Below are 71,864 nucleotides of genomic sequence, written 5' to 3'. Positions count from 1 at the left end.
CTGAGACACCCAGTTCACTGTAAAAGTAATATCTGGTCTGGCCATTGTTAAGTACTGTAAGGCTCTAACTATAGATCTGTACTTTGTTGGATTTTCAAATGGTTCTGAATCAGAGGAGTAGAGCTTCGAATCTGTCGACATTGGCGTTGGCAAAGGCTTTGAATTATTCATTCCAGCCTTGAGTAACATTTTCTTAGCATACTTCATTTGAGATATCAGAAGATCTCCATGGGGAAGATAAGTAGCGTCAAGACCTCAAAAATAGTTGAATATGCCAAGATCTTTTAAAGAAAATTTTTCATGTAATTGAGATATTAAAGTTTCAATTTCTTGTGAATTAATCCCTGTGACTATGATGTCATCTACATACACTAACAAATAAGTCACACTAGAAATATTATGTCTAACAAATAATGATACATCCAATTTAGTACTCTTAAAACCAAACTTGTAGAGAGTATCTGCCAATGTCTTGAACCAAGCTCTAGGTGTTTGCTTCAAGCCATATATAGCTTTATTTAGCTTGTAAACTAATGAATTGTTATGATGCGCATACTCTTGAGGCTGAACCATGTAGACATTCTCTTCGAGCATGCCATTTAAGACGGCATTGTCAAAGTTAAATTGCCTTAATGGACATCCCAAAGAAACTGCAATAGTTAACACAACTCTTATTGTGGTTAGTCAAATTACTGGTGAGTAGATCTGTTCATAGTCCACACCTTCCTTTTGATGAAAACCCTTGCCAACCAGCCTAGCTTTATACCTAATAATATCTCCATTTTGATTTTTTTTAATTGCAAAAACCCATTTGCTTCTTATTACTATTGCATTAGCTGGTGGTTCTATAATGGTCTAGGTATTACACCTTTGTAGAGCCTGGATTTCTACGTCCATTGCTCTCTTCCAATGAGGGCAATTAAGAGCCTGCTTGACTGTAGTTGGTATACTATAAACAAGATCAATCACTTGTGTATTGAAGGCTTTCAGCTTGTATATTCCAGATTTGGCCCTTGTCATCATGGAATAGGTGTTTGTAGGTGTATTGGAGGGTAAACTTCTTTCTAAGCCACTAATAGGGATAGGTGAATGAGATTGAGGTAAAGGTGAGGGGTCTGATGTTTGTAAAATTGAAGGTCTGATGTGAATAGGGGAATCATTAGAGGTGTTTGGTGGTTCCAATAGTACAGAGGATGCTGGGAGAGGAAGATTTTCTGTAGAAAAAGGTGGGGATGAGGGTATTTCAAACTTAGTGGATTCAAGAATATGATCCTGTGTATCTACAGTAGACTTGGTTGCAGAATTAGAAGACATAGAATGATATGGAAATAGTGTTTTAATAAAGCTAACATGCCTTGCAAGGTAAATCTTACCATTCTTTGTCATGCACTTATAACTTTTATGATCAGGATCATAGCCAAGAAAAAAGACAAATATTAGATTTATAGTCAAATTTAACATTCTTATATGGTCTTAAGAAAGGAAAGCATACATATCCAAGTACTTTAAAGAAAGTGAAATCTGGTGTATGGTGAAATAGAGTTTCATAAGGACTTTTATTTTGCAACACACTAGTGGGTAATCTATTAATGATGTAAACAGATGTAATAAACGCATCTTCCTAAAATTTTATAGGAAGAGATGCTGTAGCTAATAAGGAAAGTCTCATTTCTGTAATATGCGTATGCTTTCTTTCGACAATACCTTGTTGGTGATGTGTGTATGGGCATAACATTCTATGTTGGATACCCTCAGTAACAAGAAAACTAGCAAAAGGTTTAGAAAGAAACTCACCTCTCTTTTTTGTTTGTAGGGACTTAATGTTGTGACCTGTTTATTTTTCCATCAGTTTCTTGTAATTTTGAAAGGCTAATGAAGTTTGAGATTTATTCTGTAAAAGAAAAATAATAGTGAATTTTGAAAAACAATATACAAAACAGGCATAATATTTATAACCATTTCGAGAAGCTACATGGGATGGTCCCTAGAGATTAGCAAAAACACACTGCAATGGTGCACTATATACAGTTTCAGTTTGATCAAAGTGCAATCTATGCATCTTTGCCAGAGGACAAATTTCACACTTATATTGTAAAGAAGATGCAGAATTTGTAATAGGAATGGAGCATTTATTCATGATGGAAAGCACAGTTTTCATGGCACAATGGCCAAGTCTTTTGTGCCATAGAATAGTATTATTGTTCTCATTACATTGAGTATTGAAAACAATAAAATCAGAATTGTTGGTGACAGTAAAATTACAAAGAGCTGAATTAAAATTGTCTAAACTAGATGAAGATTAGAATTACAGCCTAAAGCAATGTTCTGAGTATTAGGCTTAGAAACTCTGAGAGTGTCAAAGGAGTAAACCCCATTTCTAGCTATGCCGTGTAGGAGAGAGTCTCTAGTAGCCTGATCACGGATAACACAAAAATTAGGTCAAAATTAAAAAAAAAAAACATTTACAGCTGTAAACCTGGACACACTCAGCAAATTCTAGGTAATTTGAGGGACATGAAGCAAATTCTTTAAACAAAAAGAGATATTAGCATATTTATCATAAAGAATAGAGGAGCCATAATTCTTGATGGCAATACCTGTACCATTACCTACAAATACTTGATTTACATTTGTGTTGCTCGCAGAAGAAGAAAGAAGATTTGAAAGGTCTGGTGTGAGATGGTGGTTGGCACCAGAATCTGCAAGCCAGGATGTATCACTCAATGATGAGGATGGGACAGTAAGAAAGGTTGTTGGTTGATGGAAATTTGGGGGGGGGGGGGGTAGGTGCACATTGATGTATGGAAATTGAGGTGTCGTAGAAGGCTTTCCAGAATTGGGATTGAATGAATAGTCAAATCTGTGGTAGCAATTCCACACCACATGCCCTAATTTTCCACATAGTTGGCACTGCACTCTTGAATTGTACTTATTGTAGCCAAAACGTCCACCGCCACGACCATTTCTGCCTCCACAACCGTGTCGATTGGCGGTGGCCGGTTGTAATCAAATCCCGATGGAAAATTTTGAACATAATGACCAATTGGCAGACCAGTGTCTGATTTTTTGAAGCCCTCGAGCATATCTTCATGCGAATGGAGAAATGCTTCAGCCTCAACCACTCGAAAAGATCCTCTCTTTGTTATGACAGATGAGATGTATACAGCATAATCTTCAGAAAGACCATCAATGATAGCTTGAAGGTGATCATCTTCTGGTACCGCGTATCCCACAGAAACAAGGAATCCACAATTTTGCGAATTTTGGCAAGGTACTCAGTTGCTAGACCAGTCTTCTCGCAGGATTGTAATTGACTCTTAAGGCTTTGTACGCACGCAGAGGATGCAGCTTGGAAGTATTCATCTATTTGAATCCAAACTTCAGAAAATTTAGATAGATGAATGATTTTGTTCTTGAAAGGGTTTGTCATTGAAGCTACCAGCCAAGTTGTGAGGGTTCTATCACGCTGGCGCCAATTCTTGAACTCTTCTGATTCAGTGACTGTTTTCTTGGTGGTATCTGATGTGAATTGTTCTGGAGCCCTTGATGGATCAAGGTGGGTTTCAAGTCCCAAACTTTCAATGGTAAGAATTGCAAGGTATCTCCAAGTTGAGTAATTGTCTTCATTGAGTTTTTCAGCAATGGGTGAAAATGTCTTCTTTGTTGAATCTGATAGCGCGATTTTTATTGTGGATCTAATAATGAAATGGTGGCTCTTGATACCATAAAGAATGCAACAAGAAGCTATGATAACATCAAGAATAACAAGGAGCCAGAGAGAGAGAGGGTTTCTTGACAGAGAAAAAGTTGAGAGTAGAAATAGAAGACAATGAAAATATTTCCTATTATTCTTCACTATTGAATGAGATACACGCATTCTATATATATACATACTGACTTCACTAAACTATGTTAGCTTAAGTTTTTCTTCCCTGACTCCATCTCACTCTTATCTCTTATAAGTCCAACACCAACCGATCTCTGAACAAACTTGAACATCTGAGCTGTAAGAGTTAATATTGCTTTGCTGAGACTGATTCAGAGGAGAATAGATATTCTCAAGGTTTCACTGTCCAGATGACCAAAGGTTCAAGATCCGGAGATTCGATTCAGAAATGTGAATATAGTCCATTTCATAACACAGTCGCCCCTCTCTTCACTATTTAAAAACTAAAAGTTTTGTTCCAAATTTCCAATGCACCAAATACATTTTTTCTTTAAATGATATAATGTTGGATATACATATTGGATTATAATATTTTAAAGTATTTTTAAATTAATTTATTTTTTAGTTAAGGAATGAAAAATTATTTAGATATCTTTATTTAAAAGATTAAAATGGTAAAAAAATTTATATATAATTTTTTACATTATTTGATTATATATGAATTTAATTAGAAATTTATTAACTTGACAACAATATAATAAGAAATATAAAAAAATATTTGATAATTATTTTTTAAAATTATTTATTTATATAAAAAAGATATTTTCATGAGTTAATGTGAATATTACATATAAAAATCGTTAAATAATTTAACATATTTATTAAAATAATTAATCTCCACATACAAGCCTTTTCACAATACAAATCTTAAAAGTTCTCAATATCCCTTATTCCTAAAACGCACTTCTTATAACACGTATGTTTCGTGCATCTCTTTAACATATTTTTCAATCAATCAACATGGGAATATATAACTTCCTTTTCCGAAAGGATTTTATTTTATTTTTTTCGAATTTCTTCTGCATTTTCTTGTCTTATCTCTTCGATCTCTTTCGTGCGTTTCTCTCTGTCTTCTCCTTCACCGTTTACGTAAGTTTCTCTCTCTATTCTCTTTCTTCGGTTTTCTCATTTTTCATTATTTCTAAAATCAAGCTCTGAAATTATTTTGAAGATAATGGATGATTCAACTTCAGATTGTCAGCTAAACCAGAGCGAAGTGGATTTTGAATTCGAATCCAATGAAGTTCCTGAGGTGTGGTTTAATTCCAGTTAATAATTGAATCTTAATTTGAATCCAGTTAGCAGTTTATGATTGTGTAGCTGAATAATGCGTGGACTTTGCCTGTGGAATTTGTTACGTTGTTCATTGTTCCTTATTTGAATTGAATCTAATGTACTAGTTCTGATGAATATTTTGCATTTTATATCAGACATTCGGGTGTAAATCAGGAATATTTGGGTGTATTTTAGGAAAGTTTGGGTGTATTTACAGTTTATGATTTTTCATCTCACTGAGGGTGAATTGTCTTATTCTTTTAGTTGAATTGTTTTAGTTTTTGTTTAATGATGATTCATGAATCTGATTTTTGTTATTTTTATGATGGTTTTATAGTTCTATTTGCATTCTATAGTTTATGCTTGTTTTAATATGGTGTATTTTTGGTGTAATTTGGAGCTCCTCTATGGTATTGATGAGCAGTTTATTCTCCACATACAAGCATTTTTTTTATACAAGTCTTTACAAGTCTTCTCCTCATTTTATTGTTTTGAATCCAATCAAGTGGCTGAGATGTGGTTCAATTCAAAAGAAAAAAATGTAGCATTAGAGAAAATATTTTTCTGTACAAAAATATTAATTGTACACTAAAATCAGCCACCAATGCATTTGTGTATAAATACATGTGTGGTTTAATTTATTTTCAATGTATATTTGTATTCCAGTATGCATTTTATACTGGTGGCTGACTTTGGTGGCTAATTTTAGTGTACACATAGCATAACTCATTTCTGTATTTGCAGCAAATTTGGGTATAAAACAAAGATATTTGGGTGTATTTTTATTCTGATAAGTTCTGCATAATTTAGAACTCTTTATCTTCTTCCTCCTCATCTTCTGCTGCTTCTTTTTTTTTTTAATCATCATCACCATCTTCTTCTTCTTCTTTTTCTTATTCATCTTTTCTTTTTTATTTTACCTTTTCAAGTTTCTTCTTATTTTACTCTCTTAACAAGAATAAAAATAAAAAATCAAACAAAGAAGAAGAAGAAACACATAATGCTCTAAAATTACTTGAAAAATGATGAACTTACATTCATTTAACCAAAAGAAAAAAAGAAATAAGGAAAAGAAGAAGAAGAAAAAAATGCAGCTTTAGAGAAAACATTTTTCTGCACAAAAATGCTATTTGTAACTAAAATCAGCTACTAAAATCATCCACCAATATATTTGTGTATAAATACATGTGTCGTTTAATTTATTTTCAATGTATATTTATGTATAAATACATGTGTGGTTTAATTTATTTTCAATGTATATTTGTATTCTAGTATGTATTTTATAGTTGTGGTTGACTTTGGTGGCTAATTTTAGTGTACACGTAGCATAACTCATTTCTGTATTTTCTACAAATTTGGGTGTAAAACGAAGATATTTGGGTGTATTATTATTATGATAAATTCTGCATAATTCACAACTCTTCCTCTTCCTCCTCCTCATCTTCTGCTATTTCTTCTTCTTCATCTTCTTAGTTCATATTCTCAAGAAAAAAATCAAATAAAGAAGAAAAAAATACATAATGTTGCAAAATCAAAAGAAGAAGGAGGAGAAACACAACGATGAAGATGAAACACGCGAAGAAAAAGGAGGAGAAACACAAAGAAGAATGAGAAAAAGGAAGAAGAGGAGGAAGAGGAGAAACGCGAAGAAAAAATAACAGTTGTGGTTTTCATTGAGGAAGAAGAAGAAGAGTCGTTCATAATGGTAAAAGAGCGCTTTGAAAACGTGATGCGCGTGTTCATACGCTTTTGTGGGTGAGCCTAACTTCTGTTGGGTTTGGTCCAACTTATAAGATTTGTAAGTTAAAAAAACTTGTATGTGTAGCATAACTGTTAATAAAACAACTAAATATAATATCTATTTATATTTTAACTATTATTTTTTAAGTACAAACATTTTTATGTGAATACCCATCATCCGATCCATTTTAACTCAATCAACTTGCTCCAATTTAATATGATTGGGTTAACAATCTTGTAATTGGATAAAACCCAGTGCAATTCGACTTTAATATGGTTCGAATATGGGATTAGTAAACTTTAATCCAAACCCATTAATTCGGTTTCTTTTTTTTCACTCTCAAATCCGACCCAATTACACCTGATATATTTTACATTCTATCAGCTGCGAGTTATGATTGAAACTTGGTCTATTTTAATTTAAAATATTAAAGTGGTGATCTATATATGCCAATGTTTTTGTTCATGTTGAATTGTTCATACAATCAAGCATAGTGGATGCAAGAATATATTTAATTACTCTTATTAATTATTTTTTTTTTATGATAGCAGATATAAAAAAATGTGGGTATTTTAATAGGTTAAAATGTCGAAATCATATGATTAATTGGTGTCGAGGCTTGAAAGGCGCATTCAGAAACTTGTACCATTCTATTCTGTTCTGGTGCTTTGTCACTCTCTGAATAGGACAGAATGCAAGTTCCTTTCAAATCCTCACCGAAATAATGTAATTGCTGCACGCATATGTATGTTTGATTCGATTAGGAATATGTTATTCTTCCAAATAAACACGTTGTGATAGAAAAATGTGGAGCACTTTCCAGTCCTTAAGGTCAACCGTACTTGATAGCAACGCTATTGTGGTTCTTGTTCTGTTTTAAGAGCAGAATATAGGAAAACAGAAAATATAGTACTACATCAACTATTGAACACTTACCCATCTTCATGTGTCTCTACTATTGCTATTCCTATTCCTTCAGCATGGCTTGATTGCTATGTGCCAAGTGCGATATGACGTTAGGAAAGAAAAGAGTTAATATTGGTCACTTGCCACTTTAATTTGGTCTTTAAATTTTTTACTTATTCAATTTGATATTTTAATTTAGCATTTGAGATTTATATTGGTTATTTACCTTATTTTTGCCAATGTTAACAGATTGTTGAGAGAATGTCATTTTAGAATGATTATTTGATGTGGTAATTGAAATATTTTTATTTTTATTTTTTTTGTTTGTGAAGTTCTTAAAATTCTAATCCTATCTAATTTTATTTAAGGGTGTTACTGACTTTTTTAAAGAGTAAATTAAGATAATCTTCGATTGCTAAATCAAATAATCATTAGAAAGTTTAGTGTGACAGGCTGATAGTCATTAGTCTATCTTAGTACGTTAAATTGTTAAGGTTACATTTGAAAGGAATATTGAAATTGAGAAATAGAAATTTAGAGATTGAGTATATAAAATATACAAGATTATATTTTGTCTTAGTATTATGTTTAGTTTAAGATAAGATAAATATGAAAACAAAGGATAGCTTTAAAATTTAAAAAAGTTGAATGAAAATATTTTTAAAATAAAATATTATTAAAGTTTTAGTATCTATTTCTAAAAATTTCAATTTCTTATGTCTTCATATTTTGGAAATACTAATATAAGATTGAAATTTTAGTTTTAAACTCTAGTCACTAAACACAATATTCAGTTTTAATCTTAGTCTCAGAATATAAATGCAGCCTAACTTTTTTGTGATAAAAATAAAATTAGAGACTAATCTGAATTACAGATGTTAAGTTAGAGGCCAAATTAAGTAAAATAACATTTTAAAGACCAAATTAAAATACAAGTATAACTTCATGACCAATTTAAATATTAACTAAAAAAATGATCAATTTAGTCTTTGAGTTTTAAAAAAAATATTTTAAAATAAATACTCACGTAAAATTATCTTCATATATACGAAGTTAATAGTTAAAATTGTTACATAATAATTTAATTAAATATATAAAATTATCTAATAATTTTTAATTATCAATTATTATAAAAATAACTACACATAAATTTTTACTTCAATTTAATCCTTAAATTATATAATCTCAAATCAAGTTAGTTGTATTTGTATGGTCACTGTTCATACCCTGGCCCAATGTTAAGGGCCCAGGACCAATCGAAAGGCCTGATCCACTAGGTTAAGCCTATCGAAGCACCCACCTCCATCCAAGAGGTCGGTGTTAACCCCGACTTGGTACGAAGAAGTCGGTTGCGAGATTAGCTGGCAGATAAATACTCATTCAAATGAGTAACCGCCCCTGAAATCTCTCCAACCACTTCATAAAGCCATATCTTAACCTCCCTAAGATAATGGGACGGTTATTATCCTAAAGATACGGCACTACTCCAACGATGGTTATTGGCTCACCACTATAAGTACACTGACACGCCTCAGGTATTCCTAAGTCCAATACTCTCTAAGACCTGCTCCACAAGTCGGACGGAGCCTCCCGAGTTGCGGACCCACACGGAGTCCTCCTCCATCATACACTTGGGCCGCCGAACGCCATCCATTGGATAATCTCCGGTTACCCACCGTAACATTGGCGCCGTTGCCGGGGACCCGAGAGATCATCCCTTGATGGCAGAAAGATCCCATGAAGAAGGCCATGCTGAAACAGATTCTGAGCAAGAGAATCTAGGCCTGGGCACGACAATGAAGACACAGCCCAACATCAAGATAACGACCAACACAGAGAGGGTACCTCTGGAATGAAGAATCCAAAGGTAAACTCCTCAGATGGACGTGAATCAGAAAAGGGTGGACCCCACGTAACAGAATTGATGGGACTAGTCCATAGCCGCCTGGAGCAATTGGAACAAGAGCGGGAGAGGCAAAAGGAAACCGAAAGGTACCTTAAGGAAGAGATGGAACGGCGAAGAGAGTTGGAAAGAAAACTCTGCAGCTAGAATCCTCTCTCAAGAACTCCCGCGACGAAGGAGAAGATCCTTTCAGCGAGGACATAATGAGGGCAAAAGTTCCAACGAACTTCAAAAGCCCTGATATGGACCTCTATGATGGAACTACGGATCCAAGCATCATCTTAGCAACTTCAAAAGTCGGATGTATCTAGCTGACGCCTCCGACGCTACGAGATGCAAGGCTTTCCGACCACTTTGTCGAAAGCAGCGATGAAGTGGTTCGATAGCCTTCCCCCAAGATCCATCACCAGTTTGAAGACCTCTCAAGAAAATTCTTGATGAGGTTCTCAATCCAAAAAGATAAGGTAAAACATGCACCGAGCCTCCTGGGATAAAACAGGAGGTCGGAGAATCTTACGAGCCTATATGGAAAGGTTCACAAGCATGTTTAGAAATCCAAGACCTGCCCACGGAGGCAGTAATAATGGGTTAGTCAATGGACTTAGAGAAGGTCCCTTCTCACAGTCCATATCTAAAGACACCCCGTCTCTCTAAGTGATGTACAAGAAAGGGCCGAGAAGTACATCAACATGGAAGAGAATGCCAAATTAAGAGACCTAGGTTCACGACCTGGACCCACTTCCTCCCCTAGGGAGAGGGAAAGGGAAGTCAGGAAGAAGGAAGAACCCGGTCTCGAAAGGCCCAGAAAGTATCACTCTTATACTCCTCTAAAGACTTCTATAGTGGATGTATACAGAGAGATATGAACACTGAAAGGCTGCCACCCCAAGATCTTTAAAAACAAAAAAGGGGAGTCGCAGCGAGTATTGTGAGTACCATAAAATATATGGTCACTCCACCAACGACTGTTACGACCTCAAAATGTGATAGAAAGCTGGCTAGAGAAGGCCGGCTTGATAGATATCTCATGGAGAGGTCGGAATCCATGGAAAGAGAAAGCGGGATGACATGGACAGAGAGATCCGCCACCACAAACCCCAGAGAGACATATCCACATGATCTCAGGAGGATTTGCGGGAGGGGGATCACCAAATCTTCTCGCAAAGACATCTCAAAAGAGTATCAGTCGGGGATGAGACACCCGACCTCCCCACTATCTCATTCACGAAAGAAGATGGGCAAGGGATAATCCCCGGGCATGATGACCCCGTGGTGATAACTATGATCCTAGCCAACGCCCATCTCCACAGAACCCTAGTAGACCAAGGAAGCTCGCGGACATCCTTTTCAAGCCGCCTTCGACAAACTAGGGTTAGATGAAAAGAACTGAGAGCTTACCCCGACACTCTATATGGGTTAGGGGGATACGCCAATAAAGCCACTGGGATTTTTACCCCTTCACACCACCTTTGGAAAAGGGGAAAAATCAAGGACTCTGAGTATAGACTTTATAGTCATCGATGAAGGGTCAGCCTACAATGCCTTAATTGGCAGAACTACCCTTAATCGACTTGGAGCAGTAGTGTCAACTCCTCACCTCTGCATGAAATTCCCGACTCCAGAGGAATAGCAACGGTGAGGGGAGACCAAAAATTGGCAAGGAAGTGCTACAACGAAAGCCTGAATCTGAGAGGAAAGGGCAAAGAAGTCCACACCATAGAGTTAGGTGGGACAAGGACAAGAGAAGAGCTACGACCCCAGCCGGGAGGAAAAACCGAGGAGATACAATCGGTAAAGAGGAAGGAAAAACGACTTACATAGGAGCCAACCTAGGGGAAACCCTGAAACAAAGGTTGGGTGAACTCCTAAAGCTAAGTCCGACTCTTCGCCTGGAAGGCTTCCGACATGCCCGGGATTGATCCCGAGCTCATGTCTCATAGGCTCTCGGTTTACCCAGGGTCCCGACCTGTACAGCAAAGGAGACGCAAACTCGGCCCAGAGAGGGCCTCCATAGTAGAAGAGCAAGTACAGGCGCTCCTGGAAGCCGGCTTCATCAGAGAGGTCAAATACCCAACATGGCTAGCCAATGTAGTGCTAGTCAAAAAACAAAACGGTAAATGGAGGATGTGCGTCGACTATACCGACCTGAATAAGGCCTGTCCTAAGGACCCTATCCCTTACCAAGTATTGATACCCTAGAGACTCCAGCTCAGGGTACCATACCTATCATTCATGGACGCTACTCGGGATATAACCAAATCCCGATGCACGAGCCGACAAGAGAAAACACGTTCATCACACCAAAAGCCAACTATTGCTATGTGGTCATGCCATTCGGACTGAAGAATGCAGGAGCCACGTACCAAAGGCTGATGAACAAAGTGTTTTCCCCCCATTAGGGAGCTTAATGGAGGTATACGTCGACGACATGTTAGTAAAAACCAAGCAAGAAGTCGACCCCTTAACCGACCTCTCACAAGTCTTCAACACTATAAGGTCGCATGGGATGAGACTAAATCCCGCAAATGCGCCTTCGCAGTAGAAGCAGGAAATTTCTAGGCTTCATGCTAACACAAAGAGGGATTGAGGCCAATCTGACAAATGCAGAGCCATCCTAGAATGAAGAGCCCGACTTGTTTAAGAGAGGTTCAACAGCTCAATGGCCGACTTGCAGCCCTCTCCAGATTTTTGGCAGGATCGGCACTAAAATCCCTTCCATTATTCTCCTTGTTAAGGAAGGGATGCCAGTTTGAATGGACTCCGGAATGTGAGGAGGCGTTCCAAGAGTTCAAAAAATTCTTAAGCCAACCTCCTATCTTAACCCGACCAATACCGGGAAAAGACCTCGTCCTATACCTATCCGTGGCAACAGGGCTGTCTCCTCAGCCCTGGTCCGAGAAGACGAGGTCGGTCAACACCCGGTCTATTTTACCAGTAAGGTTCTACAAGGCCCTGAGCTAAGGTACCACAAACTAGAGAAGTTTGCCTACTCCTAGTGATAGCCTCACGAAGACTACGACCTTACTTTCAGGCTCATACATAAGAGTCCGTACGAACCAACCCATGAAGCAAATCCTCCAAAAGACGGATGTTGCAGGGAGAATGGTTCAATGGGCAATAGAACTCTCCGAGTTCGATTTGAAATATGAAACTCGGACAGCAATCAAAGCCCAGTGCCTTGCCGACTTTATTGCAGAGTATGCAGGAGAACAAGAGGAGAAACCGACTACATGGGAACTCTATGTAGACGGATCCTCCAATAAAACAGGGAGCGGCGCAGGCATAATATTGGTAGACGGAAAAGGAACCCAGATAGAGGTCTCCTAAAATTTGAATTCCGGCTTCAACAATCAGGCAGAATACGAAGCCTTGATTGCCGGATTAAAGTTAGCAGAAGAAGTTGGCGCTACAAAGGTGATGATCTACAGTGACTCACAAGTGGTGACTTCCTAAATAAGTGGAGAATATCAGGCGAAGGATCCCAACATGAAGAAATACTTGGAAAAAACCTTGGAACACCTAGGGCACTTTGCGGAAAGCGAGGTCAAGCATATAACTCGGGATCTAAATAGCAGAGCGACGCCCTATCCAAGTTAGCAAGTACCAAACCTGGAGGGAAACAGAAGCCTGATTCAAGAAACTCTCCAAGAACCCTCGGTAACAAAAACGGAAGATGAACAAGAGGTACTTGAGGTAGTCGGCCTAAACCTCGGATGGGAATCCCTTAGTCGAATACCTGAAATTCGACATCCTCCCTAAGAGGAGAAAGAGGCTAAAAAGATCCGAAGGGAAGCACACATTATACGTTGGTGAAAAATGTCCTTTACAGAAGAGGGATATCAACACCATTACTGAAGTGCGTACCGACCTCAAGAACCACCGAGGTGTTAGAGGAAGTACATAGTGGAATCTGCGGAAATCATCTCGGAGCAAGATCGTTGGCCAGGAAAGTAATCCGAGCAGGATTCTATTGGCCGACCTTGCGGAAAGATGCTACAGACTTTGTGAAAAAATGCCAGCCATGCCAGATGCATGCGAATTTCCACGTGGCTCCACCAGAAGAGCTCATCAGTATAACTTCCCCCTGGCCTTTCGCAAAATGGGGAATGGACTTGTTAGGTCCTTTTCCCCAAGCACCAGGACAAGTCAATACTTGATCGTGGGAATAGATTACTTCACAAAGTGGATAGAAGCAGAACCACTAGCCACCATCACAGCCCAAAGAAGTCGCAGGTTCCTCTACAAAAACATTATCACAAGGTATGGAATACCTATTCCATCACCACTGATAATGGGACCCAGTTCACCGACGCCACCTTCAGAAGTTGGTTGCCAGCATGAAAATCAAACATCAATTCACCTCGGTAGAACACCCACAAGCCAATGGGCAAGCCGAGGCAGCTAACAAGGTCATACTGGCAGGTTGAAGAAAAGATTACAGGAAGCAAAGGGAGCTTGGGCCGAAGAGCTCCCCCAAGTGCTATGGGCTTATAGGACGACCCCCCAATCCGCCACAGGAGAAACACCCTTCGATTAGTCTACGGCGTAGAAGCCATGATTCCTATAGAAATCAGTGAGCAAAGCCAAGGGTAATTCTTCACGATGAGGTCGGAAATGTACAGGGGCACAAAGAGGAGCTCGACTTGCTCCCGAAGTCCGAGAGAACGCCCAGATAAGAGAAGCAGCATTAAAGCAAAGATGGCTACCGATACAACAAAAAAGTCATTCGAAGAACATTGCTGTAGACGACTTGGTCCTAATCAGAAACGACATTGGAGTCACAAGTCGGGGGAAGGAAAGCTCGCCGCAAATTGGAAAGGCCATACAAATCAAAGAAGTGTTAGGGAAAGGTTACTATAAAGTAACCGACCTGGATGGCACTGAGTTACCCAGGTCGTGGCATGCTTGTATATGAAAAGGTACTACAGTTAAAGCGAACTCTACTCCCTGATGTACTCTTTTCCCAGCTTCGTGATTTTTCCCAAAGAAGGGTTTTTTCTGGAGAGGGGTTTTTAACGAGGCATCATAGTAGAGGCTAAGGGAAAATATACTGTCAAGACCCTTAGTAGCACAAAGGTACCTTCCCGATTAATAAAGATCTTTTTCATTACTATATTTCTCTTAAATATCCTTCTCTATATTTATAAGTCTTTCTACGAAACACCGACTTAAGCTCGACAAAGCGTGAAAATCCCATGAAACCGACCTAACATGGTCGTCAGGATGAAACGACGAGGTACAAGTGTAAAAGAGGTTATAGGAGTTGATCGCATTAAACTCGGGAATTATCCGACTCTTAAGTCGAAAGGAGCCCGAGTAACGCAAACTCGACAGAACTCTGAGTAAAAGGAAACCGAGTTCCGAGTAGATGAAAAGCGCATCACAAAAATAACCTAAGTCATAAAAACTCACTAAAGCAAAAGTTGAGTATAAAGGATAACAAAAGAGATATGAGAACCTGAGAAAGTTTAAAGTTTGCATACAAGCCTTCGCACGGAAAAGGCTCAAAAAAAACAATGCAAGCCAACAAAAGGTTTATCCGAAAAGATCAAACATACCAAAATAGGAAAAAGCATGCGCACGCGCAAAGTAACTTAAACCCTTATCCAAAAAAGGGGCGCCTACTCGATTAGAAAACTTATCCAAAAAAGGGCATTTATTTTGTTTAAAAACCCTTATCCAAAAAAGGGCAACGAACAGAATATTTTGTTTACGGCCTTAAAAGGCCAGAAGGAAATTGTTCGCAAACCACCAGCAAATAAATAGAAGTTTAAAAAAGGGGGACCCACAGGCCGGGCCCCCATATAGCCACAAATAAAAAGAAGTCATTCTTGGACGGAGTAGAGGAATCACCAGGAGGAACACCACCAGGACCGGGAGGAGGAGCTAAAGAGGAAGTCGGAGTGAGGATTGAAGAACTCGGAGCATCTGGGGACGAGGAGGAGACTCAATAATCCTCTGTCCCCGAGTCTTCAGGTCTGATTCGGAAACGACCTCGGGAACAGGAGGATCAACAATGGCGCCATCAATAACTACTTTGTCAGGATGTAGTGGAGAAAGGTCCAAGTCGGGAGCAATAACTCTGACTTTTCCAAGAAAATTCTCCAAGACTCCTCGGCACCATCGCCGAGAATTCAGCAAATCCTTCCTTCCTCACGGCCACAATATCTTGAATAAGCTGTGGTAGCTGTCTTGCGCCGTCTTCCTCATTAGCCTCCAAGGTACATTGGGCCCGTAGCTTACCTCCTCCTCCTTCAGGTGATCCCTCTCCTTCCTCAACCTATCCCTCTCCTTTCAGCTCCTTTTCATGTTTTCAAAAATACGAAGTCTCCCCTCCAACTCCTCACCCTCGAGGTTGCACCCAAGGAGCTAAGGGGAGCTTTCTCAAAATGTCCAAAGCTTGCCGCAAACACCCGCCGTCCTAAAACTCTCCTCGGCCATGGTGGTAAGGTGGTTCCGAACAGAAACATCATCCATATGTATAAAAGGATAGATGTTCTTTCGGACGAATGCCATAGCATCCGCCTTAACCCCACCATCGAAGGAAAAGAGCCAGACTCTGAAGTCTTGCGCTTCTTCTTCTCGGGTTCGGAGAGAATTTGGGCAGAAGGGTGGTCGGGGCAAGCTCGAGGAAGAGAGAACAATAGGTTGAGTAGGAGTGCCAATGTTCTTAGGAGGAGGAGGTGGAGGGGGAGGAGATGACTACCCCGGACCTAGCCGGGACTTCGCCTTAGCCTCCCGGACCCTTTGGTAGGCCTCCTGAGCATTCTTTTTTGCCATATCTACAAAAGAAAACAAATAACAACCGAGTTACAAGTTGGTAAAATGTAAGTCAACAACTCGTCGGCAAAATGTAAGTCGGCGGAAACAACTCGGAAATAAAGAATGCATGCACTACCTATTTGAGATTGAACGAAGGTCGGTGTACCCTGAAGAATTTTCCTGGTATCCAAGTATGGGACTTCCCCACGCTTCTCGGAAAAACCTACAATGGCCGCCTCCACCTCGTCTAGGCCATCTAGACCAATCTTTTCGCAAGGGGTGGCTGGCAGCCAGTAAAGGGGAAAGCGAGGGAGGAATGCTCATCAAAAAAAAGGGGTGGTGACCCTCTACGGCTTGAACCTTCAAGAAGAAATTTTTGAAGTCGTGGAAAGATTCGTCAAAAAGGGTGAAAATCCTCCGACCTTGAATGGCTCGGAAGGATACCCATTGTTTTTTGTTTAGCCCACTAAAGGGCTTAGTCATATGGAAAAGATAAAAGAAGATTCTCAAGGAAGTCGGGAAGTCCAGAGCGTGGCTTATAAACTAAATCTTCAAAAAACCCCAGGAATTGGGGTGGAGTTGAGTAGGGGCAACCTTACAGTGGTGCAGAACGGATATCTCAAAATCCGAGAAAGGAAGAAAAACACCCAAACGGGTGATCATGCATTCATACATAAAGAAAAAAGTGAGGGGTCGCCTCATCAACTCCCCAAAGCAGACCCGGTCTTCAGACCCGGGATTATCAATTCATATTTGGGCTCGTCCTCGTCCGAAGTACAGAGCCTATGGTGAGTACGAAGGTGGGTGATAAACTCAGTGTCAACCAACGGTTCCTCCCCAAGGACCGTATCGTCAACCCACTGAGAAAGAATGTCTACAGAGGCCATTTTATAAAGAAAAGTGGCAGAAAACCTACAAAAGAAAAAAAAAAAATCAAAAATTACGGCCACTAAAGAAGAGATTCGAACTAGAATCACAGTCAACCTATCTACTCGCGAAACATGCAAACATAAAGCATGGCATGAATAAAACAAACTAACCTTTATCCGAAAATGGAGGTTGGAGAAGAACGGAAGTCTTCGAACACAAGGATACAGTACGAACAAGATAAGGAGAAAGTTTGAAAGATTGCAGAAACGGAAATGGAAAGAGGGAAAGTATTTATAAAAAGGCTAAGGGGCATAATGGTAAAAACGAGGCAGTCATTAATGAGACTGCACCGTTACCAAAGCCCTCAAATCCCTAAATAATCCCTCAACGGACACGACGCTTGAATTGACGTAACTGTCAGAAACCAAAAGTTGCGAAAATCACGTCGGTTTCCAAGATCCGTGTTCTTTCAAACAAGTCGACTACGAACCCGAGTTAAATACTTGAACCCAAACTTTAAAAGATTTGGGCTCAAGTAGGGGCACTGTTCATACCCTGGCCCAATGTTAAGGGCCCAGGACCAATCGAAAATCCACTAGGTTAAGCCTATCGAAGCACCCACCTCCATCCAAGAGGTCGGTGTTAACCCCGACTTGGTACGAAGAAGTCGGTTGCGAGATTAGCTGGCAGATAAATACTCATTCAAATGAGTAACCGCCCCTGAAATCTCTCCGACCACTTCATAAAGCCATATCTTAACCTCCCTAAGATAATGGGACGGTTATTATCCTAAAGATACGGCACTACTCCAACGGTGGTTATTGGCTCACCACTATAAGTACACTGACACGCCTCAGGTATTCCTAAGTCCAATACTCTCTAAGACCTGCTCACACCCTTGCTAACTTAGGCATCGGAGTGTCTTTGCAGGTACCACCCCCCATTCACACGCGAGCACAAGTCGGACGGAGCCTCCCGAGTTGCGGACCCACACGGAGTCCTCCTCCATCATACACTTGGGCCGCCGAACGCCATCCATTGGACTAATCTCCGGTTACCCACCGTAACAGTCACCAACTTAGTTAACACGGTTAACAGAATGTTGACGTATATGGTTAACTACCACTTTGGCAACCTAATCTAATATAATTGCTAACGTGTGTAGAAATTAAGGCTATCGAACTTTTAAGCCCCTGAGTTAAACGAGGTAGGCCAACCCTATATGAAAGTGTTTTCGGACCAATAACATAGAGCCTAGCTCGTTTAATAGCACTCTGCCAGCCTTTACTAGCTATCCCAATTCATAATTTTTGGTCAAAGCATCACTTTTGGGCTAAAAGAATTAAATGCTCAAACTGTTAGGTAGCGTTTGTTTTCATGTACTGAGACAGAGACTGAGAGATTGAGACTCAGTATTGTGTTTGTTAGTTCAGAGACTGGTACTAAAATTTTTGTCTCTGTCTCCAAAATTTCAGTATTTCAGTACCTCCAAAAAGTAGGGACACAGGGGACTAAAATTTTTAGAGATGGAGACTGAAACTTTAATAACATTTTATACCTAAAATACTTTCATTTCAATTAATTAATTCCAATTTTACCCTTTGTGCAAATTAAATTAGAGTTTCAAACAGAATACTGAGATTTATTTCAATCCCTGTCTTTTAGTCTCTGTCTCTCAGTCTTAGTCTTTCTGTCTCTGTCTCTCCACCAAACGCTACCTTAGTGCACTTTTTCCTTCATAAGACTAATAGTAACTGCATATGGTTTGGGTTACTGGGGTTGCGTTAGGTATTGGGATTTTTTCTTTTGTTCTTTGTTTGTAGGCTTTGGGTTGAATTGTGGTGCAGTTTGGTGGCCTGTGGAGTGAGGTAAAAAAGTTATAATAAATAAATAAATAAATATCACTTGTCTGTTTAAACAAATGTCGGAATAAATTATTTGTTAATGTCAATACTCTTACTAATATTGCTCTAGCATGTCACAACTTTTAACATACTATTAATTTTCCACGAATACATTTTTCCTTAGAATAAAAGATGAAGACCCTACCCTAAAGTAGTGAGACTATTACTATAGATGTAGAGATAATTAAGCTCACATTTTCTTCAATGTAATAATGATTCCACTAAGTGATTCGCCGTGTATAAAATTATATATACACACGCACACACTAAGGTATTAAGTAAGTTGCTAATGATACATGTGTGTTTGAATTTTATATCTATGATGATATTTGATTGCGTTAAATTTGAATTCAAAAAGTTTTTGATTTTATTAAATCATGATCGAGAAGCAAGATAAAATTTGTTCAATTCTTCAATTTGACAATTGACATACTCAATTTCAAATATTTCATACAATAAAGTAGTGGACTTGAATGGTGTTTGTGGTGATCAATAGTGGTGAATGGTGGTGGAATAGTGGTGGTGATTAATGATGTTACAATGGTGATTGTGCGGTGTAAGAGTAAAATTGACATTTTCATAGACGAGTAATGTTTATGCTTTTGTTCTTCGTAGACACACAAAAAAACAATGTTTTGTTCTTCATTATCAAACAAGATTGAATATTTTAGAAATATTGTTGTATTTATTATATCAATTTAATTTTAATGCACTAACAATATAAATTGTTTTATACAATCATGCAATTACATACTTATTTTTTATTATTATTTACGCAGTTAATGTGAAAAGTAGTTATTTTTACCGATGTAGCGTACATAATTGAACGCACGTGTAAAATTACTTTATGGTGCATCAAAATTAAATTTTTATTATATTGGCCAATAACCGCTAATATTTATTTTCTTATTTTATATTTTTTAATTATTATTAAAATAAATAAATAATTTTAAATATAATAAACATTAATTATAACGGTTACATGTGTAAAATTATAGATATTAATTTAAATAAAATAATTTTGTGTTATTATCTTTTTAATATTATTCTTAGTTTAAGAGTAACTTATTAAATTTTTTCTAATAACTTTATATTAGATAAATTAATTCTTAACCAAAAAAAATTGACAAATAAATTTCTATCCTCTAAAAATTTTACAAATTAGTTTTTGTATTAAAATAAATAATTAAATTAATTTTTTATTATTTACAATTTTAGATAATTTAATATCTCAACATGTTATTTTATAGATTTTTTTTTAAATGAGTTCAAATTTGTGACTTAAGCTCGGTTCATGACTCAATTGATTTTAATTTGAGAGATAAGGAGAAATCAAATCACCGGTAAAAAGAGGGAACAAACTCCTCAACTGTTCAATAACCAGATTCTGGTTAGCTTCATTAACGCTGCTTTCCTGATTTGATTTTATTAATGCAATTACATTTATCTGATGCTAGGTTTGATGCTAAGTTTGGAACTCTTGAGTGATTCGGTTGCGCATGAATTCTTTTCTCATTTTGTTTTCTGCATCGATGTTTAAATTCTATATTTAATTTCTATTGAATCGCCATGATTGACAGTTTCAAGAGAGAATATTCAATTTGACTCCTAAACTTACATGTAAGTCTCAATTTAGTCCCTAAAATTTCAATTGCCTTTATTTAGTCCTTAACATAACTCATGTTAGTTCTTGAAACAATTTTCAAGGTACAAACGTTAACGGAATACTGTCGTGAACAACCGAATGCCACACTAAACTTTGTAAAATGATATCGTTTTAATTTTGACACTCAAATAACCCAAAAACATCATAAATGATATTTATTAAAATTTTACCTAACAAAATAAGTGATACGATGTCGTTTTTAAACTATTTAAATGTCAACCAAATGGTATCATTTTACAAATTTTAACGTGACATCTGATAGTTTATAACAGCGCTCCATTAACATTTTTATACTAAAAATCATCTCAAGGACTAATATGAAACACATTTATAAACTTTAGGAACTAAATAAAAGCAATTGAAACCTCAAAGACTAAATTGAGACTCGCATATAAATTCAGGAACCAAATTGAGTCACTCTAATTTCAACGATGTTCTAATAACGACTTTGATATTAATTAGTTCTGAAGCTTTTTATATACTCATGTTTAAATCTCGTTGCAATTTAATAGATGAAAAGCAACAGCATATTTTATTGAAGCTGTAGATTCAAGAAATGTAGTATAGGAATCTTGGGTACAATGATCGTTTTCTTATTTGATTGATATATTTGTCCGATATATTTGTCCACGTTTGTATATTTCATAGATACATATAGTAATTTATTCTTATTTGTTTTTAATTTTTTTGATTTAAGAGTCAATCTTTTATCTATTTTTGAAAGTTTCATATCACTTCTCTAAGTTGGTGTTCATCTAGAATCAACATCCCTCCTCTCCAAAATCATTCATACATCATTCTCTCTATGCACTCGGTCACAATTATATACCACCACATGTAATATAACCACAATTATATACCACCACATGTAATATAACAAGACAATTGTAAAATAAATTCAATTTCTAATATGATAACACCACTTTTCTATTCTTTTTTTTTAATACTGCTTGAAGACATGACATGAGACATCATTAAAATAAAAACATTAAACTAAAAACTAAAAAAACATAGAAACATTAAACTAAAAACTAAAAAAACATAGAAAAATAGGACTCATGCAAATAAACCGAAATAAACTGAAAACAGAAACATAATCATAATCATAAAGGAAGAAAAGCAGAAGGCAAGCATGAAAAGAACTCAACCACCTCAATGATCGTGGTGGCCATCCCTGTTATCCGGTTGTGCTCCTTGTGGTCCTTGCAGCCTCCCTATCTCCTGTCTCAATTGGAGAAGCTCGAGGTGCATTCTTTCTTGCACATTCACAATCTGACGGAGAAGGACACTATGGTTATCTTGGTTCACCCTTATCTCACGGAGAAGGTTATCTTGGTTCACCATTATCTGACGGAAAAGGACATCATGGCTATTTTGGTTCACCCTTATTTGCTCAAGGGACGCAGTCAATTGTTGCCAATACTCTTGTGGCGGAAAATAATGCTCTTGAGGCACACGAGGGGTGGTGGAGGAGCTTCTTGTGCTTCTTCTTCGGCTTGTCCTTCTTCTTCTGAAGCCATCTGATTCAACCTCTGTTCTATATTACCATTGCTTTCCCTTCCCATCTAAGCTTGAGATGGATCAACCTTACTATGTGTCTTATTGTCCTTCTTACTACGCAATGCAATGAAATATTAGGAAAAAAGAAACCCCCCCCCCCCCCCCCTTTTTCCAAAAAAAAATAAATAAATAAAAACAAAACTCTTAGAGCAGAGTGATTATGCAACTTTGGTTGAAACCAACAATTCGAAAGAGTATTCATCAAACACATGAAGCATTATTTCTGCAAAGGAGGAATCATATTCTTTCTACTTATGTTAATATAATGTCGGGTGGGGGATATTGTTACGAGCAAAGTCTACTCAGTATATAAAATGAGATTTTGTTGTCACTGCATACCATTAAAACTAGAGGCGGTAGATCCATTAGCCATTCAAGTTGTGAATTGTGATTCTGGACTGTGCTAAAAAAGCATCAAGTTAATGGTTCACCGGTCACAACTATAAATAGCTCCTGCACAACTATAGTCTATAAAAAGCTCAATCCACTTCCCAATTAGAAATCATAATATGTTTGACTACCTGAAACTCCTATATGAACTAGCACAACATAACATAACTAGATCGAGGTATATTAGCCTTGGAAATAACCAATCAGGGATAAACAATATAGTTCTTGCCGAGACGGTATAAAAAGATCAACGAGGTAACCAATCAAAGTTCACTAATTACAAAACTGAACTCTTTAGCTCAAGACAGTACCAAACTACCAATGATTTGTCGGGCGATGCAAAATGAACACGGGAAGCACACACATTTCCCCATTACAAAGTTCATATACAAAGTTCATCCATTTCTTATAATGCCCCCCAAATCAAATACACTGTCAAAATTTATCCTCTTAAACAAACCAAAATATTCATTTATGACCTATATAAAAAGAGGAACTTTAAGCATGAAAATTGAATTAGTTAGTTAACATGAAAACCATCTTTGTTTGGCCAAATAACATGAACACCTTGAAAGAACTCCCCAAGATTATACTGAAGATCAAAACACGGACATTAAAGAAAGAAAAATAGATTTGTATCAGCTTATGTGAATACAGTCATTTCCCTGCATCCCATATATTAACCTTTAAAAAATAATAATAAAATAAACAAAAAACCCAAGATTTTACATCAAAACTACAGAAAACAATGAAAGAAGAAAAAGAAACAATACCACAACATTTCATTTCAATATTTTTAAATAATAATTGAAAAAAAAAAAGCATTACCCTAGTAAAAACCTCCAAAAAACTTTCCCAAGATTCCTATACTACATTTCTTGAATCTACAGCTTCACTAAAATATGCTGTTGCTTTTCATCTATTAAATTGCAACGAGATTTAATCATAGGAGTATATGAAAAGCTTCAGAACTAATTAATATCAAAGTCATTATTATAACATCGTTGAAACTATCAACCATGGTGATTCAATAGCAATGTAACACAGAATTCAAACATCGATGCAGAAAACAAAATGAGAAAAGTGGAGAAAGGAGTTCATGCGCAACCGAATCACTCAATAGTTCCAAACCTAGCATCAGATAAATGTAATTGCATCAATAAAATCAAATAAGGAAAGAAGCGTTAATGAAGCTAACCAGAATCTGGTGATTAAACAGTTGAGGAGTTTGGTTCCCTCTTTTTACCCGTGATTTGATTTCTCTCTTTGTCTCTAAAATTAAAATCAATCATGAGTCATGAACCGAGCATAAGCCACAAATTTGAACTCATTTTAATTTTCTTTTCTATAAAATAACATGTTGAGAGATTAAATTATCTAAAAATGTAAATAATAAAAAATTAATTTAATTATTTATTTTAATAAAAAAATTGATTTGTAAAAGTTTTAGGTAGCGTTTGGTAGCAAGACAGAAACTGATAGACTGTGACAGAGAGATAGAAATTAAAATAAGTCTCAGTATTGTGTTTGGTGTATAAAGTGTATAGAACTGAATTATGTCTCAGTATCTTGTTTGGTTCGAATTAAAACTAGAGACTGAAATGTTTAAATTTACAAAATTACCCTTAACCTTACAATGTAAATATAATAGAAGGAGAAAAAGTGTGACAAAAAAAATATTCTATTTATGAGTTGAATTTGTTTGTGTATGATTTCTATGATGCTTTTTTGGGTGTTGTCATGGATAAGAGGGGAAGAATGATTTACTAACATGAACACATAATCTAAAGTAATATAATGACTTAGTTAATTAGGACAAATTTGACAAAAGTTTGTTTCTCATTCTCAGAGAGACACATATAGCTAGGCATTATAACCATGCTATATCAATATTATTTAATCCTTTGTGAGAGAGAGAGAGAGAGTGAGTGATAGACCAATATGGTTTATAACAAGAGCAAGAAGATAAAATTAATGCCGTTAAATCTTAATAAAGATTGGAACAAACCATCATATAAATTTTCAAAAGGATCATGCATGTATCTAGCTATGTAACTTCTTATATGATGACTTTCAATCATGATCATCCATGTGTATATAGAATTATTCAGACCATAAATCACTTACTCCTGTTAACTATAAACTACAATTAATTCCCATGTAACAGATGGCATTAATAATTCCCAAAAACAGATGGCAAATCCCTGAATATAGGACAAAGTCACAAAGACAAAGGATTTCTTCAACATCAGTGCTACTACTTCACACCATTAAGAAAATAACGAACCAAGCAAAATAGTAACTTCTCTCTTTTCAAACTTTAATTTCTCCAAATCAAAGCACCCAAACAAAACAAAAGCTTAAGAGGTTCTGAGTACAAATACACCTTTCAAAGACACAAATTTGATTTAAGCATTATACAACAGTAATTGAACATCAGGAGAAGGGAAAAGTCCTATTGCTAGGTCACGACCAAATCCACAGATTAGGGCACGACCAAAAAAAATGAACAGAATCAGTAAAGTACCAGCAACAGGGGAGAAAACAGGGGAGAGGCGAGTTGGTGGTTGACGTCGACAGCAACAGGTAGAGGCGGCAGCTTGGTTCTTCGATTGTTGTAACAGTAGGGAGGCAGCAGCAGTCCTGTGAAGGAGAAAACGAGGAGATGAGAACATGGGGGCTACGAAGATGAACTTGAAAACGACCCCTCACTTACTTAGCGATGGCTACGCCAGCGGCGGTGGCTTTTCTTCGACTGGTGATGGAGAGGCTGCATGCAGTGATGTCCTTGAAGAAGAATGAGAAGATAAAGGAGACAACAGGGTTAAAGCCCTTATTTACATTTGGGTAATGTTGAAATTATTGTAGGAAAACTCTAGGAGGAGCAAATTTATTGAATTAAAATGGCGGTAATTTATGTATAAATGTTTTGTCTTTAAAATTTTTAGTTTTTAGTGTTTTTATTTTTTAGAAATATTAAAATATTAAAATTTTAAAAATAAAAAAAATTTTAAATATTAGTTTTTAATTCAACAAATATAATATTAAGTTTTTGTCTTTCAATTTTAATTTAAATTCCTACAAACAAATTCTATTCTAAAAATTTATTTGTCAATTTTTTTTTGTTAAGAATTAATTTCTCTAATATAAAGTTATTAGAAAAAATTTAAAAAGTTACCCATAAACTAAGAATAATATTAAAAATATAATAACACAAAATTATTTTATTTAAATTAATATCTATAATTAAAATTAAATTCTATTTATATTGGTCAATGATGGTTAACATTCATTTTTTTATTTTATATTTTTAATTATTATTAAAATAAATAAATAATTTTAAATATAATAATAAACAATAATTATAATTTATTATATATATAAAATTATAGATGTTAATTTAAATAAAAATAATTTTATGTTATTATATTTTTAATATTATTCTTAGTTTATGAGTAACTTTTTAAATTTTTTCTAATAACTTTATATTAGATAAATTAATTCTTAACAAAAAAAATTGACAAATAAATCTCTATCCTCTAAAAATTTTACAAATTAGTTTTTTTATTAAAATAAATAATTAAATTAATTTTTTATTATTTACATTTTTAGATAATTTAATCTCTCAGCATGTTATATAGAAAAAAAATTAAATGAGTTCAAATTTGTGGCATATGCTCGGTTCATGACTCATGAATGATTTTAATTTTAGAGACATAAAGAGAACTCAAATCACGGGTAAAAAGAGGGAACCAAACTCCTCAACTGTTTAATCACCAGATTCTGGTTAGCTTCATTAACGCTTCTTTCCTGATTTGATTTTATTGATGCAATTACATTTATCTGATGCTAGGTTTGGAACTATTGAGTGATTCGGTTGCGCATGAACTCCTTTCTCCACTTTTCTCATTTTGTTTTCTGCATCGATGTTTGAATTCTGTGTTTCATTGCTATTGAATCGCCATGGTTGATAGTTTCAACGATGTTCTAATAATGACTTTGATATTAATTAGTTCTGAAGCTTTTCATATACTCCTATGATTAAATCTCGTTGCAGTTTAATAGATGAAAAGCAACAGCATATTTTAGTGAAGCTGTAGATTCAAGAAATGTAGTACAGGAATCTTGGGAAAGTTTTTTGCAGGTTTTTACTAGGGTAATGCTTTTTTTTTTCAATTATTATTTTAAAAAATTGAAATGAAATGTTGTGGTACTGTCTCTTTCTTTTTCTTCGTTCATTGTTTTCTGTAGTTTCGATGTAAAATCTTGGGTTTTTTGTTTATTTTATTATTATTTTTTAAAGGTTGATATATGGGATGCAGAGAAATGACTGTATTCACATAAGCTGATACAAATCTATTTTTCTTTCTTTAATGTCCGTGTTCTGATCTTTGGTATCTTGGGGAGTTCTTCTTTCAAGGTGTTCATGTTATTTCACTTATTTGGCCAAACAAAGATGGTTTCCGTGTTAACTAACTAATTCAATTTTCATGCTTAAAGTTCCTCTTTTATATAGACGTTGTCATAAATGAATATTTTGGTTTGTTTAAGTGGATAACTTTTGACAGTGTATTTGATTTGGGGGGCATTATAAGAAATGGATGAACTTTGTAATTGGGAAATGTGTGTGCTTCCTGTGTTCATTTTGTATCTCCCGGCAAATCATTGGTACTGTCTTGAGCTAAAGAGTTCAGTTTTGTAATTAGTGAACCTTGATTGGTTACCTCGGTTGATCTATTTATACTGTTTCGGCAAGAACTATATTGTTTATCCCTGATTGGTTATTTCCAAGGCTAATATACCTCGATCTAGTTATGTTATGTTGTTGTGCTAGTTCATATAGGAGTTTCGGGTAGTCAAAAATATTATGATTTCTAATTGGTAAGTGGATTGAGCTTTTTATAGACTATAGTTGTGCAGGAGCTATTTACAGTTGTGACCCGTGAACCATCAACTTGATGTGCTTTTTTTAGCACAGTCCATAATCACAATTCACAACTTGAATGGCTAATGGATCTACCGCCTCTAGTTTTAATAGTATGCCGTGACAACAAAATCTCATTTTATATACTGAGTAGACTTTGCTCATAACAATATCCCCCACCCCCCATTATATTAACATAAGTAGAAAGAATATGATTCCTCCTTTGCAGAAATAATGCTTCATGTGTTTGATGAATACTCTTTCGAATTGTTGGTTTGGTTATCAAAGTTGCATAATCACTTTTTTGTTTTGTTTTGTGGGGGGGGGGGGGGGGGGGGGGTTCTTTTTTCCTAATATTTCAATGCATTGCGTGGTCAGAAGTACAAAAAGGCACAGAGTAAGGTTGATCCGTACTCAAGCTTAGATGGGAAAGGAAAGCAGTGGTAATATGGAACAGTGGCTGAATAAGATGGCTTCAGAACCATACTACCTGTTTCATTTCTTATGTTTCTTCTCCTATTTGGTTGTTCGTAGCTCTGCTGTTCAAGTCTTAACACCTCAGCTCACCCTAAGTCTTCTTCGTCGCGTACCTCTCTCTCTCCCTCTCTCTCTCTCTCTCTCATTTGCTTCTTTACAAATTGCTTAATTCTTGCATCTCTCACATTTACTTGCAGGAAATATTGACAGTGTTGGTGTTTGCCGTGCTGGTTGCCTTGAAGGTACCTGCTACTGAAATCAGATAGAATTTGTTATCTATTTTCAAAATTATTGCATCGAAAGTATATTGTCAATTTGTCATATTACTCAAACATAAATTGAATGCAATGATTCATTCAACATCAATATCCAGAGCTACCTAAAAGTTTACAAGATGAAAGAACTAGAATGATCCCAATGAAACAATTATTGAAGGAAACAAATTGCTTTCGTATGAATTCTTCATAGAAAAACATCAGATTGTGAATTTCAGGATTTAAACATCAACTGTCTTGTGCAGTTGTACCAAATAGTTTGAAAAGGTGTAAATGACTCCATTAACATCTAAATTTATGTGCAAAATGCAAACCATTAAAAGGCTCTTCAAACAAGTATGTGATTTGTTGGTACTAAGATTACCAACTGTTCTAACCCTTGAGAATGCCATAAGTAAAAAAATTCCCTGTTTTTTATAGGAAAGTAAAAAACTTAATGCTGCTATGCACAAGATCACGATCTCACTTTCTATTACCTTTTTAAGTAACTCTCTAAATTGGCTTTGTTTCTGAGGGGCAATGTAATTTTTTAATTTGAATGGATATGGTACATCAACTGGTGTCTCACATACGACTGGTATGACATTTGACATGTGTATATTCAAGTATATCTCTTTATCCATTGCAGGCAGTGAGAGAAGAAACATGGGAAGCATTTATAGCTGATATTCTTTTTCTTGCCAAGGTGATGAGGATTGATGCATTTGCAAAAGCTTTTTACCTTTCGGGTGGAGAATCTATTTGACTTTTAGATAGGTCATGCTATAATATTTGTCAGCAATTAAGGTGCTTAATGTACTGTAGACCATGCGGTCCATGCATATTGTTTGCTGCACAATATCTGTGGCTTCATCTTTTCTACTTCTCAGCTTCTATCATTTTCATTTTCCAGATTTGTCTTTTTGCCCTTGCCTTTACACTGGATCGCCGCATAGCTCTTTGGTATATTCTTGTATTTCTAGGTGGGTAGTTTCGTGTTACACTGAGCTTTTTAAGTAAAGTATATACTTCTGGCCTTGTAATTGAAATTTTGTTCGCTCCACATTTCTTCCTGGAATACAAGTAAGCTCAAGTATGGCTGCTGCTTATTTTCCCTTTTCTTTTTGTAGAATGCAACAACTTATATACTTTCCCTTCAAATATATTAACCAATAATACAGTTTTCATCTGTTTAAAATTGATTATAAGTCCAAGTAGTTCGTTGGATGATTATTGAAAGTTAATTATCGATTTTCTGATTCACACTACCATGTTGTATTGCAGTGATACATATGCTAACACAGCAACCTCCATCTGAAGGACTAGGTACTGTTAAAAGGGGTTGGGAGATTTTCCTTATATGTTTTAGCTTTCATTATTTTACAAACTTTGTCATAGATGAAAGTATCAAATATATACAAGAAATCGTTCTCGTTTAATGTAGTGGCTAATGTTATTCTGTTTCTCTATAATTGATTCATCCAGGTGCTTCTACCAAGCTAACACCGTTGCAGTTAGAAGGCCTGTTGACAGAGGGGAGCACATCAAGATTATGGCTAGTAAGTACTGTGAATTGAATGAAAATTCTTTATGAAACTCTTAACTGTTGAAGATCTGTGACGGGTTAGTTATATGCACATTGATGATAACCTCATGTATACAAATAAAGCTTGTTTGGGAATGATAACCATATGTACATCAAGCAAAAAAATTTTCTGTCTTAACAATTTAATTCCAAACATGTGCTAACTTTGTTCTTGGTATAGATGACATTGATGGCAACCTTGAACAAACATAGGAAGCTTGTTGGGGAAAAAGAACTATGATTATACAATCTAATACCATTAAGAAAAAATTTCTCCTCTTTATTTCATTGTTGTGGTGTTAATGATGTGAGTGAAAAGGAATTATGTTTTTGTACCGGGTCATTTACTAGTTGTTTATGTTTAAATTCTTAATGCGTGAAACACCACCCACTGTTGTTGAAACTTGAAAGGATTACATCAGAACTGTTAGGAATGTTTCCATGCCATTCTTATATTTTAGAATCTCTTTCATTGTCCCAAAAATTATCCATTTCTTACTTCCATGAACTGGCAGGTAGAATTTTGTGCTTCATATTCATCTTCTTGCATTCGCTCAAGTCGGCATTTTCCTGAGCTCTCAATTACGTATGCTTCTATTGCCTTTTGACTTAAATCGACACTGTTTAGACTGGCCTGATATGAGTTGTTTTTATTGCCTTCACACTCTCTCTCTGGCAGATATTCAAACAAAAATTTATCATTTGGGATAGTTGATCTCGGACTCTTTCCAAATGCTGCTGAAAAATTTGGAATATCTCTTGGTGGTAAATAATATTGATATATGACATCTATTTTTCTCTCTCTATTTCAAACATCGAATTGCGTTCTGCACTTCTGCTTACTGTTATCGGATCGATCTTCAGTTATTTTATCAGAAATATGGCATTTTATGAAGTTTTCTGACTGTCAGGATTCATGGGCCAGCTACCGACGTATATCTTATTTGAGAATGCTGCTGAAGTTGCACGCTTTCCAGAGTTGGATTTTGAAGCAACATTCTTTAACCCTACAATTACTAAGGTATAGTTCTCTCTCACACACACACAGATTTTGTGAGACTTGAGTCGCTATTTTGAATATTCACTTGAATATGATGTAATTGTAAGATAAAGGTCAACTGATCCATCTATCCTTTTACTTCAAAACTTTTTTCCTTAATTTCATTATGTCATATCACTTGGTGAGTGAGTATTTGAATATTCATCCTTTGATTTTGGGTAGAATGAGAGTCATTTTGGTAGTTCCTAATGCCTTGTGATCATTGATTATCATTACTAAAGAATTTGATCATACCATATGGGTTATCATATACAGGGCTTTCTTTCTCGGCATTTCGAGCTTGATCGGCACCTTCTCGATTATGTAAATGGTAAATAGGCAACTGCACTAAGGCTGCGTTCGGAATGAAGGGAAGGTTGAGATAAACAACTAAAATTTGAAGACATTAGTATCTTTTTGAGATGCACATTGAGACAGTGAATTCTAGCATCACAGATCTATCTGTCTTCGTCTCAATGCAATAGAAGATATTTGCGTTATAAGATATTTATATATTTTGTATTAGGACACTAACCAAACACAACCTAAGGCTACATTGAATGCCAATTTTTTAGGCTTTGTAATTTGACTTTTTAATTAAGGTCTAGGAAGCACCGATACGACACGCGATACGGACACGACACGATACGGATACGCCGACACGTTCTTTTTATAAAAAATTGGATACGACACGTTTAGGATACGTTGTGAATTAAATTTTTAAATAATATATTAAATTAATAAAATATCATATTGTAAATATAAGAGTAAATATAATTGCATAAAAAATTTTTAAAATTACGTAATTATTAAAAAAAATAAAAAATTTTAATCTAATCTTGCCATCTCGCTAACAGAAAATATATTAATTTTTCTCCTCCAAGTCCATCTGAATCAATTATAAAGAAAAAATTGGTTAATCGGGTCATAAAATCACAAAATCAATTGAAGATTTACAGTTCAACAGAAAGATCCGTCTCATGAACATCTGAATCGGGTTGGACTCGTTCGGATTCGTGATCGCTCCACCAAGATTTGGGTAGGACTCGTTCAAATTCGTGACCGCTCCACCAAAATTTTGCACTGCAAGAAGACACGCGCCGATACGCTCGTTTGAAGTATCCACCGAGTGTCGGTGTCGGATTCGTGTTCGACACGGATATGCTGGCACCATGAGAGAATCCGTGCTTCATAGATTAAGGTTCAAATCCAAATATCCCAGTCATTGGGATTTGTTGATTTTAGAATGTTAAAATTGGCTTCTTTTATAGAATTGTCTGATATCACTTGCTACTCAAGCATTTCAAATCCAATGCGGCACAAATTAATAACGACTATACTATCTTGCCATTGGTTGCTATGTGCTCTGTTTTGTCTCCTATTGATATTTGTTGGGTTAATGGTGAAATTAGTTTCTAAAAGATGAGTCTGTTTTTGAATTTATTTTTAAAATTAATCAAATTAATTCTTTAAAAATTATATATTATCATGTTTGTCCTTCTCTCACTTCAATGTTAATTGAATTCTAAATAACATACATAATATCTAGTATGTTTAATTAAATACTAACAAATATGTTTATAAAAATCTATCGATTCTCTTTTTTCCATTACATAAACCCTAATATGTTTATAACCCAAAAGGAGATATGGGAGGATTAGTGGCTATGATAATAATTTTCTACCACCAGTATCTATTTCCGCTCGTAAGATACATAGAGCAAATGCATATTTTGCATGGATCAATTGATGAAAAAAAATAAGTATAATGTTTGAGGACATAGTTGGGAGCCAGAGAAAGTTATAACTTTTTTTAATGTATTTTTTTATTTTGTATTTTTTAATTATTGTTAAAATAAATAAATAAATAATTTTATATATAATAAATATATAATTATAGATGTTATATATATAATTATAAATATTAAGTTAAATAAGATAATTTTGTGTTATTCTCTTCCTAATATTGGTCATAGTAATATAAATATTGGCTATTAATTATCTGCAATAGAATGATCTATTTATTCAAGTGTTATGATATTTTTAGCAACTAGATATTTCGTACTTGATGATGAAAAATGAGAGGTGATTAGAAAAAAAAAAGGACACAGATCAATGTAGAACATGATATCAGGGGGCCAGAAAATAAAATAAAATCGACAAAATAGATGGAAAAATTTCCCGATCATTTGTCACATTATTTGAATATTATGATGTCTCCTCAGATAAGCAATATATTCATTCTTTTTTAGGAAATGGCTGCCAGAAACGTATAAAAGGTTCATTATCAGCTTTTAAATGTTGCAAACTGTGTTCTTTCACAATAGGTTTTTTTAGTCACAAAAAAAAAAATCAAAATTTTCAATTAGCATCAATCAAATAATTTAAAATTGATTCCATTCAATCGTTAAACTTACATAAATTAAAAAGGCAGGTACAAATTAAATAAATGTAGATAAAGACAATAACAAATATACTGAGGAGCAGAACTTGTTCAAGCTAGTTTTCATAGCAATTTTTAATTCTTTTGGAGATAATTTTTGAGCCTTGGCCAGGGTATGTTTTGTTGAAAAAATCGTCTATTTCTTTCATTCTTTAACATATTTAATTCTTCAATTGCATGCCTCTTCTTTTTTTTTAGTTATATTTTCATGGAGAGAGTCATCGGAGGGAAGTACAAAATTGGTCAGAAAATTGCAAGTGGCTCATTTGGTGAAATTCATATAGGTCTTCTGTTATGTTCATTTTCTATTTTCTATTTTCTCATTGCCATTTGTTTTATTTATTTAATTTATTTAGTTTTTTCAATATACTTGCTTACATTATAGTTTGTTTGTTTAATTGTTTCATTGTATTTATGTAGGGTCACATATTGAGAATGCTGAAACTGTTGCAATTAAGATGGTGAGTCTTATTTTACTTCCCATGTTTACATCAATGAAAATGGAAATAACCGAGTAAATTTCATTGTTCAAAGATCATGAATATATATAAACTCATTATCTTTTGTGCTTTCAAATTCGAGTTATTGTGTCAACGAGTTATAATTCAAATAGCATAATCTCTCATTCCTCACCTAGAAGTCTCGACTCTCGAATTTGTCTCACTCCTAATTTTAGGGAAAAAAAAATCGAGTTATTGTATTATTAGATGATGATTAGAGAAGCAAAGTCCTAATATGATTAGAATATAGTTTTTGGTATATGGTTCAAAAATGTTACCCTTGTAAAAATTTTGAGTAAGTTGCAAATGTTGGGTGAATAAGTAATTTTTTTAATAATATTTCTTTTTCTCTTTTTTCTATCACATAAAATTTTTTAGAATAACACAAAAGTTATAAGTTTAAATAACCTTTTGGTTCCTATAAAATATATATATTTTTTTATTTTGATCCGTATAAAATTTTTTGTTTGGTTCTGATTTTTTTTTTTAATTTAAAATATCTCTATTTTAGTCTTTATTATTAGTTATTCTTGTTTTGTAGGAGAATAGGAAAACCAAACAACCACAGCTACTTTATGAAGCTGAGCTATATAATCTTCTAAAAGGAGGAAGTGAGTTAACCATAAAAAATATTAATTAATATTATGATATCACAATATTTTCCATGAATTTTGTTATTGTCTTTTTATTCTATATGATGTGTATGTATATATTTTAATTTAGGTGGTATTCCAAGAGTGAAATGGAGTGGCACTGATAAAGACAACAATGTTCTAGTTCTTGACCTTTTAGGACCAAGTCTTGAAGACCTTTTTTACTATTGTGGCAAGAAATTTTCATTAAAAACCGTTTTGATGTTGGCTGATCAAATGGTAATTAATTAATTAAAACTCATTTATATTGGTTAGTGAGGTTTAAGGTTTCCACAAAGGAAGCCTTTTATCGTAATTAATTGAAAATAATTTTTCTTGTATATATATAATTGTGGAAATTTAATTTTGTCTATAAACATTTCCTCCTTCTAATAATCAATTCAATTGATCTAATTTATTTTATTTTTCATTCAGCTTACAAGGATAGAGTATTTGCATTCCAAGGGCTTTTTACATAGAGACATTAAGCCAGATAACTTCCTTATGGGTCTTGGCAAAAAAGCAAAACAGGTATTTTTTTTTTTTTTGGTGACTTAGCAAAGTAGGTATAATTTTGTATAAATTGTGATGAAATAATTTGCTTTTTTTTTTTAAATATATTTTACAAAGACCATATTATTTGGCACGTCTTTTTCCTTTTTTGTGTCTTCACACGGTTTGTGTGGAATATGTATTAAAAAATAGTTTAATTATTTTATTAGTATTTATACTTTTATCAAATTCTTTATTAATATTTTTTTAATTAATTCTTTATATATATATATATATATATATATATATATATATATATATTTTAATTGAGTCTTTATACTGCTTTTAGCTTTATAATTAAATTCTTTTTAGTAAAAAAAATGTTAGAGTTAACCAAATATTTTTCTGTAAATTGAAAATATATACAATTAAGAACTTAATTAGATTTTTTATCACATATTTTTTTAAAAAAATATTTTATTAATTTTAATATTTTTAACATAAAAAAATTTAATTACAAAATTAAAAATATTATAAAGACTTAATTAAAAAAAATATAAAAATTTAATTATAAATTTCATGAAACTATAAGAATGAATAGAATAATTAAACCAAAAAAAATTTACTCCAACAACATACTTCAAAATTGCACCTAAAGTAAAAAGAGTAACTTTTGTCATGCTTTCCATTTGGCATATGGCATACATATTAGTGATTAGTTAAGCATACAGGTTTTTATGATTGATTTTGGACTTGCAAAGAGATACAGAGACCCTATCACAAATAAGCACATCCCTTGTAGGTATGCTTCTTTATTATTATTTTATTGAGCTTTATTACTTTATTAGATACATAATTTGAATTGGATTTTATATATAGTATATTTTAAGTTTAATTATTCTGTTGAACTTTATAATTTTATTAAATTTGTAATTAAATTTTTATAATTTTTTTAATTAGATTTTTATATTATTTTTAATTTTATAATTAAATAATTTTTAATATAAAAAATATTAGAATTAATTGAATATTTTTTTTGTAAATTGAAGATATTTATAATTAAAAATCTAATTAAATTTTTAACGGTATGTATTTTAAAAAAATATTTTATTATTTTTAACATTTTTACATCAAATGACTTAATTACAAAATTAAAAATAATATAAAAATTTAATTAAAAATTTAATAAAATTAGAAGGGTCACGGAATCATTAACCCTATATTATTTTACTATGCGTTCTCTATTCATATATGTATGTATTGTAAAGTTTCCAATTACTCAAATCAAATTTGACACTTTCTCCATCTTAAATAAGAAGCTTCATTTAATTTAACTTATAATTTCCATCAATTTATAAGAAGTACTTAATTTGGGCTCCAAGTTAGTTTTCTTAATATTAATAATAAATAAAAGAAGTATTTTTGTTTCTTTATTAGCTTACACTCTAGAGTTTTTAATAATGGAACGAAGTATAATATTCCAAAGAAATTGTTGGTTGATTAATTCTCAGTTTTTCTTGTACTTTACCTGTTTAATTAAATTCATTTTCCATGTTAGAATTATTACTTAATAATATTTTTATCTTTTACCACACGTCCACACATGACAATAAAATCATCAAGGGAAAACAAACTTTTAATAGGGACTCCACGTTATGCTAGTCGCAATACTCATTCGGGATTTGGTAAGTAGAAATATCAAAACCAATTTTATCTTCTTTATTTATTGTCTATAAATTAATTCATATAAGATTTTTACTTCAATTTAAGTAATTTGTTTCTTCAGAACAAAGTCGCCGGGATGATTTGGAGTCTCTTGGTTATGTTCTTATGTACTTTATAAGAGGACGGTATATATCTTTTATTAACATATTGATTTCATAAAAAATTAAATGTAATTTTAATTAACTATTTCATTTTTTGATTTGCATTTTATTAGCCTTCCTTGGCAAGGTCTACAAGCTCCAACAAATAAACAAAAATACGACAAAATTTGTGAAATGAAGAAATCAATTCCAATTGATGTATGTGCATTTCTACTTCCCATTCTATCTTCCTTTAACGTTTTGATATATATACTTTTAGGTTTAATAAAGCTAAAAATGCGAGTTAATAATTTATTTAAACTTTTTTTTTTTACTTCTTCCACCCAAACATGTTAATAATATTATTGAAGCTTACTATATATCTTAGACTAAAGTTTGCGTTTGAAGGAGTACCTATCATTGAGATATTTTTTTAATTATTTTTCTTTTTTAAATTTTGTTATTAGATACTTTGCAAGTCATGTCCTGTGCAGTTCGCATCATACTTTCGGTATTGCCATGCTTTGACATTTGATCAACGACCAGATTATGGATTCTTGAAGCGCATGTTTCGTGATTTATTCAATGCTCAAGGTATTTAATTTTGTTGCTTATCATATCTGTGGCTCATTATTGTTTTTTCTTTTATCAATGTTAAAATTATTACCTTCCCTTTTATTTTTATAGCTACTTTTTAGCTTATTCACTACTAAAAGCGTTTTTTCCCTTGAAAACCCTATGAAATTTTTAATTCAAACACAAATAATAACAACAAATTCTTATCCTATTAAATGGGACGCTTACATGAATTAATTAATAAAAAAATAAAAAATATCAGATGATCATAGAATTTATTATTTTTAATTAATAATTAATTATTATTATTTAAAAAATTAAACTAAAATATATTATTATATTAATAGATTAAAAAAATTAAATTAATAACTAAAAATATTAGTTTAAAATAATAAATTTTACTAGTAATTGAATATTTTTTAAAATTGATATCATTGTGTTCTTTTATATATTATGCTTATATTGAGACTGTTTACACATAATTTAAATTTAAAAAAAAAAAAAGAGCTTTCTTGCTTGTAAGTACTTCAGGCCAAGCCGCCATTTTCTCTATTTTTAATGTTAGTTTATTGTTTATCGGTTAATATATATATCCATGTAATATTGTAATATAACAGTTTTCTTTGTTAGCATTGTAATAAAATTTTAAAATTTTGTTTTCTGGCAGGATATGATGATTTATTTGACTGGACCATTCTAAAATATCAGCAAATGCGGCAGACAAAGACGTTAATTGAATCAAACGTTAGTTATGCTTAGCTTGGCCTACTTTAATTTAATTTATTTTATTTTAATAGCAACTTTAGATGAATAATATTGCTTGTTACGTGTTGTATATATCATGGTTTGTTTCTCACATAGCTTGAGTTTCTGGCAATTTGTAGCCTCCAATAATTGCTGTTCGTAGCAATCTAAAACCAAAGGATGGTGACAACCAACAAGGTATGTAATCAAGTGTTATTATTCACAAATTTTCACATCATCAAAATATCCCAATTCTCACCTTAGCTTGAATTCTGTGGATTATAACTTTTCAGACTAATATCCCAATTAGGTTCACCAGAATTTTCGTGAAGGATTAACGTCCTACAGATTTTAATAATCAACGGTTCTTAATCAAAGATGATTAATATTGGACATGTTGAGTTTTTAGATAGCGGTTCGTCAAGAGATAAAAATTGAAAGACTGAAACTAAAAGATAGAAATTAAAGGATAGAGATTAAAAAATAGAGATAGAAATAAATTTTAGTATTTTGTTTGGTATAAAGTGAGAGACAGAAATTAAAACAAAAATAAAATTTTAATTTAATTTATACAAAAAAATAAAAATAAAATTAATTAATTAAAATAATGGTATTTTAAATATAAAATATTATTAAAATTTTTGTCTCTATCTCTAAAAATTTTAATCTCCTAAATATCTCTAAACAAAAGTTATCTAAATAGTCTTTTAATTAATGTTGTCTCGGTTATATACGTGTCTGCTGTTAACGTGCATGACGTGTTTAATTCGGGATTTAACACATGTATATAGCTATCAGCCTATCACAGAATTAATTGGAAGACAAATCGAAGTTAAAATCTAACGTATCCAATATTAATAATCTTTAGAAATTGTTAAAACTTTTTAAAACGTAATCTACTAATCTTTACCGAAAAAAATTGTGTGAAAATATAAAATATACAAATTAAAATTTCAGTGATGTTACGTGACTAAGTTATTTTTGTAATTAAGTTCGTTTAATCAAATAAATTAATTTAGTAATTTATTAGTACAATAAAAATTAACAAAAAAAAGAGATAGCACATAAGAAAAAAAATATAATAAAACTTATTTACAAAAATAATTTATTTACCTAATATTTCAAAGGTTCATGGTACTGTGCTAAACACATGGTGATAGTTTTAAGTTTCTTTTTCAGGAGTTAGTGATGTTACCGAAGATATTGTGGCAAAACCATCGGTTAATACTGATCATCCTCATGTTATCATAAACAGCAAGAAATCTAATGTTCAGAAATTTAACGCCAAGGTTCCCATCCAAAAACATGTACAACTCCTATATGTTTAAAATTTATCCACTGTTTTCTTCCATCTATTCCTTTTTCTAATATAAACGAATTGAATACTCATTTTTTTTTCTACAAATTTATTTCTTGTACGTAGAATTATTTGTGTATTTCTAACTAACAACTTAAGCTTACAATACAATAGAGACTTGTAAAAAAAAATTATCACAAGACAGAATTAATTTCGCTTGATTTTTGAAAAAAATATTGATTTTTTTAAAAATGTATCTTTTTTAAAAAGATATTTTGAATCAATTTGTAGTGAACTGAAATTATTAATTTGATGAGTTTGATCATTTTTTATTTTTGCAGACAGAGAAGAATAATGATTTATCTATTTCCAGCAGTATGCCCAAAGTGTTGATAGAAAATGTTTCAAAACTTAGAATTCCAGCAGAAGCCTCAAATCAGGGTTGTGTATCTGCCAATAATAACTATGGTAACCCAAGAACTTCTGTACCTACGTTACGTAGAACTTTTTCAACAAATTAAATTAGTGTGTAAAAAAAAAAAACTATAATTTCAACCTGATGAACTGTGTCATTTTATATAGGGAAAAAGGGATTAATTTTATTAACTAACAATTAACTATTAAGTAATGATTGAGAAAGAATTTAAAAAAAAATTGGCTAATTATTGGATTTAGAACTTTAAAATGTTTATTATTAATATTTGATAAAAATACTCCTATTTTTATTTTGATTTTCATATCTTCTATAAACATACAAAATCAACTATACTTATACACATTGCTTCTTCACATATATTTGGTAATCTGATATCGACCTTTTTAATTTTTTTCTCAATTATTTAATAAAATATAATTTTTGTCTTATGTTTTTTAAGACAAAAAATGTAAAAAATATTAAATAATAAAAAATTATATTTTATTAAACAATTGCAAAAAAATTGAGAAATTCACTCCCATTAGTTTCAGAATAATTGGGCATATCAATACATAATAAACAATTTATAATTTTGTCTTATTTCAATTCAACACGTGGTCCATCACAAATCACAATTAAAAATAAAAAAAATAATAATACTACAATAAAATTTAGAATATATGTCATTTCTGTCCCTGTTGTTCCAAATAAGAAACATCTCTTTTATAGTTAGAAAATTCTATTTCAAACTATCCACGTAATTGATTTAAACAAAATATTTTATTGGTTTAACATTTAACATATGCCAACTAACTATAATTTAAATGATATAGCCTTTTTATATTTATTTAGAGGTTATGAATTCGAATATTACTCCTAATTTAAAAAAAAAAAACCATTACAAAGACCACTTAAACCAGGACTTTTTTTATTTAAATAAATTAAATAAATATTTTATTTACTTAAATAAATGATTTTAAAATTTATTACGAAAATACATTATCTACTCTTATATAATAGAGAAGATGCACGATTTTAAAAAATAAACATTATTAACACATTTATTTCTCTCGACCGTTGAATAAGTGAATCTACATAAGTAAAAAATAACACCGTTAAACGGCCTATTATTAATACGATTACCTTTTTCTAACTATCAACTATTAATATTATGAATATATAGCCATTTTGGTCCTCAAAGAATTTCAGATTGGACACTTTAGTCTCCAACTAAAATTAATTACTCCATTGGTTTCTAACAATTAATTTCGTCAGTCACTTAGGTCATTTACTCCGTTAATTTTAACGGAGGACAAAATAGTCCCTGATAACTCTAACAAGGGAAAAAATGATCCATGACCCCTTTATTCGAAAACGATACTATTCTTCCCTAATTTTTATCATATCTCGCATAACCCTAACATTCATACTCTCCTTCTTCACATTCACAATCTTCTTTTTCATCTTTTCCTTCCTCCTCTTTAGCTCCAAGATTAAGCCATGGTATAATTGTCACACATGTCGTACCTACCTCAACATATCATAGACCAATCTTTGTGACCGGTACATCCACCTCCTCTGCACTTCACCCACCAAAAACATCCACTTCCACATCTTCGATAACATCACCTCCAACCCCGACACGTTCACGACATCCTCAAGATCAAGTTCCACAACTACTCCAAGGGCACACCTTTCTTCACTCTCCGGCAAGTAATATAGATTGTTGGACATTAGGACATCATGAGAAGATTCTCCTTCGACATCATATACAAATTCTCATTTAAAATAGACACCGAGTGCTTCATTCATTTTTTTCCAGAGTCCAAGTTGGCAGACAGCTTCGACCTCGCATCCAAGCTATCAGTACAACGAGCAATGTCGCCATTGTAGCTCATATGAAAACTGAAGCGATTACTGAACATTGGTTCATAGAAGAAGCTATAAGAAGCGATTGGAGTGGTGGACAATGTGGTCATGGAGATGATAGGGCAGAGGAGGAGGGGATGGTCTTAACAAATTAGACATGCTGTCTAGATTCATGGGATCCATCGAAGACGATAACTAATTGAGAGACATAGGCATTAGTTTTTCGAGTATGAATTGGTTGAGAAGAAGTTGATAATTTTGTTTTTTGTGAACATTAAATTTATAAAGTGTGCATTGTGTTGTTTGAAGTTCCAGTGTTAGACTGCTAGTGTTATGCGAAATATAATGGTAATTGGGAGAGAACAATGTCATTTCTGAACAGAAGAGATCATGGACTATTTTGTTCCTGTTAGAGTTGTCAGGACTATTTTGTCTTCCGTTAACTCTAACGGAGTAAAGGACCTAAGTGACTGACAGAATTAATTGTTAGGACCAATCGAGTAATTAATTTTAGTTGAAGACTAAAATATCCAATCAAAAATTCTTTGAGGACCAAAATGGGTATATACTCTAATATTATTGCTTCTTCTACTACTTCCATTCACTAACGGTTTTTTATTAGAATTTATACTAAATTAATTTAAATAATATTTCAAATTTTAAATTGAGATATAATTTGTTTATTAAATTTTTAATTGAAATATGATTTTTAATTGACAATTTTTTATGTACTCTCTTGAATATTAATATATATAATTTAAATATATATAATTTTTTACATATTCTCATATAATAAATAAAATTTTAAATATATAATTTAAATTTAAAAATTAATACTCAAGAGAGTACATAAAACATTTAAAAATATATAATAATAGACAATGAATAGAAGTAGAGAAAATAGTGTAAATAATGGATAGTTAGAAAAGATAACAAGACACTTGAACGGTGCTAGTACTTTTACTTATTTCAACTTAATAGTGTTACATTTTTTAAATTACTTATTTTTTTATTAAATAAAATTATTTATTTTTTTATTGTTTAAAATATTTTATTTTTTATTTAATTTAAATTATTAATATTTTTTATTATTTTTAAAAAATATATATTTTTATATTTATAAATACATATATTTTGTTTACACGATAAATTTTTAAATAATTTTTAATGTATTTTGTTATTGTAAACAAGATATATAAAATTAAAAAAATACACTTATTTCGTTTATTGTGTAAAAAAATATATTAAAAATTATTATATCTCGTTATCGAAATAAGAATAAATGACGTATTTTTGTAATACATTTTAAAATTATTTATTTTAATAAATAAAATATTTTTTAATTTATTTAAATAAAAAATCCTTTAAACTAAGTTATTTAAATGGTTAGAATTTTAAAATGTAAAAAGCAACAAAAAGAAAGCACATTTATTTTAAAATTTATCATTTTTAATAGTTAATTAACCAACTCTCGATCAATTCTAAACCTAAATTTTAATAATATAAAAACAAAGTATTATATCGAATTTCGGCTAATATCATATAAAAAAGTGGTATTTCTTAAAAAAAAAAATCTACGATTGAGGGATGACCTCGTTAGCAATCTCAGCGTCGATTTTTGCAGCCATAAGCTTGAGGCCGTCATGGTACTTGATGAGCAAATCCTGAAACACCCAACCTTGGACAGGTTGGACGCTAAAACACCATTGAATGACACAGCCACCATCACTTTCTTTAATGACCCTCACGGTGGCCTCGTACGACTTGAATCCGATGTTGCTTTCTACCATCTCGTACTTGATACTTCGGTCAGCATCATCAACAGCCACCAGCCTCTCCTTTGACCAGCTCACGCTCTCAGATCCACAACTGTCTGATGATGGGATGCCGAAGCCCGCGCAGTATCGTATGCAGCCGGGCTCACCGTTGGTTCCATGGACACCATAGCACGTGGGGAGTGTGGGGTACCATTTATGCAGGTTGAAGAAGTCTTTCACTATTGTCCACGTTTCTTCTGCTTTTGCTTTTTCTAGTTTAGCCGAGGTTTTTCCTTTCCATTTTTCAACACTCTCTATCTCCATTGATTTTTTTCAAAATAAAAAGCAACCACATCTAAAAATATACACACTCCGAAGAAAAGACAAATCTTATCCTTTAACTTTAAGTCTTATCCTCAAAAGATAAGTCTGATTTTTTTGTCCAAAATATTTTTTTATTTTATTATTCTTTTTTTTATTTTTCTTAATTTGAGTTTCTTTTTCTATTCTGCATACTTTTTTTAAAATATTTTACAAATATTATTTTTGTTTTGTTGGTTCATAAACTAATTTTTTTTATAATCCTTTGTACTCGTACGTATTCTTATTTTTATTAAATTAATTTGTATTTAATACAAAAAATTTAAAATTAGACTATTTTAATCATTTTATATAATATTTTAATTTTATCTATATGTATATAACATTAGTATTTTATACACTGTATCTAAACAAAATATACAAAAATTAATTTCTAGTGTTTTTATTTTATTATCTCTTGAAACTAATCGGTAAAAATCTTTCAAACATACCTTTAATTGCAAGCAACTTAGATCTTTTTCCATTAGTATTTGCGAGCACGTTCAGCAAATTCTTTCTTTAACAGTTTTTTCATATGACTTTGTTTGGTAGATAATAACTAATAGCACATTAACATCTTTATAATGAACAATAAAAATTCAATAAAAATATGAAAATTATGAAATTAAGCTAAAGAGGAATAAAAGAAACTCATATCAGAGAACCAATTACCATCGTGGTCGGAATCATAGGTAGAGAGAGAATAATCGTACTTAAGACTTGCAGTTGATCTTGAAAATGTTTTGGATTGGAATGCGCCCCAGCAACACAAGCAGCAATTTATTGTTCGTTTGCTGTCACCTCCTCTTCCATCAATGGATGAAGATGCAGAATTCGAAAGAAATTTGGAGATTAAAGTTTTTAAAATTGGTTTTGGCCTGTTGAGACTAAATTGTTATAAAACAAATTTTTTCTTTTGTAAAATTTAGAATATTTAAAAATTAAATAATTAATTATTTATAAATTATTATATTATATTAAGAATTTATTTAAAAAAATTATTTTTAAATAAAAATAATTAAATATAATTTTATAATTATTTAAATTTAATTTAATTATGACTTATTTTATTATTTTAAATTATCTATTAAAAATTATTTTGTTAGTTAAAGTTTAAATTGATTTCTATAAATATTATTATTATTATTAGTTACATTCATTTGGCGGTTTAATTAAGGAAACAAAAAGCAAGAAAAGCCAAACGTGGCTTATCCATGCATGTATATATAGAGAAAGTATACATAAAACCAATGACATATCCTTTCCATGACGCCTAACCCTTTTCTTTTGAAAACTTTAACATTAATCTATTCTTTCTTTTCATCACAAAGCCATTTACGAAAGAAAAGAGAGCGAGAGACCGTGAGTGAGAGAAGAGAGATTCCATGGAAGCCATGAACTTTTGCGTCCGATTTTTTGAAATCTGTAATTTTAATAAAAAATCTAATTTGATCAAAATATTTGTATTTTTTTATATATTAGTATTATTTTTGTTTGGTAGAAGTTGACAGTGACATAATTCTTTTTTTTTTAAATTCGGTCAATTGGAATTTTAAGAGGTACAAACAACTTCTGACGTCTTCTTTTTCAACAGCTCGATCAAAAAGTTTTTTTAAAATTTCATACAAAAGTAAGAAATTTATTTTAAAATTAACTGTTTTAATTTACAAATGCCATTAAAATTTAGTGAATAATTACACATAATTCATAAATGTCTTGTTTAATTAACTGATAAAAATTGATGAGATTGAAATTGTTGGTGATTGTGAATATAATGGAATGTGATGAAATTGGTTGAATTATGACTGTGAATGGTGATTAATTTATGATTATTTATTAATTTGAATATGTTGAGTTGATTATTGAAAACCTGTTGTATGAGTAATTGATGAATTAAGTTTGGGTTATGGTTGTGATTATGATTGATTTCATTGTTGTGAGTGATTAACTGGTGAGATTGATTTTGGTTTGATTTGTTGGAAACGGTTGAAAAAAGGTTGAGAATGGTTCGGTTGGGACGCGAAAAGGGTGGTGAAGTCCAATTTTAAAGGAAAATGTTGTTCAATTTTTGTAAAAATATACGAAAAGTGATTTTATTTTTAAAATCTGATTTATAACCTTATTTTGAGAAATTATTGAAATTTGATTTATTAATCATTATTGGCTTGACTCAATAACATAAGATTTGAAATGTTTGAATTTTATTAAAATAGAAAGTAGCTTAACTTCAAAGAAAACGTTTTAATTATTGAAAACTATTTGATTTTGATTTATTACAGAAAGTCTTATTTTCAGCTTGATTTATTAAGAAAGTATAAAGTTTTACATTCAATTTTTTTTAGAATAGATTTTGTTTCAAATTATTTTTGAGTTCGGTTTGTTAAGAGAAAGAAGGAAAGAGGAAAGAAAACACGGCACATGTGATTATAAAAGGAATAAAAGGTCACGAGAGGGTGACGAATAGTAACTAGTTAGGGTGCCGATGTGAGAATGTTAAGTCGTGGGCTTTATGTGTAAATGATTGTGCGGGGATGCCCGTATGTATGGAATGACTTTCAGGAGAAAGTGGCACATGCTTCAGCTGGAGAATCAGCGCCTGCAAGTACTTGCAGAGGTCATGTTCGGCATACTTCAGCTGGAGAATTAGCGCCTGCAAGAAGTAGAAACTTGCAGAGGTTCTGCCGCTGGAATTCCTTATCTGACTTGCAAGTCAGATTGCGTTGGGTGCGGGTCGAAACCGACAAATGAGCTCATTACATGCGATAGGACTAGACATGCATCATCATTGTTTGCACATTTGCATTTGATTGTGTTTGCTTATCTTGTCTCTCTGTGATTGTGCTATTTGTCTTATTGCTATTTGTTTGTGTGTTGATTTATTTTCTGTGCTATTAGTTTGTGTATTGAGGTGACTGAGAACTGAGGTTGCGATTGAGATTTGTCTTAAGTTCGGAAAATTTAAAGAAGGTAATTAATTATATAAAGTAATAGTAAAAAGTATTTTCAAAAGGTTTGATAAAAATATAGTTTTATTAAGTAAAGTTAATTATTTGCATTTTATTTCATTACTCTTACGGCATTCCCATTCTCTACTGAGAACGTGTGGTTTGTTCTCACCCCAAAATCTTTCACCCTTTCAGTGACATAGGTTCGAAGACTCAGTTGAAAGATGCAGGCGATTATTAGTCTTATTTGAGTTAAGTTTATGCGTTGAGTCGCTTTCCTAGAATTCCCTCGCATTTGTTAGTTAAGATTTTATTTTATACAGAGGGATAGGAGTTGTATCTGAGTTTCATTTGAATTTTTTTGTATGATATTTATTATTATTAATAACTATGTGACTAGTATTGCTTGGAGATCTTTGATATATGATTTTAAATAATAGAAATAAAATTTTTTGGCTTTTTCCTAAAAATTGAAACGCAAAATCGAACTAAAGACTCAGTATTAAACAGTAAATATGGAAAATAGGTCAGTAATACCTCACTTTTAATACGATCATGACATGCTAAAAGTTAGGGTATTACATCCTTCACATCAGTTAGTTATTACCTTGCCAACGTGTCAAAAACAAGTCCGTATCAGCTTTCCGATGGCGCCTAGGTAACGTAAATTGTTTAAAGGATGATTCCAGATCTAGAGTACAACTTTAAGGATGAATATAGGTATGAGAGAGTATAACTTTAAAGAAGAGGAAGACAAAGAAGATATAGTAGTGGCAGCACGTACATACGTACGTTCGAAGAGGAAGTTTGCTATAACTTGATTTTAAAAAGTTTAAACACTTAGGTTTAATATTTTTTTAGTTTAATTACTCTATTAGTCTTTATCATTTTATCAAATTTTTAATTAGGTTTTTATATTTTTTCTTTTAATTAAGTCTTTACACTATTTTTAATTTTATAATCAGGTCCTTCCGAATGTAAAAAAATGTTTAACCAAATATTTCTCTATAAATTGAAAATATTCATAATTAAGAACCTAACTAGATCTTTAACTACATGTTTTTTGAGAGAGATATTCTATTAAGTTTAATATCTTTTATACGAAAAAGACATAATTAAAAAATAAAAAATAATATAAATATCTAATTAAAGAAATATATAAAAATTTAATTAAAAATTTGATAAAACTTTAAGATTCACAGAATAATTAAACTTTATTTTAAAGAGTAAAGATCTTATGTATTTAATCTAACTTTTTGTTGAAATTTTCAAAATATAAAAAAAGTTAAAAAAATTTCTAGACATATCTTTAAAATTATTTTTAATTTGACTCATTTTGGTTAATTAGTTTTATATTAGTATAAATATTAAAATAAGTTTAATTAATTAATTTGAAACAACTATTTGATCATGTTAAAGTTCTAACAATATTTTAATTAAAGACGAATAGATATTCACAATTTGTAAATTCAAAAATTAATTCAATTATTTTTGAAAATAAAAAATTATTTTAATTAATGATAAAAATTTCAAAGACTAAATTTAACCTTCCATCTTTTTTTTGGACTTGGTTTTGGGCTAGAATCCGAATTCGCCCAGCAACCCAACCCCTTAATACCCGACCCTAATCGAAGCTCTTCTCTTCTTCCTCAAAGCGAATATCTCGGCGCTCCAGCGTTGTCATCGAACCTTCCATCAGCAGCTCGACGACTTGATGCATGGAGGTGATCTCATAGTCGGTCCTCCTCAGCGATGTCACCAGCCCAGATTTGCAGCTTTTCCACTTGGGTTCTGCCATAGTCACCCGGCACCGAAGACCTGCGTCGCTGACGCTCCTGGTGGTACACCTGGGTCTGCCGTGAGGTTCCTGGTCTCACAGTCATCATATGGCTGCTGCTGCTCCTCTGCCGCATAACCTCCTGCCCAGTAATAAGTTCGTTGATGTATCATTAATAGGCCGTTGCAGAGTCATGGGTTGAAACTGCTCTTCCCCTTCAGCTTCGTGCATGTCACAGGTTTCCGTTTTCACCCTCCCAGGTAACCCCTCATCTCTTAGGCATCTTTGAAGGCTGGTTGAAACTGAAACCTGATTATCTTGATTTCAATTGTATTGATTATGCTGAAGAATTGCGAATTCTGCTTCTGTTCAGATTATATTCCTAACCTGTACTGGTGGATTAACTGCCCAATGCCTCTGTAGTTGATTGCCCGCTGCCATCGCTGCCAGTTGGTGAGCTAAATTATTGCCTTCTCGTGGAGTCCAAGTAGCTCCCACATCCGGAGCCTCTTCCAGCAGTTGGAGAATGTCTATGATAATTGCGTCTGCTTCAGCTAAGGGCGCTCTTGCCTTAATCGCTTGAATTAGAGGTAAGCAATCTGTTTTAATATGCAATTCTTTATCTGTAGATTTTTAATGAGAATGAGAGCTTCTTTGTATGCTTGAGCTTCTGCTGCTAAAGCTGATGTTGTCCTGAATGTTAATGTTGTCCCAGTGATTATTTTTCCTTGCCAGTCTTTGACCACCGCTGCTAATGCTGCCATGCCTATTCCCCTGTGAAATGTCGCGTCTGTGTTCACTTTCACCCTATTGTGTAGTGGAGGCCTCCAGGTAATTCTCCAACTCTCACCATTCCGGCCTACCATAGGTTTGTTATCTCTATTGAGTGCCTTTGTTGCATTATGGTATTTTGCTGCAAGATGCTCAGAATAGATTACTGCCTGTTCTGGATTGATTTTTGTTTGCTGGAATATGTGATGATTCCTCGCTTTCCAAATGCACCAACAAACACATCCCAAATTGCACAAAATTTTTTCATGTTCATTTCCTGTCTCACTCTTGATTTTTTCAATTGTGTTCATCATCCATTTTTCAAAAGATTTCACATTATAGGTCGTAGGCACAATTTGAAGGCTAGATCCAAACCACACCGCTCTAGTCAACGGGTACAAAAGTAGTGCATGTTTTATTGTCTCATCCTCTTCCTGGCATATGCTACACGTGGGTGTAACTGCAATTTTGTGCTGATATAAATTCGTGTTCACTGACAGAATTCTGTGCACTGCTTGCCATAAAAACATTCTAACCTTTCCTGGCACTGGTAATCTCCAAATAGTCTCCCATACCTCCCTCAAATTCTAATCGTCGATGCTTTCCTGAGTTTTGTCTCTTCCTTTGAGTCTTTTTCCTCCTTCGCAGGATGGTATCCGGTTCTGACTGAGTACTGTCTGTCATTTCTATACGGCCAAATAAAGTGATCCTTTTTATTAATCAAACTAATGGGCGTTCTGGTTATCAATTCATCCACATTACCATGGAATATGTCATGAATTTTGTTTAAGTCCCAGCCCTCGCCCTCTCTTACCAACTCGCTCACTCTTCTAAATCGATTTTCTTCGTCTCTCCCCAACTTGTCTATTCCTACCACCCAATTATCTTCCCAAATATCGGTCTCTGCTCCATTTCCTACACTCCATCTTCCCTTCCTTCTGAGGAAATCTCTTCCCTCCAATATACTCTTCCATATCCATGATGCATTTCTTCCTTTTCCCGCTTCCCATAAGCTGCAATTAGGGTAGTAAATAGCCTTTAGTATCCGAGCCTATATTGCATCCTCCTCCTTTAGAAGTCTCCAAACTTGCTTAGCCAAGTGTGCTATGTTTTGGCATTCTAAATTCTTAAACCCCAAGCCTCCATTTGATTTGCTCTTGGTCATTTTTGTCCATCTCTTCCAATGAATGCTTATTTTCTTTCCGTTGTTTGTCCACCAAAATCTCGCAATTGCTAATTCGATTTTCTTGCAAAAAGATTTAGGGAATTTGATGATGTTCACGGCATAGACTGGAATCGCCTGTATAACTGCCTTTATCAAAACCTCCTTTCCAACTTGATTCAATAATTTCTCTTTCCATCCTTGCATTTTGTCTAGAATCTTCTCTTGTATCCACTCCAGCGCCTTATTCTTTGATCTTCCCCATCTCGCCGGTAACCCTAGGTATCTTCCAGGATCTTTCCACGACGCCATTCTGGTGATCTCTTCAATATTTACCCTCCTTTGGATAGATACTTGACTTCCAAAAATCAGTCTAGATTTCTCAGTATTAATTCTTTGTCCTGATGCCTCTGTATATTTATTTATGATCTGAATTAGTTGATAAATCTCCTCTTCTTATGCACCTGCAAAAATAATACAATCATCAGCGAATAATAGATGAGTGATGACCGGCGCAGTTGGAGCTAACCTTATTCTTGAAATAAGGTTATCCCTCAACGCCTTTTCCATGAGAACAGAAAAACTTTCTGCTGCTAAGATAAAGAGATAGGGCGATAGAGGATCTCCCTGTCTGAGACCTCTTTGAGGGTAGATCTTGGTTGACAATCTTTCATTTATTTTAAATCTATAAGTAGCACTTTTCACGCAACTCATCATCAACTTCACCCATTCTTTACTAAAACCGAACTTTTTCATGACCCTTTGCAAAAAATTCCACTTCAATCTATCGTATGTCTTATTCATATCCAATTTGATGGCTATGTCATTGCTTCCATGATTTCCTTTTCTATTTAATTTGTGAAACACTTCTTGTACTACTACTATATTATCTTGTATGAGTCTTCCTTTTATAAAAACGCTCTGAACTGGAGATATGATGACCTCTAGCACTTTCCTTTACCTTCCAACCAAGACCCTTGTTACAATCTTATATATGAAATTACAGCAGCTAATGGGTCTGAGGTGATTCAGGCTTTCCGGTTGACTCACTTTGAGAATCAAAACAATAGTTGTTTCTCCTAAGTCCTCTGGTAAGCTGCCGTCTTCAAAAATCTGTCTCACCACACCACACACTTCTTTACTCAGAATATCGCAATGCTGTTGGAAGAATAGCCCGTTTAAACCATCTGGCCCCGGAGCTTTTAAGCTTCCCATACTAAAGACTGCCTCCTTAATTTCCTCGTCTTTGATCATTGCCATTAGCTCATCATTCATCTCTCTAGTGACTCTTGTTGGTATATCTCTTATGCACTGTTTCAGGTTCCTATCCCTTTCAGAAGTAAACAGCTTAGCTAACCTCATTATGTCTACTTCTCCTTGTATCCAATGTCCTGCCTCATCTTTCAATTTGTCAATTCTATTCCTCATTCTTCTCTGTATTGTTGTTGCATGAAAGAAGGTTGTGTTTTTGTCGCCCCATTTTAACCATTTCAACCTTGATCTTTGTCCCTAATACTTTTCTTCTTGTTTCCAAAGATCTGATATCTGGTTCTTCAGTTCTCTCTCTCTTCATTGATCTCTATCCGTCATATCGCCCTGTTATACTTGATGTAGCTCACTTTTCTTTTTTTTCTATTTCTTTATCTGCTCTTTTAAACTTTCTTTTGCTCCACTCTATCAACTCCCTCTTGCATCTGCTTCTCTTTCTAGTCAATTGATTCCAACAGTTTCTGTTTCCATCATCCTGCTGCCAACTCCTCATAATTACCTCTTCGCACTCTTCATGCTCTGTCCAAAAAGCCTCAAACCTGAATTCTTTTTTTATCCGATCTCACGGTTGTGTTTCCAAAATTAAGGCACAATGGTCTGAACTTATTGCCGGAGTAGTTTTTAGAATAACATTCTGGTACATATGCAGTCCTTTCCAATTCACTAACACCCTATCTAGTCTTTCCCTAGTAATAAAGTTGTTTCTTGAATTGTTGTACCATGGTACTTACTTCCTTTAAGGTCAATATCCATTAAACCATTATCATCTACAAACCTTCTAAAAGTATCTAAATAAATTTTTTATTGTGGATGAATGCCTACCTTTTTGTCTTGACTTAGAATATCATTGAAGTCCCCCAAATAAGCTGAGGTTCTTCCCTGCTCGTATTACTTACCATAAGCTCCTGCCATAGTTTCCTTCACTTTTGGAAAACTGGGTTACCATACACAAATACTCCCTGCCATTTCAAAACATTATTAATGTTAATGCTAGCTTTAATATAATTATCACACCACTCATAAACATCGATATTAGTATTTGATTTCCATAACAAACATAGTCCGCCGGACAAGCCCCGGGGTTCTACGCAAAATATCTTGTCAAAATTTAGCCTTCTTCTTATCTTATTCATTTTTTCTTGACTGGCCCTAGTTTCCATTAAAAATACTATAAGCGGCTTAACTTTTTTACATAGATTATACAATTCAGAAATTGTCAAGGCAACCGCTATTTCCAAATAATTCCAGCTAATGATACTCATGGCTGAGGTTGGGGCATGTTAAGGCCCGCCTCCTCAGCCATTTGTATCCCCTTAATCTGACCAGAGACATGCACGGCTAACTGATACTCGATCCCCTGTGCCCAGAGCGGTGATGCTATTCTTTAATTTCTTGGGTTCCCTGTTCTCTTGCTCCTCCTTCCATTCCCTATATGTTAGCAATGGAACCTGTTTGTTTTCTCATCTCCTTTTCAAGTTTAGCTTCAATTCCAACTTCTTAGCTAATCACGTTTCCCAGTCTGTCTGTGTTTCCGTTCCTTTATCTTCATCTTCATCACTTGCTAACTCTACATAGTAAGTGTTCTCTCCAGGTTTGACATGCTGACCCCGAAATTCATGTTCTTCATTCTGAGCTTCCTTGGATAGCTTCCTTAAAGCATTATCCTCCGTTCCACCCTTCAGCGGTTCTTGATTTTCCTTCCCCTCTGTTTCGACTTTACACGCTTGTTTTTCCCTCGTTCTTGCTAACATAAGTCTTTTTAATTCTTGGCCTATGGTTTTTTTTTTCTTTTTTTCCAGGCCCAACTTCCAATCTTCCATTTTATAGCTGTTCACTTCTCCTTTTTCAGTTATATAATGATTAAGCCCACTTTCTTCAACATTTCATGCTTGCAGATGTAATGCCCCTATGTTAGGCCCAATATCCCTTATTTGTCCGTTTCCACCTGATTTCTGCTCCTCATACCTCCTTTCTCCCTTCTGGGCCTTTTTGTTATTGGCCCATTCGTTGTTCCTCTCTTATCTCCTTAATGAGACTGCTGAGTTTATAGGCTGCTCCTAGGTCACACTGCGTATCCCTCTCTTCCTGAAAATTAGGAATTTTTGGTACTTCTTCTACCTGCTTTTTTGCATCTGTCATCTCTTCTTCTCTCCTCATTTGGTTTTCCCAAACACTTTCCTCCCGGATTTTCTGTTGCAGTACTCGCTCAATCCTAATCCTAATCTCCTCAGAGCTTTCTTCTTCACCACTCTCTCTATTAGGGCTCAGATGTTCACGCGCTTGCTCCTCCCCTTCCTCTCTCCAACCTTGTTGTTTTAAGATGCCTCTTTCCATGGTTGGACCTGGTCGTCCTTGACTTACTCCCAGTCCCAATGAGTATTTCTTCTTTGTTGGATCCTAGCATGCCATGACTATTGGATTCTTGCATGTTTTCTTCTCATGCCCTAGTATACCACAGTTGAAACAATAGCTGTCCGGTAGCCTCTCATACTTGAAAAAGACCCACAATGGTGGCATCTTCTCTCTATCTAACCAGAATCCTATAGGCAGCGCCTTAGTGATGTTGATGCTAACCCTGATTCTTAGATATGGTCGCCTGAGGACGCCATCTACTTTTGGATCTTCAGCTTCGGCCAAGACTCCTAACATTACACCGATAAGGATACCTGTCTCTTTGTCCATGAAGTCATATGGAATTCCATGTACTTGAATCCAAAACTCCATGAAGTCATGATCAACATCAAAAACTGATTCGCCCTCCCTCCATAATGTAACACCCAAATTAGCCTAGGTCTTACCTCACATTATAAAGCAAAGGTTAATCAAAGGTTACGACAATTCTAAGATTTTACATATATTATATAGAAGGAATTAATAATATCTAGAAGTCCGATGAAGAATACAGCTCAAAAATAGGATTTTAAAAGCGCAAAACGTACTAACGAAGCTACTGACTTAACACATAAGAACAGATATAGAATAACAAAACATCAAAGTATAATAGTATAATATCATAAGACGCTAGCCACGATTCGCGGAGTTTAAGCCGGCTAGCCATGTACAGACCATATATGAAACCAGATAGTAAAAACAGCTTATGCAAGTTTTGTTCTCTCAAATACAAGCCTCTAGGCGAAACAAAATACAAAAGTGAGAGACATATACGTATAATAACTCAAAGGACTCCAAAAGATATCTAGATCCTCCGCTCCTGTCACCAACTATACAACTCACCGAGGTGGGTTGCGACCTGCATCTGAAAAATACAACAGAAATATGGTATGAGAATCAGAGGTTCTCAGTATGGTAACAGTTCCCAGTGATGTAGGATATAAGACCCGGGACACCAAAGGCAATCTTAGACTCCATATCCATCACAAGATTCAAGCTTAAAGCATTCTAAAGCAAAACAGCATAATATGTAATTCCTCAATACAACTTAAGCCGTAGCACCATGACAGGGTAATCTACCTTAGGAAATTTCTACTCTAATCAACCACCGCTATCCTCCAATCTTTACCAACTGATCCACCATGCGATCCCATCGCCACCGCCTTCTGAACCTCCTCAACCCCAGTAAAGCACAAGTATATACAATACAAGTAAAACACAAGTAGAGACATATACAACAATTAATACAAGTAGCAATTAGACATGTTTAACAGATAGGGAAAACAATGTCAAGTCGGCAAAGCATACAAGCAGGTAGAAAATGCATATGATGAATGTCTGCCCTACTGGCTGTGATATCACATTGTCGGTTCAACTATCAATCCGACACATCCCCATGGAGATGTTGCCCTTCGGAATCATGGTGTGGGAACCCTCGAGATATAGTGTTCGGATCACTATCCAGGGTTTTGCGCCTGTACACTCTGATGATCCGAAGGGATGTGAGCGGGACCTCTTGCCTCCGTCCTCACATCTAAGCGCAAGCGAGATTAACCACCGTCCTTACGCTGCCGCCGCTACCTCGACAGGCGAGATTAACCACCGTCCCTACCAGGCGCATAGCGTCTCATAACCTTAGAATAAAACAGTAGTACAGTGGTTTTCAAAAATATTTTTAGTAAACAGTGGATCCATCACTTCATTCAGTGTCCTTGGCTCTTTTCAACCACTATTCATTTACATCTCAGTTCCTTGATTTCGCATCTCATTCATCACCCATTCATCACGCATCATCAAGCCTTCCTCAAAACAACAAAAACCTAGTACTCCGTTTGCTAACATTTTCCAAATAATAGTGTCTAAAACCCTTAAACCATTTCCCATGTTTGAGCACCAAAAAATATGTCCAAAAGTCTTAAAAGGTGTTATAAAATCTTACAACTTCGTCGGGAAGGTGAAATAATTGAAAACAAAGCAAAATTTGAGAAACAGGGCATGTGCGTCCGCACAGGGGTGTGCGTGCGCACGTCCAGAAAATTTTTAAAAGTGTGCGTACGCACAGGTGTCAAAACATAAAAAGGTCTGTTCACTCGCATAACCTGTGCCAGCGCCCCCAACAGACTGGCCTCCCCAACGTGTGCGTGTGCACAGGTTTGTGCGTACGCACAGGTTGCAATTTTTCCATTGGTGTGCGCGCACACAAACTGTGCCAATGCTACAGGCAGATTGCCTGCCTCTGCGTGTGCGGAGACGCACATGTCACAGTTTTCGCAGAGTGTGCGTGTGCACATACCAGAAAAACTCAGAATTCGGTACCTTTGCAAAATTTCCAATTTTTCAACACCAACTTTGAATGATCATAACTTCCTCTACAAAATTCCAAATTTCCCAAACTTTATACCGATTTAAAGGGTTTTCAAAGATCTTTAATTCTAAACAAATTTCAACCAATTTTAAAAATCAAGGCAAAAGTTACAATCAGACAAAGTTCACCAAAATTCCGCTTTTACCCAAAATCACAATTTTCACAATTGCTTTGCAAAACACAACCAAAACTAAACCAAACCATTCCAAACTCCACTTTTCATCAAAATCAATCCCCTATATCATATTACACCAAACTTACCACATTTTTCATTCACTTTTCTTTATCCACAACATCAATATCAATATATCTCATATATCATCACACTTCATTAACAATTTTTCAACTACATCACCAATCAATCAACACCAATATCACACTTATCAACATAATTCACTCCTCAACTTCCCAAATAATTTATCCTCATCATACCACTATTAATCATCAATATCAAACTCCAAATCATCATTCATCAAACATCATCATACAATATCATTAAACCACTCATCAACCATTCAAATCCAATCCTATTTTATGGGTCACTAGCTTAAGTGTCCATGAATATTATATACTACATAGAGGAAACCGAAACCATACATTGGTCGATCCCCCGATATGAACCAAATGAGCTTTCAACCAAAATCCAACCACCAATGTAGCTCCAACAAGCACCAGCAAGCCCCAAACTCACAATAATCAAGCTATATACATATAAATTACTACAAAATCAACCTAGGGCTCAACATAAATCAAAAGTTCATAAGAGATCAAAGCCTTTTACCTTTCCCAACAGATTTGGATGGCAAAACCCAAAACTAAGCAAGGATTAGAGTGAACCTAAACATCAAGAATCACAAAAACTCACTTAATCAAAAATCCTAGGTACCCGAAATTTCGGAGAGAAGAACTGGGAGAATTTTGAGCTTACCTCTAGAGTTTCTTGGATGGATTTTGTAGAGCTCTTCACAAGGAACGCGTAGCCGCTGACACACGCAAATCGGAGCTCTAGAACTCAAGATATGAGCTTAAGAAGATTGAGGTGATTAGGGTTCAACCTCTTCTTCTCTCCCTCTTTCAATTTCTGAAGTGTGTGTGTTTATGAGGCTAGGGTTCATTAAATGAACCTTTATATATGTTGGACTTGGGCCCAACTTGGGCTCAGTTCAATCCGTTAGCGTTTTTAGCCCGTTTGGCCTAACTTCGGTCCAAATCTTTAAAATTAACGCTCGGTTTTCCATTTCTACTATTTTTCTAAGGTTTTTGACTGTTTCTACTTTTTCTTGCGCAGTACCGGGCAGACTTGAACCAATTCAACTGTCGGTTTGCGGCTTTTCACGGTTTTTCACAGAAAACACATTTTCTGACTCAGAAAGACCCACTGAGTCCAAAAATGATGTTTAAAACCTCAAATTCTCACTCTAACTTTTTGGAATCAAAATTGGACAATATAATCACTTAATTAACCGGTTTGATTAATTGCGGTTCTTACATATAATCTAAGATTGACCAAATTTTCTTTGACATTTCATGGACCATTCTGAATAATCTGCAGCCCTTTTTTCCTGTCTTTGAAGCTGAATAACATCTTCTTCCATCCAATGTCTGTAATTGCAACACCTTGAGGGTTTCCCACATTCCTAGCAAAGCATTCTTACATGTTTTAAAATTTATCTCCTTGTCACTTATTAACTTGCCCACCACATTTAAGCAGACTTTCTTATATCCCAGTTCTCCTGGCTTGTTGAGTTTGATGACTTTTCCTTCGATATTGTTCATGTTGTAGGTTGCTAAAAATAAGTTGTTGTGTATTTCAGGTTTTCAGTGATTTTGGAGGTTCAAGTTGAGCGAGGATTATGTGAGAATATAGATTTGGTTATCGAAACAAGGTTGAAAGTAACTCTCTTTTTGGAGAAGAACCCAAAATTCTTTAGAAGACTCTCCTATTGAGAAAAGAAGAGCTCCATAGAGGAGAAAAATCATTATAACGATTCCATCTTTTTTTTTTTGGTCGATGGATTGATGAAGCTCGAACCTGAGACCTCTAAGTAAGAAAGGGAACTTGTGCCACTTGAGCTAAGGCTCATTGGCATGACGATTCCATCTAAAGCTATCGCTAAAGAACTTTCACAGTATGACGGAAGTCCAAGCCCAATGTTTATGTCTTCTTTATGAAACTCTCGACAATCCACGTGGCCACACTGCCATTCTAATTTCTTCATCCGAGGGAATAGCTTCAGTTTCTTCTGCCTTCTCTCTTTGATCTTCTTTACCAAGTCACCACCAAACCAGATTCTTGGTATATCCCTCTTAAGAATACAAGTTGTTGAAAAATCTTCTCAGTACTTAATTCTCGTTCTTTAGCTTTCTTCTTCCTTGTAATTCCAAGATCAGTTTTCTTCTGTGTTTAATTGTTGCCACCTTATGGAAGTACTTCAAGTTCTTGTCTATATCTTTGATGAATTTATACCTTGAGTGTTGTTCCCAGTATTCGGACATAGATGACTCATTTTTCTTCTCCATTGTCTTCCGTTACAAAACAATTTTGGTAGATAAGAATGCTCACTAGAATCTAAGGTTAATATATCTCACTATGCTTGTTATTTGCGGATTCCCCAGTTTGCCACTCTTTTCATCTTCACAAACCCAAAGAAACAACAACACAAGTATAAGGAACAACACTGCAAATATTGTTGAGGCTGTTACTTCTTCACCTTCTTCTTCTTCCATGGATGAAACTTCAGCCGCTTCTAATTGGATCGATGGAATATTGAAGGATCTAACTCACAGCTCTAATAGTGTCTCAATCCCTCAGCTCATCAACAACGTCAGGGAGATTATATACCCTTGCAACCCAAACGTGGCCATGCTTCTTGAGTACAGGCTCTACCTCCTCACTTCTGACTCCTCCACCGGTGCTGGGGCTGCAGCACCGCCGCCACCACCACCTCCACAAAACAAAGCTTCGGTTATGAAGCAAACAAATACTTCAAACATGCATGCTTACAGCACTATGCATTTTCAAGATTCATCTTTGAATCAGTACTAGCCTGTAGTACCGCCAACACCGTTAGATTCTAACAACAATTCAGTTTCATTGGCCAATACTTTACCATCACCGCCGCTGCCACCGCAAGGGAAGCCACCTCAGCAACCTGAAGAAGATCTTGTTACAACACCGGCAACCACCACGAGCAGCGCCACAGAAATGGTAAGCTCTTGCCTTGTAATCTACGCAACGCTGCCAATCGTTCCTCACAGCCAGAAAGTCGCTTCTGCTTTCCAAGTCTTCAACGGAATCAGCCCCTTCATCAAGTTCTCCCACTTCACCGCCAACCAAGCAATTCAAGAAGCGTTCGAGAGAGAAAAAAGGGTTCACATCATAGATCTAGATATAATGCAAGGCCTCAGTGGCCTGGGGCTCTTCCATATTCTGGTGAGAAGAGAGCAGGATAGGATGGAGAGAGGGGGGAGAGGGATGGAGAGAGTTGAGGATGAGAGTGCCGTGTAGTGGGAGGGGAAGGAGAAGAGGGTGGCAGAGGTGTAGGGTGTGGGGTGGCGGAGGAACTAACATGGCACATTGTAGCCACGTCTTCACTGAAATGGCCGAGTCATCACCAGAAAAACACTCAAAGACCACTATGGTGAAATTGGAACCTCGAAGATCAAATTGGGTAATCCCGTAAATCTCATGGACTATTATGGAAATTTATTCTACTCTAACTACATAAAGAACTCAGCATCATGAATGACCTGTCTGTATATGCATGATCCTTTTTCTTTTATTCAACGAATGTAAAAAAGAAAGGCATACACACAATGATACAATTTTCAGCATCCTACTATGAATTTCCATTGAGTTAGTTGTGAATGTATAAAGATCTCAACTACTTGGCCACTAAACCAGAATTGGAGGTTTAGCGCATTTCTTCTGCAACTTGACAGCTACGTATTCCCCAAAATGACCTGGGCTTCAGTTTTCTGTTGGTGGCCGTAAAAAGCCACCCCATGTGAATTTCACATGTACCACAGTTTGCGATTGTCCATGCATACCTGCCAAAGTGCAGAAATTTGACCAACATGTTATCTTCTTTTCAAACAATCCAATAGAATGTACTCCAACATCATGGAGCCTTTAATCAAAGAATAATATTGATTTACATCCCCAGCTCTGTTATTTGAAAACTACCCAGAAGAATAGCAGCTTGGTTTCAATTTATCCGTCTCATTTCAAACAAACTCAAGTTTCATAATGTGGCCAGAAAATAACAAATTGCTAATGTGGCAGCGGAAAATGAGCATGGATGAGGAATTTGGCTGGGAAAGAGGGTCGACCACGTAAATTAGGGGCCTTTTGGGATGAGTGGGAGAAGATGCTTCACAAGGTTTTTATTTTTCCGTTCTCCTGTTGTATCTATTTTGTGCATCTAGCCTTAGTGATTGCAGTCATATTGTTACCACATTTGATTTGATTAGTTAAAATAAAATAAATTAATTTAAAATAAAAAAATATAGGTTCTTAAAACACCCTATTTATAAATGTCAGTTATTTGTACATCTAATTTGATGTCCACTCTAGACACTTCTTAGTCCACCTTTAATCTAATGGGTGATTAAGTTGACGTCTAAATGAATATCGGTATACCACCCTTTTGGGTATACAAATATCATTTTCCATATATAAATAAACTGATATGCTTATGGCAATCAAAGAATCGGAGGAAATGAAATTGCACTGAAACTTACCCGGGAAACCAACTATATTCTGTAACTGGTGGCCCCATGAGGGCTAAGCCTTTTGACTTCGATAGAGTCATTATCTCGTGCACAAAACCATTTGAATTTACATACGCACCAAGAGGACCCTCACTAGACATCACTAACATATCACTTCGCTTTGCAATTAGAGCCTGCAAATTCAGAATGTTGAAACAAGCCTCACTTTAGTCCTGTGCACTTAAAAGGAATAACACAATCCCAAACTGTTTATATCTATCTGCATTGAAAACATCAGGGATCTTCAGAGACATAATTATTACCTGACAGATCTTACACCGAACAAGATCAATACTCTCTAGTAATTCAATTTCCCTGCGCAGTCGGTATGGAATGCCATCAATATCCAAAAGCTCCTGTCTTGTAGATTCAGAAACAGGTATTTTACTGGCAATATAAAATGATAAAACATCAGGCGTTTTGACAAGACCATCCACGCTTGGCGCCCCAACTATTTGCTTCCACATATCTACATATTACAATTACAATTATTAGATTTTACCCTAAGTGATTACTGACAGCCAACATAGAAGAACCAAAATTAATTTGTTAGATCCATTTTTTAATACAATACCAATTTACTATATTATTAATCAACAAAGAAGAATCAATTAAGTAAGAAATATAATCAAATATTAAGAATCAATTCTCTCTCTCTCTCTCTATATATATATATATCCTCTGTTTCTTCCCCCACTCCCCACTCCCCCTCTGACTTACTGAGCTTTTAGTTGGGTTTTGTTTATTTGTTTTTGTTTCTGATGTTTCCCTTTCAATATCCCTTTGTGGTGTTTTCTCTCCCTTTTGTGGTGTTTTTTCCCCTTTGTGGTTGGTTTGAATATGTTGATACAGATCTGGGAGAAGAATATAGTGAAGTTGGCTTTTTGTTCATGGAACTACTTTCAGACCATAAGAGATTTTAGATTTAAGTGGAGAAGAAGAATGGGTATTTCAGATTGTTGCAGCACTTTGTGTGTAGCTGAAAAAACTATAGAGACTCATATATGTCTCTGTTTTTGCATGGTAAAGATCCCTCGTTATTGAATATTGGGCCCACTCTCCATTTAGAGTTCAACATAGAACATATCTGATCTTGTTCTTTACATTTAGATCTAAGTTATCTCTCCTATCTGTAACTGCCGCTTGGCTATGTTTATGAATGAAATGTTTTCTTCTGTCAAAAAAAAAAAAAAATGAAGTAGGAACCCCAGCATCAAGGCCCAGAATATTAAACTAAGGGTTACTCTACAAAGAGAGAGTTGCACTGACACAAACACACGATCAAGGGTGACCTGGATCCAAGTGGGGCATGTGAGTTTGGTAAGGAAGTAAGTTATGCTGACTAGGACCGAGAAGGAGTGCCTTCTGCAGTTAGCTCTATATGGGAGGGAACTCTTGCTGAATCACTTGAGCAGAAGTCGGGAGATTCTTGGGGACGATGAAGGCTCCTAACATTTTAAGTTTCCAGTTTGTTTACCTATCTCATTCTTATTCATCTCTACTGTTTTAAATACATTTTGCACAGTACTATTAGACTGAATACCAAACTACTTTCAAGTTTTGCAGCTTGATTACCTTTCTACACTCTTATTAGACTAAATATTACACTAGCATATTAGTCTTGTTAACTTATAAATGACAAATTCGATATCTCAATCACATTGGGATAGAAAAATCTGAGCTAAAATGGAAAATGGACAAAAGCATACATTAGTTAGTATTATACACTTGCCAATCCAGAAGACTGTTCCTGGAGATTCTAAGATTTCTAACACATTCATGTTTGAATTAGAATCATTAGGACCGATCAGTATGTAGAAACAAAAGCAAAACATAATTAAGCAACTTATATTATAACGATGTTACAAAAAATAAACATTGATGAAATGACAGATAAAGAGTTGGAGAAGGCAAAGCCAAATTACCTGAAGCTCTTTGTGCAAGCCAATATGAGTCAAACATACGATATACCCAATGAGGCCAGAATGCTCTTGACATTTTATGTGATGAGCAGACATCGATAGTTTTACGGCACCTAAGCTGTTCCCTTATGGAAGACTGCTTTCCCGAAGTAGAACAATGCCCAATTCTTGAATCTTGAATTTCAGCATCTTTTCCATAGTTAGAGAGCAACAATCTCAAGGAGTCAGAATCATTTTGGTTAGACCTAATTTCCTGATCAGACTCATACAAGAATTTATCATCACCACTGCTTGCTGATTCATCCATCAAGTCATGGTCATAGCCAGAGCCAATGATTGAATGGTGCATTCTCCTATCCATTGGCGAAAGCTCACTCTCAAAGCTATCTTCTGAATTTGTTTCTGAATCATTTACCCCAACTTTAGATCCACACACTCCTAGGTGAGAATACTTTGAGGGTAGAAGACGTGAGACGACACAACTATGTGGTATATTACTCAAAGGTGCTAACTTCCCAAAAGCATCCCGTGGCATTCTCGATGGCATGTCTTCCTCAATAATCTGTATCTCTCCATTAGGCTAAGAACCACCACCCCAACCAAACGAAGGGAAGGAAAAAGACAAATGGATAGAGAGTCATGAACCTTTAACAACCAATGCGGATAAAAGGAAGTAAACATGATAGTATTCTCACCACTCCTTCTGCATCAATCCAATGTCTTTTCAGATGAAAGCGTTGCTGTCCACGGGTGACCAAATTCAATGAACCATCCTCCAGGCGCCCATATTGTCGAATCTATCGGGATGGGTTTCACAAGTTGTTAGAACTAACACACATGTAAAGAGTGTAGCTTAGCAATTATTAAGTCGTGGATCACCAATACAGTGCTTCTCATCTTACTAAACCTTCAGCATTCAATATTGTACAGAGTATAAATATGCACATGTATAAACTGATTTGTCCGAGAGAGAGAGAGAGAGAGAGAGAGAGAGAGAGACACAGAGATGGGGGGTTGCATGTGATGTGACATGACAGGTTTGGGAAGTGTTGAGGCCTTCATGTTGCTCATACAAAATCATTTTTCTAAATATTCAGTAGACAGGCTGTTCTAATCTGATTAAGTTCCATCATTATTCATATACAAACATTTTTTCTACATTTTTCCTATTCCATTATGAGGTTCCTATCTATAAGTATTAGAGTTTTCAATCCTTAGAGCCCTGGATAGATATCACCAAATATGAAACATAACAGGGAGTAGTAAGACAAGAGGAAGAGAGAGGGGGGGGGGGGGGGGGGTTCATCAGAAGAGAAAAGGGATCCTATCTTTTGAAGGAGATAATCATACTTATGGTTGGTTAATCAGTATGCTGCTGAGAAAGGCTAATGGCTATTGTGATTGCTCAACGACAAGGAAATGCTTTAATGCATGCCAAAAGTGGAGCTGGCACAATCCAAAAGGTTACCAACCAATATTGATGAAGACTTTGGTCAGATATTTGTCACCCAAAATATGATTTCAATCAACCAGTATGGATAGAGGGCAAGAAATAGCATTGGGATATCTTCTAACCGTAGTCCAGAAAGACTGAGCCATCATGAACAAGATAACCACTGATTATTGGTTAACAAATCAGGACATATTGTGATGTGAAACTCTAGAATAACAACTAAAGAAGGTTTCCTCAGTATGAATACGTCACAAACAGCACAATAGTTGGCAGGAAATACCTCTGCAGTCGTTCCAACACTTGCGGCTTTCATCCTATAATTTGCAGTATCCCTGTGAACTCGAATCTGGAGAGGCACCCACAAGTATATGTAATTCATGTTTTGAAGGACAGCTGAAAGAATCCAAAGCATGACTAAAGAATGAGCAGACATGGTAATAAGTTCACCTACCACACCAATAGTGTAAGGAACATCAACCTGACGCAAAGCTCTCCCAATAGCAGCCACAAGATTTGCTTCAGTCACTCTCAGGGGAAGGGTAGCCCCAGGAAAGAGTACGACACCTGAATATTGCTAGGATTAGCATCAGTTCTTTCTGTAAGTAAGAATTTACACAAAGCAAATGAGATTGAGGATGACAAGATGATAAGTCAAGCGATGGCAATTTTGCACCAATTTTACTCCAGGAGCAATAAAGTTGACCATTTGAAAGAATATATTCAACAATCATTAGTAGAATAGAGACCCAAAATAAAAATGAGCAAAAGCACCATAAGACAGTGCTGCACAATGAAAAGGTTAGGACACCTGAAATTCCATCCAGACGCCAATAGACATATAACAAAAGAAAGAACCTTAAAATAAGGCAAGTGAAAAAGCAAAAGATTGACAAGGACTACCATGGTGAAAGCAAAACCTCTTTTTTAATTTATAAATTGAATAGTTTTAGAGGACAGTAACTCATATTCAGAGAAAGAATGATGATTCAAATGTTCAAACATGATCCATAAGCACACTGCAAAGACATTATGCCTTTTTAACAAGATGTTATCAATATTTTACACGAATATTCAGCTACTTGTTGTGTATAAAAGTAGGACAACAATGCAGAACCACAGAACTGTCAGTTTTGACAAAAAACCATGTTATAAGATAAAAGACCATGAAACTGAAATCCGTGAAGGATGACATAGATACCTTCTAGACAGAAAAGCGGAGTGTTCAATACAGCACCACCATCATAGAAAGCTGTCCTATGGCGTGCGTCTTCAACCTCTGTGACATGCAAGTTATCACACTTCACATGAAACAATAACATGTAACAGTAGAAAAGGGAACGTATATACAACCAAGTCCAATAGACAAATACCTACCACCCAAATATGAATGTAAGGATACTACGCAGGTATTGTAAGTGAACTCGCCATCGAAGGTTGCGCCGCCAAATCCGCGACCACTGTAAACCACACAGCGTGAACGATAGACTCTCAGTAACACTAAGAAAAAGTTCAATTTGATCCATTATACCGAATCCATGTGCAAATTGCAATTTCCCAAGCATGAAAATCAGCTAACTGTGCCTCTACTACATCAAATCCTATAACAACACCTTTTTCATATTTCAATAACAATTGAACCAAAAACAAATAAAAACGAAAGAAACCAAGTATATAAGGCATTTTAGCATTCTGTTTCAGTTTAATATAGCACATCCAAATAGAATTTTCAGCTGTAGCTCTCAAGAATCGCAAATAATAATAGCTAAATCGAATTAAACGCCATAGAATCGAGAAAAATCATAGGAAAGAACAAGAATAAGGCGAATTACGTAGGGTCAGTGTCTTCATCGGAAGATTCGAGAATATCATCAACCTCCTCGATCTGCAACTCCTCAAGATCGAGCTGGCGAATCTGTTCGATCTGGTACCTTTCCCTGTCGAGGAGGATTCTTCTCTCTTCTTCATCCATTTTGTTCTTCAGGGTTTGTGTAAATTGCAAATGAAGGTGAAAATAGAAAACAACATAGAAACGATCAACACTATTTGTTGCCGCTTAGTGTTCTTTATTTGCAAATGCTTATGGTAATTTTAAAGAACATTTTCTAAGTTGATGACTGACCACCACCTAATAATTGCATATTATTAGTTATTACATGTGTGAAATAACCTTGTGATTTTAAATTTTACAGTAAAACATACTAACTGTTAAAATTTTTAAAATTATTTTTAAGTTTTATTTTATTTTAATTTTATTTTAAAGTTTTTTATTTAAATCAAGTATATTTTTAGTAGCTAATTTTTTAAAAAATTTATGACTAGTTTAACGACAACTTCACAAAAATAACTTTCAATACAAATAAATCACACATAGTTGTCATACATTATTATTGAAATAATTTTAAAATTTTTAAAAATTTAATTGCCAGAGATATATTTGATATATTTGATGTAAATTGAAACTTTTTATAACAAAATTAAAATAAAATAAAATTTAGAAATATTCTTAAAATTTTTGACAAAAGACAAAATATATTTTACCCTAATTTTTATTATCAACGACTAATCACTCATTCTGTCATTCAGATTAAATCGCCATAGTGGCACTAATATTCACGACTTTCATTATTTGAGTCACTCAAATTCAAAATTCACTATACTTGTTCCTATTGGTCTTTGGACCCTTTCTGACATTGAGTCAACGAACGAAATGCTGAGCTAGTTCTGACTTGTCACGCTAGACAGAAGGATAAATTATGTTTGTTCATTTTAGCGCTTAAACAAGGCAAAAACGATATCCTTTTTGGAGAATGAGGTGAGAAAAAACGGTTTGCACATTATATAAACTTTTCTTCGTCTTCTCGTTTTGCCTTATTTAAGCGTTAAAACGAAACGACGCCGTTTAATCTTGTATATAGGGTGGTAAGTCAGAGTTAGTTCAACATTTTGTTTGTTGACTCGGTGCTAAAAAGGATCCAAGGACTAATATAGTATACCGAATTTCGAAGAACAATATAGTAAATTTTGTATTTGAAGGACTAAAATAGTAAAAGTTGTGAATATGTAAAAGGTTTAATTACTCTGTTGGTCCCTATAGTTTGGCCGAATTTTTAATTAGGTCCCTATAATTTTTTTCCTTTCAATTGAGTCCCTATACCAATTTTTTTGTTTTAATTAGGTCCTTACAGTGACAAAAAACGTTTGGAGTAACGAAATATTCCGTTCCAAAATTGGATATACCTAGTTACAAACGTTTTTTGTAATCTTCGGTGAATTTACTTATTTTATATTGTCAAAATTGCCCCTACCTTAATAAAGGACTAACCCTTGATCTTCAGTAATGGAAAAATAACTCTTGCTCTTCATCCCTTTTCACTGAGGCAAAAGAAACCTTTCCTCTTCACCCCATCTCCGATTCTGATTGTTCGATAACGCGTATGCATTCCACCATTGTGTGATCGAGGATTGTTATTGTCTATCGTGGCCTCCTTTGTCGAAGGAGCTACTGTCGTCGTTGTTGCAAAGATACGAGTTACACTTTTTTCCATTCTTCATTCTTTCAAAAGTTGTCGAACATTATGGCGTTAAAGTCATTAGCATTGTTTGGTGATGTTTGATTAGAGGATGACTAATCATCATTTTTCATTTTTTGTTGTGTAGTAATAGGAGAATCAAAGTTCACAATAGAGCTCCATCACAGAGGAAAATTTATTGACACGGGACATGGACTAGAATATTTAGGTGGGTTGGTTGTGGAAGACTTACATTATAAACTAGATGAATGGTCTCTGCAAGAGATAGTGAGTTCGCTGAAGGGTCTAGGCTACAAGGGTTATGCGAAGCTATGGTAGAACGAACCTGGAATGGACTTGAAGTTAAGTCTCAAAGAGTTGAGGTCAGATGGGGATGCTGTTAGAATGGCTAGGGCTTTAGTTAATGATTCTGTGAAGCATGGTATAGTGTATGCTGTTGATGGTTACAGAGAAGGTAATGGGGTTGAAATCACATCAATGGATCTAGATTATGTCCCAAATGAAGGCGAAGATAGTGGACTGATAGAAGTAGAAGTCGATGCTGAGTTAGAACCTTCTACTGAGGAGGATAGGTTTGATGACAGTGCTAATGATGGTGAACATGAGGATTACTTTGGGTTCAATGTAGAGGATGGTGTTGATGGTGGACAATCAAATGCATTTGGTGGGTTCAATGGCCCGTTAAATCAAGAAGAGACAACAGATAAGGGTGCTGAGGATAATGAAGCTGCTGGAGAGATGGATGAACAAATTGGAGACATTTTGGATGGCTATGAAACTGAAGACATAGATAGTTACGAGGGAGATTCTGATGACATAATTAAGAAAAAAAGGTTTCCTAAGTATGATGAGGCAGAAATGTGTAGAGAGTATGAGTTTAAGGTTGGGTTGGAGTTCAAAACACTGTCCCAGTTTAAAGATGCAATTAAGGAGCATGCCTTATTGAATGGAAGAGATGTTAGGTACAAGAAGAACGACAAGTTGAGGTGCAGAGTAATGTATAAGGGACAAAAAGCAAAGTGCAAGTGGATTTGCTTTGCAAGTAAGGTAGGAGGATCTAATTGTTTTAGGATAAAAACCTTGAAGGACAAGCATACCTGTGGGAGGAGTTATAGTGGTAGGCTTGCTTCTAGTGAGTGGATATCAAAAAAGATTGTCAACAACATTAGTCGTGGAGAAGATATGCGACTGGCCACTATTATTCAAACAATTCAGGATAAGTATATAGCAAATGTTAGTGTTGGAAATGCTTATTGGGCAAGAAGAAAAGTAAGGAAAGAAGTACATGGAAGGGCCATACTACAATATGCCAAATTGAGGGACTATTGTGCTGAGATTTTAAGGGCAAACCCGGGGTCCAAGCTTAATATTGTTGTGGATAGGTCATCTTTAACACACCAACCGCGATTCATGAGGATGTACATGTGCCTTGATTCGGTGAAGCAGGGCTTCTTGGCTAGTTGTAGGCCGATCTTAGGAGTGGACTGGTGTCACTTGAAAGGGGACCATGGTCAACGGCTACAAATTGCAGTAGGGAGGGATCCTAATGACAATTATTTTCCAATTGCGGTTGCAGCAGTGGAGGCGGAAACAAAGGACAGCTGTGGATGGTTCCTTGATTTGTTGCTGGATGATATCGGTGAATCAAGAAGATGGGTTTTCATGTCGGATCAACAAAAAGTAAAGATAATATGACTTATGATTCTAATTATTTCATTGAATAATATGACTTATGATTCTAACTATTTCATTGAATAATATAATTTATGATTGAATAATGATATTGAATACTGTTATTTTTGTTGTTATAGGGTTTGATGCAAGTTTTTGCTGAGATGGAACCTTCTGTTGAGCATAGATTATATTTAAGGCATATGTATGCCAACTGTAAGAAGGCATATGGTGGAGGAAAAGTTTTGAGGGATCTAATCCTATCCATTACTAAAGCTACCTATGTGGAAGAGTGGGAGAGAAGAATGAATCTGCTCAAGGAGAAAAATAGGGACTGTTATGATAAACTGATGGGAGTGGACCCAAAGTTGTGGACAAAGAGCCATTTCACGTTTATGACAAAGAGTGATATGCTAATGAACAACATATTAGATGCTTTCAATGGCAGGATTCTTGAGGCAAGAGACAAGTCCATTCTGACGATATTTGAGTGGATCAGATGTTACTGGATGTCAAGATTTACAGAAAAGAAGAAGAAGGCTGAGAAGTATGAAGGATCCATTCGGCCTAAACCAAAAAAGAGGTTAGATGTCATTGCAACAAGAAGTATGGAATGGCAAGCTAGATGGGCAGGTGAGCTGAAGTTTGAGGTACATCACAAAAATAGGATGATCATGGAAAGGTTTGTGGTGGATCTGTTAGCTGGTACTTGTAGCTGTCAATTTTGGGGTTTAAGTGGTATGCCATGCCCACATGCATGCAGTGCCATCTTTGAAAAGGGTGATAATCCTGAAGAGTATTACAGCAACTACTATAGTCCAGCAGCATACCTTGCAACCTATGAAAAATCAATTGCTCCAATTAATGGAGAGAACATGTGGCCAAAAGTGAACTATGATACCATCATACCCCCAGTTTTCAGGATTAAACCTAGTCGACCAAGAATGGTGTGGATTAGAGAACTTGATGAAAATAGATCTCAAACAAAGTACAGAAGGACGGGTACCTCTGTGACTTGTAGCAACTGTAGCCAGTATGGACACAATAGGAGGCACTGCCCAAATCCTATTGTCTCAGGTACATCTTATTTGTTGTTGTTTCATAATTGTTGATTGCACCAATTCTTTTCTGTAATGTTGGCTCAATTCGAATGAACTTGCATCAGCTTCTGAACCCACTACTGCTGCATCTGATGTTGTAACTGACTCAGCTGAACCTGAAAATGGTGCACATGATGCTGGAGCTGCTGCAAGGGAGAGAGGCAGAGGAAGGAGTGCGGGACTTAGTAGAGGAAGCGGCAAAAGAAGAGGAACTATTGTCACATGTAATTCTTGGATTTGTTGCTGCATACTAGACGAATAAAAATATTCTATTATGAAATGAGTTAACCATTATACTTTTGTTCCATCAGCCTCTGCACCAACTACTGCTGCTGTTGAATCTGGTGCTACAAATGGCACTGCTATTGCTGAATCTGGTGCTACAAATGACTCACCTACTGCTGCTGCTAAATCTGCTAAATCAGCTACTGGATCTGCTGCAAGGGGGAGAGGCAGAGGAAGGGGTGTGGGACTTAGTAGAGGAAAAGCAACTAGTTTCACAGGTATAACTATATTTGCTATTTCATACTACATAATTGAAAGGGTTTAGTGATGGAATGCTTTAAAAATTTGGCTGTTGTTGCATCAGCTCCTGCACCAAATACTCTTGCTGCTGAATTTGGATCTACAACTATGTCACTCCTTACTGGATCTGGTTCTGCAAACGACTCACCCATTTCTGGATCTGGTGCACCTGCTACTGGAGCTGCTGCAAATCCTCCTTATACACCAGCAACTCAACCAACTCCCTTCATTGAACCACTCATTCAGCCAACTCCACAAGTAGCACCAGTTACACAACCTTTACCTAAGACTAAGACTTTTGGGATGAGAAGAATTGAAAGATTGAAGCTGGGGATAAG

At 34.7% G+C, this 71,864-nt stretch overlaps 5 protein-coding genes and 1 long non-coding RNA gene across 9 annotated transcripts; 3 read left to right on the top strand and 3 right to left on the bottom strand.

Moving 5' to 3' along the window:
• Window positions 1-21,639: 21,639 nt before the first annotated feature.
• LOC130936077 (uncharacterized) lies at window positions 21,640-25,558 on the bottom strand. The gene is made up of 3 exons (XR_009068050.1): window positions 25,421-25,558; window positions 25,232-25,347; window positions 21,640-23,976 (listed from the first exon to the last, which is right to left on the bottom strand). It is a non-coding gene; the product is annotated as an uncharacterized LOC130936077 (long non-coding RNA).
• An 820-nt stretch (window positions 25,559-26,378) lies between these two features.
• On the top strand, window positions 26,379-31,652 carry LOC130936762 (uncharacterized). 3 transcript variants are annotated; one of them, XM_057866915.1, is made up of 12 exons: window positions 26,385-26,490; window positions 26,762-26,860; window positions 28,007-28,214; window positions 28,303-28,347; window positions 29,009-29,065; window positions 29,273-29,342; window positions 29,644-29,685; window positions 29,845-29,918; window positions 30,460-30,530; window positions 30,624-30,709; window positions 30,856-30,965; window positions 31,260-31,652. In XM_057866915.1, exons 3-12 carry the CDS (start codon window positions 28,053-28,055, stop codon window positions 31,320-31,322), a joined length of 780 nt encoding a protein of 259 aa, XP_057722898.1. In that variant the 5' UTR covers window positions 26,385-26,490; window positions 26,762-26,860; window positions 28,007-28,052; the 3' UTR covers window positions 31,323-31,652. The 3 variants fall into 3 exon arrangements, with proteins under 3 accessions (XP_057722896.1, XP_057722898.1, XP_057722897.1); XM_057866913.1 differs by lacking the exon at window positions 26,762-26,860 and having other exon boundaries at window positions 26,379-26,490; window positions 31,260-31,651; XM_057866914.1 differs by lacking the exon at window positions 26,385-26,490 and having other exon boundaries at window positions 26,498-26,860.
• Window positions 31,653-33,448: 1,796 nt separating this feature from the next.
• LOC130932638 (uncharacterized) lies at window positions 33,449-40,048 on the top strand. 2 transcript variants are annotated; one of them, XM_057862007.1, is made up of 15 exons: window positions 33,449-33,538; window positions 33,624-33,709; window positions 33,846-33,886; window positions 34,467-34,536; window positions 34,649-34,797; window positions 34,993-35,088; window positions 35,781-35,851; window positions 36,673-36,734; window positions 36,836-36,899; window positions 36,989-37,073; window positions 37,322-37,448; window positions 38,098-38,174; window positions 38,315-38,372; window positions 39,354-39,463; window positions 39,813-40,048. In XM_057862007.1, the coding sequence occupies exons 2-15, from the start codon at window positions 33,634-33,636 to the stop codon at window positions 39,990-39,992; spliced, it is 1,266 nt and encodes a 421-aa protein (XP_057717990.1). In that variant the 5' UTR covers window positions 33,449-33,538; window positions 33,624-33,633; the 3' UTR covers window positions 39,993-40,048. The 2 variants fall into 2 exon arrangements, with proteins under 2 accessions (XP_057717990.1, XP_057717989.1); XM_057862006.1 differs by having other exon boundaries at window positions 39,354-39,481.
• Window positions 40,049-43,182: 3,134 nt separating this feature from the next.
• Window positions 43,183-43,857, bottom strand: LOC130932639 (lachrymatory-factor synthase). The gene has a single exon (XM_057862008.1). It carries the CDS (start codon window positions 43,834-43,836, stop codon window positions 43,330-43,332), a length of 507 nt encoding a protein of 168 aa, XP_057717991.1. The 5' UTR covers window positions 43,837-43,857; the 3' UTR covers window positions 43,183-43,329.
• Window positions 43,858-58,613: 14,756 nt separating this feature from the next.
• Window positions 58,614-60,215, top strand: LOC130934746 (protein SCARECROW-like). The gene is made up of 2 exons (XM_057864284.1): window positions 58,614-59,517; window positions 59,599-60,215. The coding sequence occupies exons 1-2, from the start codon at window positions 59,143-59,145 to the stop codon at window positions 60,058-60,060; spliced, it is 837 nt and encodes a 278-aa protein (XP_057720267.1). The 5' UTR covers window positions 58,614-59,142; the 3' UTR covers window positions 60,061-60,215.
• A 19-nt stretch (window positions 60,216-60,234) lies between these two features.
• Window positions 60,235-66,791, bottom strand: LOC130936032 (uncharacterized). Its single transcript, XM_057866002.1, has 10 exons — window positions 66,530-66,791; window positions 66,075-66,157; window positions 65,899-65,976; window positions 65,152-65,264; window positions 64,981-65,046; window positions 63,943-64,044; window positions 63,251-63,827; window positions 61,589-61,794; window positions 61,296-61,459; window positions 60,235-60,602 (listed from the first exon to the last, which is right to left on the bottom strand). The coding sequence occupies exons 1-10, from the start codon at window positions 66,667-66,669 to the stop codon at window positions 60,467-60,469; spliced, it is 1,665 nt and encodes a 554-aa protein (XP_057721985.1). The 5' UTR covers window positions 66,670-66,791; the 3' UTR covers window positions 60,235-60,466.
• Window positions 66,792-71,864: the final 5,073 nt, after the last annotated feature.

This window comes from Arachis stenosperma, chromosome 6 (assembly GCF_014773155.1).
Source record: "Arachis stenosperma cultivar V10309 chromosome 6, arast.V10309.gnm1.PFL2, whole genome shotgun sequence".
In the NCBI taxonomy this organism is placed as follows: Eukaryota; Viridiplantae; Streptophyta; class Magnoliopsida; order Fabales; family Fabaceae; genus Arachis; species Arachis stenosperma.
Note: the sequence above shows the minus strand (reverse complement) of the source record. Positions and strands in the feature narration are given on the sequence as shown.

Excerpts from the sequence above, each read along its gene's own strand:
- LOC130936762 (XM_057866915.1), top strand. The coding sequence starts at position 28,053 with ATGGGAAAGGAAAGCAGTGGTAATATGGAACAGTGGCTGAATAAGATG. Across the intron at positions 28,215-28,302 it reads CCCTAAGTCTTCTTCGTCGC|GAAATATTGACAGTGTTGGT; the intron begins GTACCTCTCTCT and ends ATTTACTTGCAG. Across the intron at positions 29,919-30,459 it reads GCACATCAAGATTATGGCTA|GTAGAATTTTGTGCTTCATA; the intron begins GTAAGTACTGTG and ends ATGAACTGGCAG.
- LOC130932638 (XM_057862006.1), top strand. The coding sequence starts at position 33,634 with ATGGAGAGAGTCATCGGAGGGAAGTACAAAATTGGTCAGAAAATTGCA. Across the intron at positions 34,537-34,648 it reads TAATCTTCTAAAAGGAGGAA|GTGGTATTCCAAGAGTGAAA; the intron begins GTGAGTTAACCA and ends ATTTTAATTTAG. Across the intron at positions 38,373-39,353 it reads GGATGGTGACAACCAACAAG|GAGTTAGTGATGTTACCGAA; the intron begins GTATGTAATCAA and ends TTTCTTTTTCAG.
- LOC130932639 (XM_057862008.1), bottom strand. The coding sequence starts at position 43,836 with ATGGAGATAGAGAGTGTTGAAAAATGGAAAGGAAAAACCTCGGCTAAA.
- LOC130934746 (XM_057864284.1), top strand. The coding sequence starts at position 59,143 with ATGCTTGTTATTTGCGGATTCCCCAGTTTGCCACTCTTTTCATCTTCA. Across the intron at positions 59,518-59,598 it reads CTCCACAAAACAAAGCTTCG|CCTGTAGTACCGCCAACACC; the intron begins GTTATGAAGCAA and ends AATCAGTACTAG.
- LOC130936032 (XM_057866002.1), bottom strand. The coding sequence starts at position 66,669 with ATGGATGAAGAAGAGAGAAGAATCCTCCTCGACAGGGAAAGGTACCAG. Across the intron at positions 63,828-63,942 it reads GGATTGATGCAGAAGGAGTG|CCTAATGGAGAGATACAGAT; the intron begins GTGAGAATACTA and ends GGTGGTTCTTAG. Across the intron at positions 61,460-61,588 it reads TTCGGTGTAAGATCTGTCAG|GCTCTAATTGCAAAGCGAAG; the intron begins GTAATAATTATG and ends CTGAATTTGCAG.